The sequence below is a fragment of the Cricetulus griseus genome (genome assembly GCF_003668045.3).
Source record: "Cricetulus griseus strain 17A/GY chromosome 1 unlocalized genomic scaffold, alternate assembly CriGri-PICRH-1.0 chr1_1, whole genome shotgun sequence".
NCBI lineage: Eukaryota > Metazoa > Chordata > Mammalia > Rodentia > Cricetidae > Cricetulus > Cricetulus griseus.
Genome location: NW_023276807.1, coordinates 15,754,770 through 15,826,858, shown reverse-complemented (window position 1 = coordinate 15,826,858; position 72,089 = coordinate 15,754,770).

Genomic DNA, 72,089 nt, shown 5'->3' with positions numbered 1-72,089 from the left:
TGGAGTAGGCACCTCAGATTGGAGTGATTCTGTCTCTGAGGCATCCCAATGATCTTTAAGCCTAGTAATGATATCCTTATGAAAAGTTTAAATCTCCTTAATCATAAAAGATTCCAAGCATGTTAGTGAACCTGTAAATTGCTCTAACTGTTCCTCTACATGTTTTTCTAGGTCTTTAATACGGTCATCCTTAGGCAGCATCTGGATGGTATGGAAACTGCCTTCTAAGTATTGGAGTCTGGATTCAAGGTCATGATTTGCTGATTTTGAGTCCTCAGCAATCAACCATATAGACCTATGTAATCTGTCAGCCCTGTACTCTAAATTATCTTCCAAACATTCGAATCTAGACTCAAATTTGTGATCTGCTACCTTAGATGCTTCAATAATTGATTGGATGGTATTGTACAATTCTTCAACCCTATCCTGGGTATTTTGCACCTTTGCATCTAGTTTCTGGGTAACAGTGCCTATCTGAGTTTCTAGCTGGCTACAGATATTCTTTAGCTGGTCATGGTCTTCTGACAGCCTAGTGTCTAAGGCCTCATACATGGAGGATCTCTCTGTGTTTATCTTACCATAAATACCCTGCATCTCATCTTGGGTAACAGACAGCTCTGTCTTTAGCATATTGGACACAGAGTCAAGCTTATCATCCAATTTCTGTTCCACTTGCTGCATAATTATGGTCTGACCTAATCTATTCTCCAAAACCTCATTTCATAAAGCTGTTATTTCCTGTTCCTGAGGCTTCTGGCTAAGAATGTTATACAGCATATAAGCCAGTAATTGGCAGATTAGCATCCTTCTCAAACATTGAATTCACATAATAAGCAAAAATATTACCAATTTTAGCAAATGATAAATATTCCACCATAATTTTACCTGATTTCTACTCCAGAAGCAGTAACTATCTTTGACCAGCAGGTGGCACAGGCATTCAGCTATTTGGCATGCTGTTTAGCAGCAGTCAGTCAGGCAATATGTGGTAGCAATGGAGAGTGGTCACTAAGCGGCTGAGCTTATTTTAGAGACTACTGAAAGAGATGCAGCTTTACAGCTGCAGTGGCCAGGGGAAGCAGCTGCTAAAAGCTGAGGCCTACTTAGCTCTAGGCAGGAGGCCTCCGGGCATGGGTAGGCCGCAGTCTGAGCTGGTCCCATGAAGGCAGCTAGAAACTGTCTCCCAGCTGGGAAATGGTTGTGAGAGGCTCAGCAGCAGCGGGAATGCGCTTGTGTGGGGCAGTGGGTTGGCTGCGAGTCGGTCGAAGCTGTGGAGAGAGGGTGCTTTCCCAGTCTAGGCCCACAGTCCCAGTGGGACCTTGAGGCTGTCCCAAATGGGGCCAAGATCCTGCTCCTGATACCAGATATGGCGGGAATTTACCAATATGGAGCCAGGTAGAGATAGAAGGGATTTTAATAGGGAAAAAGCCTTACTTACAGAGCAACCTAGACAGCTGGCCAGCAGCAGTCTGTACAGCAAGCCGAAAGTGAAACTGAAACCAAAACCAACCACCTGACTGCCTCTCACTCTACATTACCCTAACCACGCCCTAGCAGGCGTGGTCAGACACACCTTTAGCCAGCCCCTAGGTGGGTGTGACTACAGCTTCCCCTACAGTTATGTTTTCTGTATATTTGAGCTGTATTTCTTCACCTTCTTCCATACCTATTATTGTTAGGTTTGGCCTTTTCATGATGCCCCATATTTCCTGAATATTTTGTGCTAGGGGTTTGTTGGACTTGAGATTTTCATTGGTTGATGACTCTACTTCCTCTAGTGAATCTTCTCAACAACTGAGATTCTCCTTTCCATCTCTTATATTCTATTGGTTATACTGATCATTTTCCCAGTTTTTCTATTTCCAGCATCTCCTCATATTATGTTTTCTTTATTGTTTGTATTTCAGCTTTCAAGCCTTAAATTGCTTGAATTGTTTCTTTCACTTGTTTGGTTGATTTTTATTGGCTTTCTTTAAGGGATTTGTTTATTTCTTGAGTTTTTTGTTTGTCTTTTCCTCCATTTCCTGTATTTTTTGTTTGTTGTTTTCTTCCAATTCCTTAATGGATTTTTTCATTTCCACTTTGAGGGTCTCTAATATCTTCTAATGTTGTTTATAAGGTCCTTCTCTTCTGCTTCATCTGTGTTGTAATGTTCATGTATTGCTGATGTAGAGTCCCTAGATTCTGGTGGTGTCATATTAGTATTTCTGTTGTTGAGTGTGTTCTTATACTGTCATCTTCCCATCCCTTCTTTGAGTGGTTACAAGTGGGGTCTCTCTCTCCTCTTGCCTCCCAGTGGGCATAGGTGTGCCGAAACTTCAGTGTCTGAAAATACGGATTGTCCAGACAATCTCACACTCAAGCAGAGATTGTAGGGCAGCAGGGGGACAAGACTAAGGTGTGGCCAGACTCTGGGTATTCTGTCCTGTAGGGGTGGATCTACAACATGCACAGCAGGCCCAGGAAGCTGCAATGGGGGGAATGGCAGGAGCTGGTCCCTAGCGGAGCCCACACTCACCTCAAGCAGAGGGCAGAGTTTGGCTGGGGCCTTGAATTTTCTTGTATCTATTGAGACTTGCTTCATGTCAAGTAAGTGGTCAGTTTTGGAGAACGTTTCACAGTGTTCTCAGAAAATGGTGTGTTCACTTCAACATTTGAGTAAATGTTCTGAAAATATTTAGGTCCATTTGGGTTAGAATGTCATTTAGCTTCCACATTTATCTGTTTATTTTTTTGTACAAATTACCTGTGTATTTGCCATATTGGAGTATTGAAGTCTCACACTATCAGTATTTGAAGCTCAAAATATGATTTAAGCTGTAGTAGTTTGTTTTGTTTCCCAAAATTGCTTGCCCTTGTGTTTCATGAATAGATATTTAGAATTGCTATAGCTTGAATTTTTTATTTGATGAGTATATAGTGTCCTTCCATATCTCTTCTGACTAGTTTTACTGTGAAGTCTATTTTGTCAGACATTGTAATGGTTACACCAGTTTACTTCTTATGTCCATTTGCTTGCAATATCATTTTGAATCTTTTTACCCTTTGATACTGTCTATCCTTGATGTATAGATAACGTTTCTTGGAAGCAGCAAAAGGCTAGATCCTCTTTTCCCATCCATTTTGTTAGTCTCTTGTTTTTTACTGGGAAAGTGAAAACACTGATACTGAGATATATCAATAAGCAATGATTGTTGTTTTTGTTATTTAGTTATTTTGGTGTTAGGTGTGTGTGTGTGTGTGTGTGTGTGTGTGTGTGTGTGTGTGTGTGTGTGTGTGTCCCCTCTTTCAATTTGCTAGTCTAGGATTATTTCTTTCCTGTGTTTTCTTGGGTGAGTCTAACCTCTTTAGGTTGTTTTCCCTACCTTCTTTAAGGACATATTTGTTGATAGATTTTTTTTCTGTACATTTTGTGTTTTGATTATTATGTCTTGAGAGGTTTATATAATTCTTGTATCTTGGTAGGCATCTCCTCCTTTGGGTTAGGGAAATTTTCATTTTTGATTTTTTGAAAATGTATTTTTTTATCTTTGATGTAGATAACTCCTCTCTCCTCAATTCCTACTATTATTAGATTTGATATGTTCATTGTATCTCAGATTTTCTGATGTTTTAGGACAGGACTTTTATAGCCTTAACATTTTCTTTGACCAATATATCCATTTCTTCTATTGTGTCTTTTATACCTGACATTGTCTCTTCCATTTTTTTTTGTATTCTCTTGTGAGACATGCCTTTGACCTTTGGGTTCAAGTTCCTAAGTTTTTCATTTCCTGTTTTCCCTCAGTTTGGATTTTCTTAACTGATTCTATTTCTACTTTCAGGTCTTGATATTTTTTCATTTCCTCTTATTGTGTTTTCATAGACTTCTTTAAGGGATTTATTCATTTCTTCTTTAAAGACCTCTATCATGTTTCTAAGGCTATTTTAAAATCTTTTTCTTGTGCTTCAGCTATTTTGTAGTTCTCCTGGCCTGCTGTGCCAGAGTTCAGCTCCAGATGAGGGTAGGGTCTGAATATGGGTTGATTTAAGAGCATCTATTGGAGGAATCAGACATGGGATACTTCTTAATTGTTCTGTAAGAAAGATGGGCAGAGAGGAGCATGTCACAGGCAGAGATGTAGGTCCCAGAAGGGGATGTAAGGAGTTGGTGAGGGAAGAAGTAAGCCAGGCCATGATGGTTGGGAGAATATTGTAGCCTGACTGACTACCAGCCAGAGTGCTTCCTTATTTATACACAATTTAGTAAGTAGAGATGCATTCTCTGTTGTTCCAAAACAGTAGATCATACAATTTTTTTGGACATGTGTTTCATTTCCTTTTGCTCATCTTTTAGTCATCATAAATAAGCTATAATAGAACAGAGTTATCATTTCCAATCATTTTCCCTCAAGTTTTGCCATCATTGATAGTTATCTTTTATAAATATTTTTACTCATCAACCCCATTACCCAATTTTTAAGAATCTAGAGGCATGTGGCAGCCTGTTCTCAGGTTGGTAGCTCTTGTGGCTACAAGAACACCAAAACAAAATCTCCAAGCTAGTCTGGGAAGATTGCCATGTCCCGATCTGTGTATTATTAATTCTTAATGGTTAGAGTGCCCAAGAAATACCCTAAGGACAAAGCTGCTGCAGCTATTAATCAATTTCTGGCATAATACAATGTTATACTTTATATCTTTATAGAATTTGTCTGTATGTCTAATCCTGGCATTCTGTTGTTTCTTGGTCATGTGACACCATAGTGGCTCTACATGTGCTAACTTTTCTAAGAAAGGGAGGTCTGATGTCTCATACTTTTATCATTTTCTACATCATTCTTTGCCCATCAATACAAGACTCTGTAGGATGGAAGTAAGTTCAGCTAATATAACTTTGTTGCTGTATATGCCATGCAATTGCCTGAGTATATAGTGTGAAGAGGCTTGCTATCTGGAATATCTAGCCATTTTAAGTTTACTTTGTTTTGATTATCCTGTTCTTGAGTAGGGACAGATGTTTCAAGAATGTCTTATAGCCTCAAAGAGAGACCTCTGGCTTCTTTATGTGTGTCACAACCTCCAAGGCACAAAAAAGACATTCAAGAAACTATGGATATCTCTCTAAGAGCAGGAGGAGTAGTATGTTCAGGACTTCCCTGGGGAAGCTTGGAAGGAGTAGTTCTGGGAGAAGGCATAAATGATTCACAAGAAATTTCCCATCAATCCAATATCCCCAAATTGTACAAAAATTAGAAGTCTCCCAAGTATGCAACAGGTGGAGATGAAAACCAAAGGTGGCATGGTGGCCATCATGTGGCTTACCTTTGCTGGATCTTTGCCAAGTAGCTGTGCTGGCTTTATGACTTTTGCCATTCCCATCAGATGTTGCTGTGCCATCTCCCCACTTTTTGTTTGTGAACTTAAGCTCTGTCCTGAGACAAAAGAACTGAGAGATTGTAAAAATTGTTTTGTAACCTCAGGAGCCAAGAGGGACTCCAATTGAGCTGAACTAATGGCTTTAATTTGTTGATGCAAAGAGTGAATGTTTATAGTTAGTTTAGAATTGTTTCATAGGCCATGGAGCTGGGGAAACAGGCTGTTGATTCATAGTTTTTACCTGGGGTCTATTATCTGTGAGATATGGGATCAAGTCAATTCCCTGAAGCTTACCAGAACCCTTTCCAAGTTGACAAAAAGGAGACAAAAGTTTCACTCATGTTAGCCTTACCATTGTTTGTAATCTGTTTGAAATATACAACATTGAAAAGGCAGTGGGCCAATGCCTTTGGATCACAGTAAAAACTTTAGTACAGTTGCTGGGCTCTAATGGAGCCATATTATTTTAGATGTAATTGATTGTGTTTTTACAATGTTGTGAAGATATCTGGCTTTGGGAAATTTGTAATCTAATATCTGTTCTTGTCTTTGTTGGGTTTGTGTTTTGTTCCTTGGCTTCTGTCTTCATTTCTTGTTCTTAGGAGATTGTGATGAATCTGTGTTATCTGGAAGGAAACTCTTCTGGGATCTTGATGGGGGTGGCTACTTGGGGTTTTGTGTAAAATGTGTTTCTAGGTATTGGGAGCTGACACTCTCTAATGGGGTTGGGATTGAAGGGAGATTCCAAGGCAGTCCACAGAATGAAGGGAAGTAAGGTGTTCTATTGTGATCTGCTTAGTCCCCTGGAGATGAGGTCAGAGTGTGGGGAGAGTCTACAGCAGGTGGTCTGCTACAGAGCTAAGGATGATACTGGGTATTGGATTTGGAGGAGTTGAGGGAGAGTGAAGATTTGCACTTAGCCTACATGCTTCTTTATCTGGAGTGGCCTGCTGGGCTCCCAGGCTGTACCTCCTGGAGTTGGGAGCTGAGATAAAGAAATGAGTATAGGGAGGGAAGTTACATGGAGAAGGTCTGTGTAATTCCCTGGAAATGGGGAGGGGGAAAACAGAGGCCTTATCAAGTATCCTACTGCAGAGTTGGAGGTGAGATTGGGGAATTTGATTTGGAGGAGTAGAAGAGTGAAGATCTGCAGTTATTCTACATGGTTCCCTGTCTAGTGTGCCCTTAACCTGGATGTGACCAGTACACAAGACACCTTCTTGATTGAACTTTTCAGTGCCATTGGAGCTGGCTGACTATCAGTACCTCAGTAGCCCTGCTTAGCTGAATCAGCCAGTGTACCACAAGAGATTTCTGTAAGCTTCCAAAGGCAAATGAAACAGATGTCTTGAGACAATGCTAGGAAGAGAAATTGCAGGAACAAGCAACAGGGGTGACTTCAGGGAGCAGCTATATGCCCCCTTTAATCAGGAAAAAAGAGGTGTTGTGTAGACAGAATGCCAAAGTACAATGAAACATTGGGCAACATTGACTAGGTTGGTGGAGAGGCCTTCAGGGTGCAATTACTTGCTAAAAAGAAACATACCATGAAGCAATAAGACTGTATTAATGCCTCTACTCTCCAGAAATGTTCTGTGAATACTAAATAGATCAGAAGCAATGTAATAGAAGCCTCCTTCTTATATTTCTTCATCAGAGGTTCTCTCACACATTTTCAGGACATCCAACATATCTTTCAGTCTTCAGTTTCAGCTGACACTAACGAAGCCCATGAATAACACCAGAAAGAGCTTTTGAGAAGTCAGATCCTCCTCCAATTTCTCTCCCTCCATATTCTATCTTTCTGTCCCTCCAGCATTAATTTGTAGTTCTTTGTGGGTTCATTTGTTATAGGACACCTATGTGGTCTATAATCCCAATAATTTATGGGCAGCACCAGGAAAGTTTCCAGGATATAGTCAGATGTCTGGTTTCCATGCCTCCATGTGTTCATCCAGCATCCCCTTTTCACTAATGATGATTTTCCTGTCCTGCTCTATTAATGGATGGATTCAAATGGTGCCCTCTCTTTAGATTCTCCCCTTCGGAAGACAATAATAGATACACTAATATGGAAGGGGGAAAGCTTGGGAGGCGTCAAGCCTAGTCAAACATGCAACTAATAGCAAGAAATTAGTCTTCCATAGGAATGAGTGAGTCATGAGGTTTTCTAATATCAAATGGTCAGCCTAAAAACCTGTACGTACAGATAACATGGATTGAGCATGTTATATTAATATACTTAGAAACATAAACACACATACAGTATGAAAAAGGAAAAAGAAGCTATGAATTTGAAAGGCAGCAAGGGAGTACACATGGAAGGTTTTGGGAGGAGAAAAGAAATGGGACTTTATATAATTATATTATAATCTCAAAAATTGTTTTATGTAAAGTGGTGTTTTGCTTGCATGTATGTCTATGCATGGGATACATGTCTGGTGCCCACAGAGGTTAGAAGAGGAAGACATATCCCTTAGTAATAGAGTTGTAGATGCTTGTGTGCCTCCTCTGTGTGCATGGTGAGAATTGAACCAGAGTTTCCTGGAAGATGGTTTTAAAAACAAAACAATATCTTTTTATTAATTATTTGAGAATTTCATATGATGTATCTTGATCATATTCACTCCCTCCCACTCTCCCTATTCCTTTCATATCTACCCCCCCCCCCATTCAACCGCTACTTCCTGGCTTCTTTCCATTTTTAGTTTTGAAGAACTATTTAACAACAGATGTCTTGTTTCTCTGGCTCTTACAATATATCTGATGGGGGACATCCTTCTGTGAATGTTTATCTTATTGGTTGTTGAATAAAGCATTTTTTGGCCAATGAGGCAACAAGTTAGGCAGGACTAGGAGTCAAGGAGGATTCTGAGAAACGTAGCAAAGTTTTGTGATCCAGGCAGGAAGTGACATAGCAGGCAGACTCAGAATATAAGCAGGGACAAACAGGAAGTCATTCTCTTCCTCCCTCTCTCTTCATAGGAGCTGCCATTTGAGCCTGACAAGAGAGGATGCATGCAGCCACTGGCATCCTCGATTATATAAATCTCTCTCTCTCTCTCTCTCTCTATATATATATATATATATATATATATATATATATATATGGTTGATACTTAAGACAGAGATAGCAGATAAGAAATCCTAGTCATTAGCCAGCAGCATTTTACCTAATGTAAGTCTCTGCGTGGTCTTTTGGGCTCAGGTGGCTGGCAGGAATTTTTATCATTACATCTATCTACCCCTATTTCCATAACATTCCATGAACCTGAGATAGAAGGGTAGTATTGTAGATGCATTAGTTAGCATTGGGCATCCTATCTCCATTTTATCTCTGCCTTTTTACTACTGGCAGATTTCTGTAACAATTTCAGCCTGCTGCTCCCAAAGAAGATTCTTAGATGAGGTGTGGGTATTATACTTATCTGTGGGTGTAAGGATGATTATTTGGAATGCAATTAGAAATCACTGGTGTAGGAAAATGGCAGTAGAAGTTCTCCTCACCAACATGAAGAGTTGACTGAGTTTTCAGTGCCAGACACAAATTCCTTCCTATTGGTTCTGCCTTAAATCCCATTAGCTGACTGTTAGTTACTCCCAGGATGTAGGCACCATTATTCTCATGAGTCTTATAAACAATATAGACTATTGATGCTGCTCTTGGTGTCTCCCAGAAAAGGCATGTGAGAGCATAATGCTGTAGGCACCACACACTTAGGGCATAGGACTTGGAGGATTTCATGTGACTTGGAAGGCTCCTCCCTGAGGACACTTACATGGGATCAGAAGTAGCTATGCATACTGCCAAAGGAGCAAGACAAAAAACAGTTCTATCTAGATGTAATGTCTCTGAACCACAACAATGACCATCCTGGCAAGACATTCTGAAAGATCCACAGCCTTTTTTTATTAACTGAATATTTAATCACTGAAAGGTGAGTTTAAAAAGAGCAAGAAATTGTATTCCATGATTATGTTTATTGATATAGTTACACAGCACTTACATTTGAAGGCACACAATTCTCATTCTATACTGCTGACTCTGGCATTTAAAAAAATTTATTAATTGGTTTAAAACTAAATCAATACACATACATTGCAAAGTAGAAATGTATATTAATTTGGATATTTTTCTTCCTACTTATTGAGTTTTCTGGCTGATAGGTAAAGGTAATAAAATGTTCAATGGTGCATTTAAAATTGTTAATGCCTTTTTTAATGGACTGTCTAACTACAGATTTATCTACCACATAGATTCATGCTTTCCATTTAGACTGAACTGTAAGGAAAACATTCATCTGTATTTTCGCTCCAATTATATAACTCAGCAGACAATCTCCTTCCCCAATCACTCTGACCAGTTGGCCTTGCAAACAGTCTCAGTGTCTAAGACTTGTATAGTCCAACATCATCTATGATGAAGAGTTCTGTCAATTTTAAGGGAAATTGAGGAAAAACTAAGTTTGGTGGAAATTGATATTTTCTTTACAGTTCTGCTTTACACTCCCACATATTTCATATATAGGAGGTTACATAAATCATGTTTTCTTTCTACATTTTATTGTTTGTTACAATTATGTGTGTATACACCCATGTGTGCACGCTGAGTTGTGCATCTGGAGGTCAGAGGAACTGTTTGAGGGTAGCTTTTTTATTTTGTTGCCTGTTAAACTTCTTTGTATATTCCAGGCTATCTGGTCTTCAAGAATCCAAGTGATACTGACTACACCTCCTGTTTCAGTGTTGGAACTCTTGGATTACAGGAGTTGGCCACATCATTGAAGTTTTGGTGGGTAATAATGATCACTTAGGTTGTGAGTGAGACTTTCACAGCAAGTGCTTTCCCTGCTGAGATACCTCAGCAGCCCAAATTGGGGCAGTTTCCCAATGTGAACTGTGTTATGATTACTGTTCATTGGGAAACATCTCACAGAGTACCAAGACAACAGTCTTTGTTCAGCTCTCAATACTGTAATTTTTAAAAGCAGCACACAAGAAAAAGACATTTTGCAACAGAGCTTGGGTGAAAGGATTTTTTATTGGGGAAAGTAAATGGGAAAAGAGAGGGGAAGAGGGGAGACTGGCCTCTGGGGACAAGAGTGGCAGGAGAGAGAGAGAGAGAGAGAGAGAGAGAGAGAGAGAGAGAGAGAGAGAGAGAGAGAGAGAGAGAGAAAGAAAGAAAGAAAGAAAGAAAGAAAGAAAGAAAGAAAGAAAGAAAGAAAGAAAGAAAGAAAGAAAGAGAAAGAGAAAAATGGAAGGTGGCCAGGGCCCTTTTAAAGGAGAACATAGTGGCTGTAGCTGATGGTGTATCCTGTGAGAACCCCAAGGACAGGGCAGTACAGATGCCTGATTATTAACACTCAAACCATAGTATACATAGATCTTCATAGTTTAAAGTGGATTTTAGACAGTGGATGGCAATCTAAGATTCTGCTGATCTCTTTATAAAGAATTTTCTTATAATTTTCTCTTAAATTCTCTTATAATCTAATGATTTCAAACCAAATGGTTCGTGTAATCAGTGAAGGGACCATTCATGACCTCATGCTGGGGTAAAGTGAGTACTAGACATTCTTGGGTAAAATAGAGAGATCTACAGGACCTTAAAGAGTAAGTTCTAACCACCCTTAAAGACAGTAAAAACTCCTTGATCATTGACAAATTTCATGTCTCTTGATTTTTGTCTCAAATCACAAGTATCATATGGTAATACCAACCATTTTTTATTAGGCTGAACTATATGAAACTAGTGACTCATGGTCTAAAAATAATAAATTCATAAGATTCAATATAGCAGAGTCCCAGAGGGTGGATTCAACTTGAGTGTGAGTTCCTATTGCTGAAGACACCACACACTTCAGACACAGGATTAGGAGAATTCACTGGAAACTGATCTAGAAGCCTCTTCCCTGAGATTTAGCTCTTATAGTAACGGAAGACGGTATGTCAGCTGCCAAGGGACAAAAGCAATCAAAAGTCAGAAATGGCTATAAAGCATATGAGCCACAACAATAACAAGCATGGCAAAATGTCCCTAAGGATGCAATACTGGACCTAATATCATAGTGTTCAGATTCAAGGCCCATTTAATAGGGAGAATTCGAAGCTAGTATAGTAACCCTAGCTAACCACCAATGACTGAAGAAGACATAGGGCCAAAAGGAGAACCTACTACTGCCACCTTCCTAACCCAGAATGATTTTTAACTGCATCCCAAAACCTTCCACCCATAGATAAGTATAGTTCTCACTCCTCATCAAAGAAGCTCTTTCTTTTTCTTTTTACATCAGATTGAGACCATCACAGACATCCACAACTGTCCAAATTATAAAGCAAAACCAGCTATGTTGTGTCCAACACTGAATGATACATCTACAACATAATCCTTATACTTAGGGAATCAGAGAATCCTGTGAAAATTGTGGCAGAAAGATTGTAAGAGCCAGAGGACCTGGATATCTTCTGTGAGATACTGTCTAATATATATAACAGGGGAGCTCAACTCATGAAATAGCAATAATATTGTTGCCTAAACAAGATATGCATAAGGGCAATGCCAGTTGACATGCAACACAGATGGAGCAAATATCAAAAGATCTTATGCCTAGGAGAAGTACTACAAATAATTAATAGCTACTGAGAGAGGGAGAATTAGTTTTATCCAGTATGAGTACCCTGATTGTATGTATGTATGTATGTATGTATGTATGTATGTATGTAGTGTGTGTATATGTATATTTTAGACATAGATATCTATAATATATATAGTTTGTGTATATATACACTGTAGGTATGTGCATGTAAGTGTGTGTGTGTCAATAATTGCTAAAGAGAGGTGATAAATTTGAGAGAGAGTGAATGAGAGAGAGACAGAGTGACAAAGGCAAGAATTGGAGGGTGAGAATGAGGAGTGGAAATTATATCAATAAACACAGTAGTCATATTTGAAATTCTCAAAAAAGCCATCTGTAGAGCATGGGAAAATTTGTGAAATCAACCAATGTTATTTGTAAAATAAATGCACATCTCAGTTACAAATAGTCTACATCAGTTTACCTGGATTACATTTTCAAAAATGAGTAAAACACAGTTTTTCAGAGCACCAATATTTTATAAGTACTTATCTGGATTTCTTACAAGATATTCAGGTCAAGGAAAATATAAGAATTAGAAACAACAAAATCAAACAAACAGCAAGTAGACCCTGTCACATTGGCAGCACACACACAGAGAAAGCTGACCTGGTTCTGGATATGACCCAAACTATTCTCGACAGACAAATCACCATTACAACTAGTATTTTGTTCATTTGAAAAATAATTTTCAGTTATTTATCTCTTTGAGTCATAGTGTAGTATATGTTTCCATTTTGTAGACGTGGGTTTCCAAGTAAACCACCAGTGATATTTGCACTTGAAGCATTTTTCTGAATGCCATTCTCAATTAGGTCACAATGATGCTTAATTTTTAATTTCCTCTAATATTCGTGAAGACTGTTCATTAGCTTTATGGTGTTGTATCAGTCATACAAACTCTCTTTTGGGATCATTTAAACACAAAATAGGAGAATTGTTTTAAAAAACACTGCAGAGTTGCAAGTTTAAATTCAAGTTGACAGCTCTTTATCCTTTTGTGGCTCTCTGGGGGACATAGTTCCACCTTCATCCTACACAAAAACCATCAATGTGTCCACAATAGTCTCAGTCAGAACTAGAGCCAATGAACACTATACTTCTGCAGTTGCTAGGACTGTTACCACAGTTGCTTGAAACTGACCCAGAAACCAACATTGCACATGACTGCTGCTGCCACAAAAGCACTCCAGAAGCACTAAAGGACATTGTTATTCTCTTCATACCTTTTGTATTCACAGACCTCCCCATTAGCAGAGCCTAGCTAGAAGCCAGTTGCCAAAGCTCTGTTTTCTGGCTTCCAGCCCCTTGATTTTCTTTTTCTGAAGGAAAAATATAGAAGCGTGTGAATAAATTTGAGTGCTGACACCTACTATCAACAATGGTCTCTCACTGTGACTCTTGAGGACCTCATATCCTCATTGTATGTAGGTTAATCTTTATCACATAATGTACAAAAACATTCACACTTCCACCTTAGAAGGCACCTATATTTTATACAAATGAGTTTCCATATTTATTTTAGGATGATTTTACCTCTTCAACTTCACTCGCCATCTACCAAAGTTGTTGATATATTTCATACAACTACCCAATAGTGTGTATTCAAGAAAATAAAGGAATATCATGATGCTCACTGCTAATATCCCTGAAAGAAAAGAATAGGAAACAGGAAAGTATTAAGTAAAAATCAAATGGTTAATGGATACAATAAATACAAGCATATAATGAATGTTAAAATCACTAATATGAAACATGTATGCATGACATTATGCTATTTTCTTGAAATGATTGCATGGTCATCCATGGCATTGATAGCTATATAGATGGATACAGAGGCAAACGTGCATAAATGCTAAGAGACAGTTTTTAATCGAGGGTTTACAAACTTGCACTGAGTCATTTTTCTTTCAGTGGTTGAAAATGCAAACAATATGGGCCAACACTAGAATGGGGCACACAGGCAGAAGACTACTGTGTCTCAGAGTTTTCACAAGCTTCTCAAACACCGGAAGATCATCAGTTCTTTGTATTTTTTATTTTTAAAACAATCTTATTTTACATATTAATCCCCATTTCCTGTCCCCTCCATTCTTCCACTTCCCTCACCACTCTCCCTACCTCTGCACCCACTCCTCAGAGTGAGGCCTCCCATGGGGCATCATCAAAGTCTGTCACATCATTTGGGGCAGGACCTAGGCTGAAAGAGTATCCTTCCACAGGGAATGGGCTACAAAAAGCCAGTTCATGCATTAGGGATAATTACTGGTTCTGCTGCCAGCAGCCCCATAAACTGCTCAAGTCCCCCAACTGTCACCCACATTTGGGGGAACTAGTACGATCTTATGCTGATTCCCCAGCTGTCAGTCTGAAGTCATTGAGGTCTCACTTGCTTAGGTCAGTTTTTCTATCGATTTCCCCTACATAGTCATGACTCCTTTGCTCAGATTCTCTCACTCCCTCTCTGTAGCTGGACTCCAGGAGGTCAGCCTAGTGCTGAGCTATAGATCTCTGCAGCTGTTTCCATCAGCTACTAGATGAAAGCTCTATGATATTTTTATAATGTTTATTTATTAGGTTCCTAACAAGAAAAAGATATGCAATATACTTAAGCATATAAAGAAAATCACTCTTCCCAGTAATAGGAAAAATTTCTATACCTCTAGGAATATGAAATGCAGGAAATTCTATTTTTAAAAGTGATAGTAATTTATGTTAGAAATTTAAGAGAGCATGGGATATTGCTCCTAAATACTACCTAATTCTTTTAACATTGTTTATTTTACTTCTTAGATAACATACAACTGAAGTAACTAAAAATATCTACTCAAAATAGTTCATAATAATTTAAATATTTCTATAGGGGCATTATATTTTATCTAGTTCATTTTAAGCTTGCTCATTAGGGAAATCCTTATGCATTGCAAGTTAGATGACTCATGAAGCCTCCAATACTGAAAGAATAAGAAATTTCTGTGTATATGAATATATTAGTGTCATTAGAATCTCAAAATGGATAAATATAGTTTCAATATTCTTTTAAAATGAAGATACAGCACTTCTCAAGGGACTTTGCTGTCCAATATTTTCACTTTTTCTGCAGACTCCAGAGATTGCCTAAGAGTGAAGTATCTTCTTATTGTTTTTGAAAATAACTCCTGTAATTTTAAATTAGGAAGTGAACTTGTTCAAATTCATAAATATTGCATACAATTCAGTTAATTAGTGCTGATATTGATATTGTGTAAGATTAGTCTTTGAGTACTAGAGAGATATCTCAGTAGATAAAGTGCTTGCTATATAAGCATAAAGACCTGGATTCCAAGCCTCAGCACAAACATGAAAACAATGCGGTATACATCTGTAATCCCAAAAGTGTAGAAGAAGAGGCAGGAGAATACCAAGAGCTGGTTGACCAGATAGACTAAATAAACCGGTGAAATCCAAATTCAGTAGTTGGTGGTATCTCAAAAAAGAAAAAAGAATTTCGGTCATTTATGGAAGTTTACTGGTGGAATTTTGTGTCATCAACAAATAGGAATAGTTTGAATTCATTTTCTATTTGCACTTCTTAGTTTTCCTTTCTTTTTAAAAATTGCTCCAGGTAGAGAACTATACTTAAATTGAGTATGGATGAGGAACATTCCTGCTTCATTCATGATTTTATTGGGATTGCCTCAAATTTTCTCCATTTAGGGTTATGTTGACTGTGTATTTGTCATATATAGCCTTTATTATGTTGAGATATGGTTCTCTATGTCATATTTTTGGTAGGACTTTTGCGTGAAGGCAAGCTGGATTTTTTCAAAGGTCTTTTCTGCATCTATTGAGAAAAGCATGTGATCTTTATGTTTAAGTCCATTTCTATGATTTACATTTGATGTAAGTTGAACCATCCTTGCATCTTCAGGATGAAGCCAATTTGATTATGGTAGATGATCTATTTGATATTTTCCTGAATTTTATTTGTAGGTATTTTATTGAGGATTTTTAAAAAATGTATTTTCACCAGGGATATTGACTTGTAGTTTGGAAATTTTTTTTTAGTTTTGTTTTGCTTTTGGTTATTGTCTTTTATATTTTAATTTTTTTAACTGTATCCCCCAGATCCACTTCTTCTGGGGTTTGGATAGTAGAGTAATATTAGTTTATTGAAAAGAAATTCAACAAACTTATCCAATTGGAAAAATTCATTATCCAATGAGGAACAAATCAACATTATGTATCTGATTTAATATGTAGTTATTGATTGATACTTTCCAATTGTTTCTCAATACTATTTGAAAGTTAAATGATGAGGTGGAAAGATGAAATGACCATCAAATTTATTTTTTATTAGCTTTTACTTTAGTAAAGCATGTAAGCTTCAAATAAGAAAAAAATTCTACTTCATATCATGAAAAGTACTTGTACATCTTAGAGTGAAGTGTGGCAATTACATAGTTATTGCTGCCCAGGCCTTTTCAACCTTGTATCCTACCTTGTGACTTCTATGTTGTTACCTTATTTTCATTCTTTGGCTTTCAGTGAGGGTCTAATATTTCTCAGATACCAGAAAAGGATCTGTTTCTGGTGGAAATAACCTTACGGTCCTCTAAATATTACTGGATACATAATTAAAGAAGCAGAGCTTCCATGAAACACTATAGCGGTATTTAGAGCACACATATTTCTAATTTTATTTCCTATCCTCATCCCTGAGAAGAGCAGAAGATTAGCACTTAGAAGCTGAGAAAAATCATTTCTGTGTTTGAGCATTAATTACAGAATTAAAATTAAAATTACACCAAATGTTAAACTCAAGGCAGTTGGTACCACAATAAAGAAATGCTTAAAATGCAATCAAAGGATGGAGGCATGGCTCCCTGGTTAAACACATGCATGGTACAAACAAGAACACCAAAGTTTGGATTCACGGAACCCACACTGAGTCTGAGTTAGAGTGCTAAACACCTGAAATTCCAGCCTTTGTAGTGGGAGACAGGGCATCCCTGAACAAGCAGAATAGCACAACTAGCCACAATCATCTCTGGAATTGACTGGAATATCTAGTCTCAAAAAGAATGAGATGAATAGTTATAGAGGTTCCAGAGCTAAACACACATGCACATGCACATGCACACACACACAAACACAAACACACACACACAGGTACCTGTCCATGTACTTGTGTATTTATGTCTTTATGCATGCTAATACTGATACATACTTACATACCATCCATAAACACAAAAATTGATAATAAATGTCCAGATTCAGTGGAAAGAGGATCAGAGTGAAAGTGTCAGTAAGAACTTGACAAGCAATGTATAGAGATACTTAAAACTTTAGAGGATTTTTATACAGGTGTTATAGATTTATTTTTACCATTGAAGATAACTCCAATTCACTATTGTATATCAATAGTTCATGCTATGCCATTTTCAAGATTAATTTATTCTTTTTAACACTGTTTCTACTAGATATAACAATGCAATTGAATATAATTGGAGAGTTTTAGTTCTTAGTCTTCCCAACAAGAGTAAAGTAACAATGCAAGTATTGTAAGAGTTATATTCTTATTTAAAGAATACCTTTATTTGTTAACTTATTTTTAATCCTACCAACACAGATACACACCCTGGAAGCACAACTTTTGGCTGTAGTTCTGATGCGTTTAACCAACACAAGGGAGATCAGCCTCACCTAGGCTCAGCTGCCTGTCTAAGAAATGCCAGACTGGCCAGGAATCCAAGCTTTCCTGGTTCATGCCACAGTATCCTAGGTCAGCAAATTGTGCCATTTAGTTTTACTACTGTCTTGCAATTTATAAACTCACCAAAAAAACATATAATTTCATCATTTAGAAAGAAGTTCACTGGCATGTAGACACAAGCTTCCATTTTACAGGGCCCTTTTGGTCAGAAATTGTGATAGATTAGAAGAGATTATACTGAAGTTTTAAATTGGGGGATCTGAAAGTTTGGCTCAAGATTTTCTCTTTGAATATTTTCCATTTTTATTTAAATTAAAAACAATCTTATTTTACATACCAATCTCAGTTCTCTCTCCCTCCTATCCTTCTATGCCTCCCACCAAACCCCCATTCTATTCCCCTTCCACTCCTCAGGGAGTGTGAGGCTTCCCATGGGGTATCATCAAAATCTGTCACATCATTTTGGGCAGGGCCTAGGCCCTCCCCTATGTATCTAGGCTGAGAGAGTATCCCTCCATAGGGAATGCACTAGGGATAAATACTCGTTCCCCTGAATGAATTTTTAAGTTTGAAACTACTATTACATTCATGTTGGTCTTGTATATCAGTTACGTTTCCCTTGTGCAAACAAGTTGTGATGACTACTGATGGTTCCAGTAGTCTTAGGAGAATGGGTGGGGAAATTTAGTCAATAGACTATTACTCTTGGATGCTCCCTGCTTGACAATCATACCCACCTTCAATAGATGAGGTGCAATGGCAACCATCAGCCATTTTAACCTTCTCTAGCTGGCTTTCTAAAATGCAAAAGCTGTAGGAACAAAACCTACTCTTCATACTTCAGGAGAAGCCAGGGTTACAATGCAAATTAGGGTCAGCCAATTCAATGCACTCTAAAGAGACGTGGAGACTGAAGTGAAGCAGCTTCTGCTATTACTGCTGCTAACTTGTCATGAAACATGGAATGTTCCTGGGATGCTCCAGTCACTAGCTTTGGAGATGTGGAGCAGTAGGGACACTTACAGCTGCAGTCTGATCACTGAACCATGGCTACAGTAGTGTCTAGTTGAGCCTGCCTGCATAATAGTAGAACCTACAACCTTTTATACTCATTGTGATACAAGTAAATGCTGTTTTTCTGGGAGGATAAGTAAATAGCATTATTTAGGATTTTTTTCTGAATTTTCATACTACAGTCCTTATAACAGCTTACTGTTTTACTCTTACTAATGGCTGATAACAAGTCTTGCTTGATGCAGACACTTATTTTTCTCACTTATTTCACTGAATTCTCAGTTGCCTCTCTTGTTGATAGATTGTATAGGCATTTTTTGTAGCCTTATTCCAAAACTGCATTCACAAAGTGGGTAATAACTGATTAATATTTCTAAAATATTTTGGGGACACATAATGACTTACAATGAGAGCTCTATTGGCTCCTAATATAAAAAGAGAAAGATGCAATCTTTTTGCTTATCAGGTTGCCACACCCTACTCTATCGATGGCTCCCTACAAGTCCTCCCCTGGGATGGTTGACATCACAACTAAGATGAACTCGTATTAGCTGGGGTTTCTGTTTCTATAAAAAACATCACGGCCTTAAACACTTTTGGGTAGGGAAGGGTTTATTTCTGCTAAGAACTCAGGTCACACTGCATTGCTAGCAGAAGTCAAGGACAGAACTCAAGCAGCACAAGGAACCTGGAGTCAGGAGCTGTTGAAGAGGCCATGGGGCAGGGGCATTATGTGATCATTCTCTCCTGCAGTAGGAAAGTTTGTTCAGCCCATTCAGATACACAATCACTGCTTCATGCAAAAGATTGTTCAAATAATGTATAAAGTTACCATTAAGAAACAAGGAGTGTACACTAGCAACTTGTCATGTTCCTGAGACTAAATATATGATAAAAGTAACTTCATGTAGAGTTCATTTGGGTTCATAGTCTGAAGACACAGTACAGCAGGTTTAAGAAGTCATGGCAGTAGAGACAGAAGACAACTAGTCACATAGTATCCTCTGTCAGGAAGCAGAGAACCAGGAATTCTGGTGCTCAGCTGGCTTGCCTCTTTCTACACAATCCAGGGATGGTGCATTCACTTTTAGGGTGAGTCTTCCTCATCAGTTAACCTAATCTAGAAATTTCTTCACTGAGTTGCCCAGATCTTCATTTCCACAGAGAGTCTAAATCCTGTCAATTGACAGTGAAGATAAACCATCACAGGTTATATAAGACATACATGAATTTCATCTTTAGACTCACATCCCATCCCCAAGATATCCTGTTAAAATCCTAACCCCCAAAATTTACTTCTCTCAAATACAATAAAAGAAGACATTTTATATACACTAGTTATTCCATAGTTTCCTTGTTTAAAAGGCTACCTAATTTTAAAATATCTCTTCTCATAGACTCAGTAGATAATGTCAACATTAATATATTGTAATATAAATGTTAAATTTTAATAAGTGTTTTCATTTTAGTCTTTTATTGACTTATTTATATGCTGAATGTAACGATGACATACTTACATACATAATCATACTACATCACATTTTCAACACCCCACATTACAAATCATTTAGTTTGATTAATGTGCTTACCATATATTCCCTGGTGTTTAATATTTCAACTTTATAAATATTCTAGTTTTCTTCATGCTGTCTATGATATATACCAGGTCCCAAAACAACTAAGAGGATGGGATGTTTATTTAGTTACATGTTCGGGCTACAATCCATCTTTTAAGGCATCAGGGGAGTAACTTAAGTAGGAACTGAAACAAAAGAAACAGAAACCTTGGACAAATGCTGCTTGCTTTCTGACTTATGCTTAGCTAGCCTTCTTAAGTGCCCAGAACAGCCTGCCTAGAGAAGATGTAGTTTGTAATGTGTTGGACTCTCCCTTATCAATCACTGATGTAGAGTGTCTCTCATGGATATATCCACAGAACAATATGCTCTGAACAATCCCTCAGCTGAGAATCTTCTCCAATGACTCCAGGTAGCTCTGCCAAACTGACAAAACTAGCAAGCACAATAAACAAATTGATTTCAAGATTTTTGTTTTGATGATTGATTCATTAACTCCCGAGAGACTATACAAGCTGCTTCAACAAAAATATAAATATAACTAACATAAGCAACAGAAATATCCCATAGTTATAGAGACTGGAGAGTCTAAAATCAAGAAACCATCAGATTCATTGTCTGGTGATAACCTCTATTTTCTGATTCACAGACAGCTATCTTTTCTCTTTGTTACACTGTGAGGAAAGAGTACTAAATCCTAATCATGAGGTCTCTGCCTTTATGCCCCAAATAGTATCACATGCTAATACATACATTCATCTTTTCTATTAAAATTGAAAAATCAAGCTAATACTTACTGTCCTGGAAACTTTATACCTACCTTCTGGATATTGGAAGATGCTATGCATGCTACTAACAGACAAAAGTAATCACCAGTCTTATCTAGCTGTGAACTTGTGAGTTTACAGATGCCTAAAGGAAGCCTGGCTTGTCACATATATTTCCAGAACTTTCTTTGGATTTGCACCCAACTAGAATAGTACCATGCTTTCTTGTATTAGAGCTTCTTAGTGTGTGGAAACACTTTCCTGTGAGCCTGTGTGAGCACTGGGCATTGACATTCTCTTCCCAAACATTTTTAATTTTATAAACTTTAATAAAAATCACACATCAAAATTAACATGACATACTCTTCTGGATTTTGCAGCAAATTCATTCATACATGCACATACCCTGTCACACACACATACATATAATTAAAAATAAAACAAATCTTTTCAAAATAGAAAATAATTTAAGAGCAATGTAGAGAAGCCTATGGAGGTACACAATTGAAGAGATAAAACCATGTAACATATAATTACCCTGTAAGAACCAAACAACGTTTTTTTTTTTTAAAGAAATTTTAACTAGACAAATGACTATAACAATAGTGACTACAATATCGGATGGAGCAAAGAAATATGAATCTACTTATTGCTCAACTAAGTAGTCTAAAATGTCTGGAAACAGGGCTGAAGTTTCTGGTGTTGGACAAAGGGAAGTAGGGCAGTGTGCTGCTCTCCATGGTCGGTCACAGTTCCAGAGTCAGGCAAGCTCTGTGGTCTTGTTACCCTTGATAGTCAAAACCTAAAGGACAGACAGAAAAAAGGAGGTCAAGAAAAACAAATCTCCAACTCTTTATGAGTTAATCATGGGAAAGATATATATATATATATATATATATATATATATATATATATATCCTATCTACATTACCTTTATTAGAGGCTCATTCTCAGGACCTTACTAAATATAAAATCACCCTGGGAATGGAGTCTAGCCAGGTGTTCAGAATGTAGGCTAATCAATTTTCTTCAACAGCCAGCAGTCTCCATCACAAGGGTAAAATTAATAGATCTTGACAACTAATTAGATATGAAGTATGACAAGGAGTTCAGGGTAACAATCAAATCTCACTTGAACAATTTAGTCTATATTCATTCCATTTAATTAGAATAAGAAATACAAAAGAAAATATCATCCACAGGATTTATGATTATCAGATGATCTTAAGAATGATGACAAAACTCCTCAGCATATCTCTATTTTTTATATTTTTAGGACTATCAGAACCCAAGTGGTTATATATGTTCCTCATGGTCATTCAACTAGTAAGTGACAGGTCAGGAATATAAAGTGAGTAATTTCAGAATGTTCATCTTTAACTATAATCACAATATCCAAGATACAACATTCAGAAAATGACTATAAATAGTTGTATGAATCTCAAGTCTGGCTATAGCTTTGTGTCATGAGAGCATAGAACACATCGGGTAAGAAGACAGAAGTTTATCTACTAAGATATATCACTTAGGTTTTGACCTTAGACAACATTTCTACAGTTTCGGCTGAAAAACAAAAGGTGGGACAGGTACAGAAACAATTTACAGTCTCACTTTAATTGGAGAAGACCCCAAAGTTTAATTGTTCCTAAATTTGGGGGGAGGGTCATGCAATATATAAGACTGCCATTCCCCAAGATTATAGCTTGCTATTCTGAAATTTGGAGAATATATTATATGTGCTATTTGAGTACATGGACAATTAAAAGAAAAGCCAAGCATTTCCATCCAGGCCATACCTTCTGATCACAATTTTCATAAGAACTTGCATGTGTTCCTATGGTTTATCTCTTAGCCTTTCCTCTCGTGTCAGTTATACTACCAGCTGGTGACATTTGCCTTGCAGACATCTCCACCTTTCCATATACTTTATATAATAGTGCTTTCTATCTGTGAAGCCCATGTTTACTTTTTCCTGGGTCCCAAATGCGATTGTCTTTCCCATATGCTTAGTTTGACCATGTGAGTGAATACTAACAAATGCCAAGTGAAAAGACATGTGACACAAGCCTGGCATATAAGGTGCCCCTTGAAGGTACTATCTCTGTACCCATCAACTGTGCATAAACACATGCCAAAGTTATAAAGAAGTCAGAACCTTGATGTGAAATGTTGTACATGCATGCAGACAGCTCTTTTGTATTAATATTTAAATTGAAACAATCTTATTTTACATACCAATCCCAGTTCCCTCTCCCTCCCACCCTCCCATTCCTCCCACCATCTCCCCATCCCACCCCCATGCATTTCTCCCATGGGCCATCATCAGATCCTGGCACTTCAGGCAGTGTCAAACATAAACTCCCTCTTGAAATATGGGTTTGAGGCTGTACCAGTTATTAATTGTTCACTCCTACAATCTTTGTGTCTTTAAACCCCACACCACCCCACACATCCCATAGGCAGGACAGACTGTAGGTCAAAGGTTGTGTGGCTGGGTTGTTGTCCCAATCGCTCCACTGGAAATCTTGCTTCGTCACAGGAGATGGCCAGTTTATGCCATATACCCACCATTGCTAGGAGTCTTAGTAGAGACCACAACCAAATTTTGGGCTGAGCTCAGGGAATTCTGATTAAGAGAGGGAGGAGGGATTTGATGAACCAGAAGGAATCAAGGGCATCACAAGAAAACCCACAGAAACAACTAACCTGGATTCATAAGACCTCACAGATTCTGAACCAACAACCAGGAAGTCTGCTTGGGACTAACCTAGGCCCTCTACATATATGTGACAGTTGTGTAGTTTGACTTTCAGGACTTCTAACAGTAGGAGCAGGGAATATGCCTAATGTTTTGACTGGCTTTTTGGAAACTTACTCCTCATACTGTGTTCCTTTGCCCAGTCTTAATACAGGGGAGGTACTTAGTCCTACTGCAACTTGATAGGTCGTGCTTTTATTGATACCCTTGGGAGGTCTTCCCCTTTCTGAACAGAAACAGGGGAGGAATGAATTGGGCAGGGGCCAAGGAGATGTGGAGGGAGGGAATGGAGGAGAGGAGGGATGGAAAACTGTTGTCAGAATATAAAATAATTAAGAATTAATTAATTAATTAGATTTAATAATAAAATTACATAAAAGTAAAATATATAGAAGAACCATGAGAGCTATCATTATCTGGGATTTCAAGTTACATTATAAAACTATACTAATTAAAAGACCATGGTATTGTCATAAAAATAGACAACCAACGTGAAAAACTGGTACTAGTCAAATTGGATGGCTGCAATAGAAGAATGATCATAAATTCATATATGTATAATCCTGTACAAAACTCAACTCCAAAGAAATCAATAACCTTGACAAATGACCAGATACTCTTAATCTGTTAGAAGAGAAAATGGGAAATAAAGTTGTACTCATTGGCACAGGAAAAGGCTCTCTGTACAGGACAATAATAGCACAGGCACTACAACCAACAATTAATAAGTGGAAACTCATGAAGCTGAGAAGCTTCTACACAGTAAAGGATATCATTTGGACAAAGCAGAAGCCTACATAATGGGAAAAGATCTCTACTAATTATACATCTGATAAATGGATAGTTCCTAGAATATATAAAGAACTAAAATAAATTGAACATCAAGAAAACAAATATCCAACTTAAAATTGGGGTACAGAACTAGACAGAGAATTCTCAAATGTTGAAATACAAATGACTAAGGAACACTTAGTGAAATGTGTAATAGCTTAGCCATGACAAAAATATAAATCAAAACTTCCTTGAAATTTCATCTTACCCTGGTCAAGATGGTCAAGGTCAATAAAGCAAACGAGAGTCTGTGCTGGTGAGGATGTTGGGGAAGAAAACCAATTATTCATTGGTGGGAGTGCAAACACTTACAGCCACTATGACAGCTCTTCAGGAATGTGGGAATAGACCAACCTCAAAATCCAGAAATAATACTTACGGTGATTTGAGTGAAAATGGCCCTCATATTCTCATATATTATATTTTAATGCTTGGTTCCTAGTTGGTGGAACTATTTTGGGAAGGATAATGAGCTGTTAGGAGTCACACAAAAACACCAATGTAACAGCCATAACATATATCCAGAGGACTTGGTGCAGACCCATGCAGGCTCCATGTTTACTGTTTCAGTCTCTGTGAGCCTATGTGAGCCCTGCTTAGCTGATTTGGTGGGCCATATTCTCCTAGTGTTTTCCATTCTTGCTAACTCCTACAGTCTCCCCAAACCTCTTCTGCAGGGTTCCCCACTGTCTAAAGGGAGGGACCCAAGGAATAGCTCTGGTTTAGTTTACTTGTCATTGTAATGTCTGGATCTGCTCCCATCTGCTGCTGGACTCTTTATGTTCAATGAGTTGTGTAGAATTTTTCCTCAGCAATGAAGCCCCATTGTCAGTTTCAGAGAGCAACATTTTGTGCCAGCATAAGCAGGTGCGCACATGCACAGGTGCGTGCATGCACACGCATGCACACTCATACACACCTGGCTCAGTCCTAGGGATCAACCAGGGGCCTTTTCTCACATCCTTAATGGAAAAATACGTGTGGTTCTGCTCTTAGAAATGTTACAGGGCATTCAGAAGAGGAAGGAATCTGGAAAAGATCTTCTCCATGGCTGAAACTCAGATTAGGTTCCTCAGGTCATGATTTACTAACATTGCCCTGCAGAATTTTGCTTAGGGCTGCATTGATAGAACACTCTGGGAAACACATTCAGGAATTTCAAGAATGCAGGGAGTTTACATGAGGTGAGTATCTATGCAATGCCACCTCCTAGGGATTTTGGAGCTCTGCCCATGGTAGGACTCCAGAAAGTAGCACATGTAGAGAAATGTCCTGAAAGACAATAAATGCTGCTGACCTTTGCACAGAACAGAAGTGCATCACAGAAACATGCACATCTCAGCAACACAGAGGTCAGAACATCTCACTGCTGGTTATGTTAAATAAGCTTAGGTGTGTGTGTGTGTGTGTGTGTGTGTGTGTGTGTGTGTGTGTGTGTGAAGCATGCCACATTCAAAGGAATATCATCTAAACTTGCTAAACTGGTATTTATAGAATCCTCCAGTGTTCCCATGGCAGGCAATGATGATGATATTTACAATTCAGATCTCATGAAGAAATAACTAGGAAAGAATTTGTCTGCTTCACTGATTAATGTAGCTACTATTTTGTATCAATATATATCTCCTGAAGAAATATATTTTGATTATACAAATATGTGCCTATGAAGCTTTAAGTCTGTTCATTTTTCTTGCCCAAATAATTTATTACTGTGCTATTTCTCAAATGTTAATATAATGCAACCATAATATTATCTTTGTTTATTGATTAGAATTGTCTCATTAGCAAGAGCTTCTACTCTTATCTGTAAGAATATGAATTCAAGAACAATTTCTTGGTTATATGGACTATATTTGTTTTGCTATTTATCTTATTGCCTAAGCTTATCAATGTCTTGCTACTGAAAATATATACAATATATACTTAGTCAATTCTTCTGCAAAGAAGATTGGCTTTCTGTTTATGACAAATCTTATTGAGAATCTAAGATAAGGGTTCTAGGTACATTGCTTCTAGGTACTACTGGAATGACATTGTTCCCTGGGCATTCAAGGTTAGGAAATATTAGGTGTTTGGTGGGAATGTATATAAATATTCCAGTTACTATGTAAATTGACAAACAGGTTATACAAAAATAGTAATTAGTGGCATAAATCAAATGCAATATATTTGCACAATGGAATTTTTATAAGCCACAAAAATTGCATTGTTTTTAGGAAAGTCAATGGATTTGAAGACCACATGTGACTAAAGCCATTTTCACAAATATGTATCATTTCTCTAGTGTGGAATTTAGAAAGAAATGCCATGAAAGCAAAGAGGTAATTGGGGATGTGGACAGGGACAATGAGGAAGAGAATAAGAATGGTGTTGTGGTTAACAGGATGTTAATATGTTGTATGCATGTGTCATGTTGAAACATTACTTTGTATAATTAATACATGCTAACAAAAGGACTGTTTGATGTATGCAGTGCATCCTTATGCATAGACCAATACCTGTTTCTGCTCAATGTTATTTCCTCCTTACTCATTTTATCTGCCTAATTATTCTCACTCCATCACATTTTAATGACTTAGCCTCATTATTTTCTGGATTATATTTTTAACTAGTTTCTTTGTACAGACATGCATACTTTTCTTCTATTTCCTCTTAATATAAAAGACAGTGGAGTGTCAGATCTTTCGTGATCTCTCTTACTCACTTATAGAGACAAATCCCTCTGCTTATTCATTTTCCCTTTTAGAAGTTGAAGGGTTTTCTTCTAAACTTTGTAGTGATTCCCTTTTAATCTCTCTAGTCTAATCCATTTGAGTTTATTCTTTCATGAGTTATGAAGTAAGGACCTATTTTTTGCATATTGCTACTGATTTGTCTCACTATCTTTCATTTTGGTCTTTTGCTCTGCTGATTGCAGGTGTTGCATTTACTGTATATTAATTTCCCATCTGTGTTGGGTTAACTTCTGGGCCTTCTGTTCTATTTCTCTATTTCCATGTGTCAGCACAATATGGTTATAATGAAGAACTTTAAAATAAGCATGGACGTCTGAGAGGATGAGTGCCCTCTGATGTCCTCTTTCTCTGTTGATGTCTTCCTGGCTACACTTGAGGATTTAGCTTTTCTTATGCAGATTCCAGTCTCAGCTTGTGTAACTATATTTGCAAGCTTCCGGGTTCTTTTATTTGGTTTATGTGGTTTTACAGATTGTCCCGGGAGACTTGACAGGTTACAGCTTTGGAGTACACCTTCCACTAGCTGATGACATCTCACTTCAAAAAGTCTTCAGTAACTTTCAGAAATACTTAAGCTTTTACTCATAAAGCTTTTGCTTATTGCTTTAGGGTTTTTTGGTTTTGCTCATGCAAATGAGAATTTCTCTATTTTGTTTTCTAGCTGGTTATTGCCTGTGTAAAAGGAAGTTATTGATTTTTTTCATGGTAGTTTTATAGTTCTTACTGAACAGTTTCACTGTTTTTCATTATTATGTTATTAGCATTTAATTGCTAGTGTAATAGATGATGCTCTTAGAATTTCAAATTTTCCTATCATGACATATGAAAATGGGCATTTTAATTCTTTACTAAGTATTTTTCCTAATTTACCTATTTTAAGTTCCTTACACACACACACACACACACACACACACACACAACACACACACATATATATATATATATATATATATATATATATATATAGAGAGAGAGAGAGAGAGAGAGATTTGAAGATTTGAAGTGTTCTGGATCAAACCTAGAATGTTAAGGTTTATTCTTCATGGGGGTGCTGTATTTCTGAGGTGTTTCCATAGTCCCCACAGACACATATGTATAGTAGAATAGTAAACACAAGGGAAGAGAGATAGTATCTTTTTCTTGTTCCCCATTCATTAAAGTTGCCTTACTATTTTTTGTTCTATATGACATCAATATTAATACTAAAACTACTTCATTTTCTTAAATTTCTTTAACCAAACTTTTTTAATTTCCAAAGACTTATTTTTTTAGCTTCCAAGAAAATATTTCTCTTTTGCTTTGCCTATGTTATATCTGATAATTTGATCATTCTGTCCCCTACCTCATCTAACTCAGGGGCTTGTCATGTTAAGCGAACACTCTGCCAGTAAATTTCACCTGAACCTGTTTGTGATACTTTTGTGATGTGCTGTTGGATGTAGCTTTCTAATAATTTTCTTGCATTTGTGCCTTAATAAAAGAAATGTGTTTCTAATTTTTTTTTAAATTTTGTTCCTGTTCTTATGCTTTCTTGCTAAAATCATTAGAAAGTCTAAAGCACTAATAATTATCAGGAAGAATTTATAAATTTCAGATGTGCTTGAAGGTTTGACAGAATTGTATTACTAAAATAACTGAGCCAACACTGGGGCAGGAAGGAAGAATTGTTCTTTGTTTATCCATTAAGACTTTGGAGTAAGCATTATCTGAAAGTCTGTTGTTTAAAAGTTGTATTTCAATTTCTTTTTTTAAGGCATTGAAACATGGCAAAGGATGGCTTTCTAGGATGAACAACTACATCTGGAATTTTCATACCAATATAGAAAAAGGATCATTTGCTGAGTATTTTATTTCTCCTAAATCCAGCAAATAAACAGTATATCAGATCCACTTACTGAAACTCTCACTAGCTTTGGATACTATTTCTACAGGAAGTCACCTACTTCCAGTATATCTTCAGACACATTCGCACAGAGCTGACCATGGCTATTCCCATAATTTCTTAAATGTGTTCTGGTTTTGTGGTTACATATCTCCTTTGCATGCTTATCTGACGCCTCATGTTGCTCAGTGATTATTTTTATTAGTCATTTGAGTTTAGCATTTCAAGTAAACTTTGTAATTTTATTTTTCTTGCACATTTTCTCATTCCCTTTACTCCTCTCCTGTGACTTTTTTGTTACTTAGTTTGTTTTGTTTGTTTGTTTTTGCCAATGTAGCAAAGTAGATGAGAAGACTAAAGGCCATGAACTGATCCATTGGTTTTAGGACCATTGCAAGACAGAAGGAAAGCTACTCACCCTATGACAGGAATAGGACACACAGGCCAGAGATGAAATCCATTTCTCCTGGTTAGGCTCCTAGGAATAACTTCCTTCTCTTATTCCTTACTATCACATCCCAATGATATCATCATGTTGTGGTGATCCACCGTGAACACTGTTTGCATCAAAGAGGAAATTTTTGATATGTGAACTTTTACAGGAGTACTCCTTTCTAAATCATAATATCCCTGGATTTTATTTTATAAATATAACCATATTTATTGCATCATTATATGCTATAGCTAAGATACAGAACCATGCATGTGAATAAATACAATACAGTATATGTATATAATGGAGGACTATTTAATTGTGAAGAATAAAATTCTGTCATGACCCCAAAACATTGATGGTGCTAGAACACATCATGCCAGGTGAAACAAGCCAGATATAGATACACAGATGTTGAGTGTTTTCTTCCAAATACGGAGTCTTTGATAAAATAATGACAATAAGACAAACATGACCTGGGAGAAGAGGGACCATCAGAGCTAGATAAGAAGCTGGAGAAGAATTGAAGGGACAGAAGCATGAAAAACAGAAGAGAAGGTAGACTTTACTAATACACAATGTATTCCTGTGTGGAAACATCACATTGAACACTACCAATGTAGACAGTGAGCACATTTTATTAGAAAAATGGGTGGGGAATGATGAAAGTTGGCCACTCAGAGCTAGCCATTCTATTCACAATATTGCATATTATTCTCATGTAACTCTTCCTCACAAAGAGCTGGCTAGTTCAAACCTTAAAACAATGTCATGCAGTAAATGTTCTCATGAGCTTACCTTTGCCTGGGCAATCACCCGAGGAAGTCCATGACTTACCAAGTGCTCGTGTGAAGTCTTTGTGTATTAACAACATTCTCCAGCAAACCTCCCCTTCAAATGTGTCAGCTCTGTGATACATTTGGCAATTATCACTGTCTAACACTACATCTCCCCATCATTCTGTCATTCACTGACGCTTATGTTTGTACTAGAAAACTGGTTCTATATGTGTTCTGTGCATCATGATGGAAATGACAGCAATGGGCAGAGAATGCATGTTGGCAGGAGAAAGAAGCAGCTGGTCACACTGCATTCCCACTCCAGCAGAGAGAGAGAGCAGAGAGTACAGTCTGCGAATAATATCTCAAGGCTAGCCTCCAGTGTCTCATGTTCTTCAGCAAAGGGCTAACTCCTAAAGGCTCCACAACATTCCCAAAAGTGTCATCAACCAGAGACCAAGTGTTCCATCACAAGAGCTTATATAGATCATTTCACTGGCAAACCACAGCTATGTGTATATGAGACAGGAGGGGGAAAGAAAGAGAGGGAGAGAGGGATGGAAAGAGGGAGAAAGAGTGTTTGTGTTTGTGTGTGTGTGTGTGTGTGTGTGTGTGTGTGAGAGAGAGAGAGAGAGAGAGAGAGAGAGAGAGAGAGAGAGAGAGAGAGAGAGCGGTGCTGTGGGCAGCACCTGAGGTCTGTGAATGCAAGCATTTTGCACAGAAGTACTTCTGCACTGACTTTTCTTTTCAGATCCCTTTTGGCCAATCATTGTAACACTCATTATTAGCTTTGGTTGTCATTTGTTTTTCTTTACCTCTAGAATTTACCCATGCATTCACCTTTATTAAACTTTTATTGGTAACAACATCTTTGTCTTTAAAAATATGGCTGAAATCAAAAGCAACAATGGCCTCATTAAAATTCCAAATTTCTTAATCTCCCAGCTGCTTTCCTCAGGCTTGTTATTGTAAGTTCAAATTTCCAGACCCTCCTTCTTCTATTGATGCTTCTCTACCTCTCCTGGCATCTCTTTTCTTCTTTGTATTCCTTTTTTATCTCCTTTCTTTAGTTCTTTCTCTACTTTCATGTTTTCCTTTTTTTCTGTTGCTTTTTGGTTTGTTTGGTTTTTCGAGACAGGGTTTCTCTGTGGCTTTGTAGGCTGTCCTGGAACTAGCTCTTGTAGACCAGGCTGGTCTTGAACTAACAGAGATCCACCTGCCTCTGCCTCCCGAGTGCTGGGATTAAAGGCATGAGCCACCACCGCCCATTGAAATAAAAGAATCTTAAGAACAGGTATAACTTAGTATTTATATATCAAAATAGTAAATGAATAACTTATATTAAATAAGTAGCCAGAAGTTTGTTGCAAGAGCCTAAGGAACTCATCACTAATAACATAGAGATAAGAGTGTAGGTAACTTCTTCTAAAAGATAATTATGAAAATACAAAAGAGAAGTAAAAACTGAGTTCATATCCTTTAGGATAAGGTCTAGGCCCTCCCCCATGTGTCTAGGCTGAGGGAATATCCCTCTATGTGGAATGGGCTTCCAAAATCCATTCCTATGCTATATGACAGATTTTGAAGACCCCCCCCCAAGGAAGGCCTCAATCTACCTGGGGAGCAGAAAGGGGATGGGATAGGTAGGGTGTTATGGGGGGGCAGGAGAGGAGGGGAGGGAGAGGGACCTGGGATTGACATGTAGAACAATCTTGTTTCTAATTTAAATGGAAAAAAAAGAATAAAAAAGAGAAAAATCCAATGTCAATTTCCATAGCTTAAGAATGTCTATTCCAATAGAAATTCATGGACATGTACAGACTTCGGGTCTACTTAATTTCACTGCATGACATTTTTGACTTGCAAGTTCTTTATAATAAGGTTTTAATATTTTTAAACCTTAAAAATTGAGGCTAGTGTTTAGTAAATGCTTAATATTATATGCTGTTCAATAAAGAATGATGAGTTGAAGTATCAATCGCTAATTTAAATAGCCATTTATTTGTGACTTCTGTCACTATTTTGTATAGAATAAAGGCAAAGTCTCTAACAAAAAAAAACAAAAACAAAAACAAAAACAAAAACTGAGTTCAATGGCAAATCCAAATCATGTTTTGTTTGTTTTAGCAATGCAAGGATATATACATACTTCAGGCTTCCAGATGAAAGGTGATTTTTTAAACACAGCTGTAAAATTACTTATATTGCACATTGATTTTTCACCTTTCAAAATAAGTGTGACTTATAGTTAAATGCCTCCTAAGACTTGATGCACCACTATCCACAAAGAGATGATACAGCACCGGAGTGTTTTATTGTTACTATGAACCTGTGCTCTTTCCATTGATTTTCAACTACTTGGCTGTTTCGAGGAAGTGTGGAGACATAAAACACATGTAATCTCTACAACACTACTTAGAAACAAAACCCAGTATGTATAATAGATAAAAGCACCTAGATTTCAAAGCACTCATGGAAAGAAAATGAAAAAGAAACCACCTTAGGCAAGTAGAGACCAGTCCCTTGCAGCATAGTAATACAGGAAAAGGCAGTAAAACTAACAAGCAAGCAAACCACTGCAACAAGAAGCCCTTCTATTGCTCTCGTGCTCTACTACTGGCTGCCCTTATGCTGGACCAGCTGCTTGTGCATCTACCACTGGCTGACCACAGGCTCTCCTCTTGCTGAATGCTGCAGTGATCTCAGAAATGTCATTGGATTACAGGTCCCTCTTCTCCTTGTGCATTAACCAATGTATTTGGTAAACAATGAAAATGAAGTCAAATTTCCAACTTCAATCAAGATGAACAGTTTTCAGTCATGTGTCTGCACTGAAACTACCAGCTATCACTGAAAACCCACTTCTGCCTTTGCCCCAACATCAGAGATTCGAGTTCCCTGTTCTGGGGTGTTGTTTGCTCATCAATGTATTTCAGACCTCTTGGGTAATGCTAGCATTCATCCAGAGAGGACCTTTTAGGGGCTTCCTTGGGAAACAGACTGACATTTCTGTCCTTGTCAACATGGTCAAGAGGTGGTTGCTTTTGGGGCATGTGCCAATCTCTTCTTTTTAGTGCAAACACAGTGTTCTATTAAGACATGACCTCTCCCTACAACCTTGGCACTGCAGCTAACTTGAAAGCCACCCAGGTGTGTGGCTTCACTGTGGAAAGGGTGATTCTGAAGAGACCTGTCTTCCTGCCCTGCAGGTGCATGGCTGTTTCTACAGTGAGTTTCCTATTTATTAGTATGCATCAGTGCCTCTTTACATATATTTGATTCAGAGTCTGTATTAAAAAATAAGGTAGGGCTATGTTCTCATCATTTTGCAAGAAAATATGCCAAAGATGAGAGAAACCTGTGATTTCTCACCGAGGACAAGATTTGTACAGGCAAAACTTCCTTGAGAATTCACTTTCCTACTTTGTAACACTCATTGATGGTGGTTTTCTGGGTTAAATGTTTCTTGAAACATTAGTTTTATTGTTTGTCTGTAATGGTCCAATAGAAGCATAGGTCTTAGAAAACAGTAACAGATACTTCTCTCTAATTCAGTATAAAGAGGCGAGGGTGAAAAGTGTTCTAGTGAGCTCTTCTTGTGTTCTTTCAAATTACTTGCTGACCCACAGAGCTAATGAGGACAGCAAAGTTTACCAAACTCATTTTGTTAAGTCTAATGTCAAGTTGAGATGTTTTCTACTCAACATTGACAAATTGCCCTGAACTCTTGAGTTCACCCAGAATCCTTGTTTCTAGAACACATTAAGGTCCCTTGCTTCTAGGCAATTTACCCTAGAACACAATATTGGTTCAGCTAATAATTGGGGATATGAATCTGGCAAAGACTATAGAAGTAATGGATTTAAGAAGAAAAAACAATATATACAAGAAGAATGGGACTGATTTAAAGAACTCTTAAGAATGTTAAAATTCAATTTTGGGATATAGTAATATTCTAATTATGTCTATTTTTATGTGATGACAAAGATTGTTGAAGGTAATATAAAACAACCAATTGATTTTTAGATGTCTACTGCTAAGAAAAATTATTATTATATTTGCACATGACATGACTTATTTGTATGCCAAATAATAGCAAACAGATCAAATTATATTCATAAATCAATATTGACAGACAAAATGAGCTTAAAAATAGTGTGTGAGGAAGTAATGGGTGTTAATCATTTGTGAGACCATGTTGTTGTTATTAGGGCAGATGTAAGGAGTATGCTGTAAATAACTGTGTTCTTGGTATGATTAGAATTCTTGTTTAAAACTATTAATAATTCATAGTGAAAATATTCAGACTTAAATGAAATTCTTTGTTCTCTTTATGTTTTCCACCTAAAATTAGGTCTATTTATCAAGCATTGTTATTAGATGCATAAAAAGGAAAATGCACAGAAAGTGGCTTTTCCCCCACAGATGACAGCATATAAAACTAGCAATAAATCTATGACACCAAAGCATTTACCTTAGATATCTATTATAATAAAAATCTGAGGATAAGCAATGTATTAGTTACATTTCTGATGCTGAGACAAAACGACTTAAGCAGGGAAGAAAGGTTTATTTTGACTTATGATCCCAGACAGAGGCATAGTCCATAATCCTGGGGAAGGCATGGAAACAGGAATATGAAGTCAGCATGGCAGTGAGACAGGTAGATGAAAGAGAAGAGGAATGGAGTAGGTTGTAAACTATCAAAGCCCACCCCTAATGATGTACTTCTTCCAGAAAAGCTCCATCTCCCAAAGGTTTCATAAACTCCCAAAACAGCCACATCAGCTGGGGACCAAGTGTTCAAACACAAGAGTCTATGGGAGAGCTGGAAGAATTATTCTATAAGAAGAAATTAATGAATATTTACAATAGCCTGGACAACTAGAGCTGGCATTATTTAGCCCAGGAGGTCAAGAGCAACACAGTAACCACAGTTCCAAAGAATGCAGATCACATGTTTTAAGCTGGGGTATTTGTAGCTAAGGACAGAAAAATGAGGAGGGATTTCATTAAAGGCAGAATGGAGAAATTTGTCAAAGACCTTCATCAGCTGGTGGGGTGAGGGTGTCCAGGTGGACGTCTCTAACTTTCCTATTCTTGATGTAATTAGGAGGGCACAGTTGAATTCCTTGTCCCGCAGTCTGGGATTTTTTTCCCCAAAGATATTTTGTATTGAGAAACTACCATTGTACACATTTTCACCTGTTACCAAAGCCCACATAAAATTTCCCAAGCAGAAAGGTATTAGTATTAAGAATCATTAAAAATGAAACTAAAAAGGTGCTGGAGAATTGTGGTCTGCAATGTTGAAATACTGGAGCTTTGTCAAACAGCAATGGTGACCATGTAGTCCATGCCAGAAGATAGCTGACTTCACTAAACAAGCTGATTTTGAAACTGCAGACTGTTGTCTCTTTTGCAACTGCCAGGTGTCTGGAGTCGAGTCAAGGCAAACTGCTTTTCTCCTGGAACTCTGAGCTCAGCTGGGAACCCTGGCTCTCTCTCTCTCTCTCTCTCTCTCTCTCTCTCTCTCTCTCTCTCTCTCTCTCTCTCTTTCTCTCTCTCCCTCTCTCTCTCTCTCTCTGTGTGTGTGTGTGTGTGTAGGAGGCTGTCCTTTAAGACCTTTCTCATTCAAACCATCCCAACTGGGTAGAGGGGAAAAATCAAAATTATTAAAATTACATTTAAAAGCAACAACTTCTATATTTTTCTTCACTCTTCATTTGGTTTTGGTATGGTGATTTTTTTTGGTCTTATTAACTATTTTTGTCTTAGTTTGTCTGCTTTGATTTTTGTATTTTATTGCCTTTTTTGTTTTGTTTTGTTTTGTTTTTGGAGACAGAAAGGAAAGAAAGCAAATCTAAACCAAAAATGCTGTAAGTAAAAACTGGGTTTATTTTCCCTATAGAACTGTGGTAAAATAAAAAGCTTGTAACTTAAAATACTATGAGTAGGAGTTCATCTCTACATGTCCTATTTCTTTTTACTTATAATATACATTCAATGAAGTTTTATTTATGTATTAGGGAAAGTAAGAAATTAATCATAATCCCTCATAATAAAAGTCATATTCCCGTAGCCTCTCAAAATATCTTACTGTGTTATACTCCCTCTCCTTTTTAGAACTTGAGATAGCATAGTGGTCACATTAGGAAAGGACAGTGATCAATGTATAAGCCTCATTTTGACAAAAGAGGGATAAAGCACAAAGGTCCATCTGACAACAAAGCAAGGCCTCACAGGATGTTCAGTCGGCAGGTAGTTGGTGCAGTTCAGCATGAGATATATTCCACATTCCTCAAAATGCTCCCAATTTTAAACTGATGTTGAGTTGATATTTCTGGAACCACAAATATACAAAATCATGAGACATGAAACCATTGTTAAGTGAAAGGTCATTGTACTACATGTAAAAGACATATGGTTGCCTCTAAAATAAAGCAGGGATTTGTGTTCGCCAAGTTGGTTTGAGAAGAATCCCAGTGGCAGCAACCTGAGATTTGAAGTAGATATGTGCAGTGATATATTTGTCCTGAAATGCTGATATGAACACAAGTGTGCTGTTTCAGAGTAGGACCTCAGGAATCAGAAAACATAACTTGCATTAAACTTTCAGTGACATAATTAAAAGGTAATAGAAATAGCTCCAGTATGGAACTAGTAGGTAATAACTATATTTGTGTGCCTTTAAAATAATAAACAGTAAGACCTTTTCCCTCAGATATTTTTCACTTGAAGGGAGAATTTGGGAAGATCATATCAAAGCATATGCTATGAATCTTTATTTTTTAATGAACATTGGTAGATTCAACAGAAGAGAAATAATATTTAAAAAATGATTACTTGAGCAAAAATTATGCTCTTCACTTGTAAATACTCTCCCTGTCATCATTCTTGCTGCCCAGCGATAAGTACAGCTGACCATGGGGGACTGTGCTTTACCTACAGCATAAACACTCAAAATAATGTGGCCTCCCTCTGTCTTTCACCCCGAAAACCTGGTCCATGCTATTGAGACCAGTTCAAACATGCCTGAAAGGGAGAGTGAAGATTGAGACAAGAAAAGAAACATAAGAAAGAAGATGGAGTCCAGAGGACTCTCAGTGAAAACTGCAGACACCAGGAGTTTATTACTCAGAGCCCTTATATAACCGAAACAAAGGGAGAGAGCAAAAGACTTCCTTACCAAGATACAAGGAACAAACAAACACAATTACCTCCTTAATGCTCAAAACATCTAGTAACCACACCCTAAGTGAAACAGCCTATTATTTGGTCTTGAGGAGCAAGACATCCAATAGGCACACCTTTGCCCAAACATCCTGTTGTTTAGTCTTGAGGAGCAAGAATAGGTTTGAAATCTCTGACCTTAAGTCAAGATTGAACAAAGACACTAACAAAGGGCCCCGACAAAGTGACAGCTTTTGCTCCATGGCCCTGTAATTAAAAAAATCCTTCTGTATCCCAAGTGTCAGTTCATTGCTCAAAGCATAATGGTAGAATAGTGTGCAAGGGTGTCAATAGTATCAGAGTATTTTTGCCCTACACCAAAACCCTTCTGAATATCAGTTTGACTGGTACAGAGAAATTCCTCTTTTCTCTCTACCTGAAAATTTCAAGGGGCAAGGATCATTGTTCTCTTCCTTTGCTACCTTTTAAATGTGCTCATCACTTCTGATGGTGGACTGCAATATTAATGCACCCTTCTTTTATTTGGTATCAAGGCACTAACATCAATTGCAAATTCCTGCATGAAGAGGTACTCAAGCAGTCATTATTTTTGAATGAAAGCTTAGCATCTGTATAAGTTGGACTTATAAGCAGAAGCCACTTTCAGCTATATTTTAAAATTTACACAATGATATATATACATAGAAGGTTACCTTCCTGCAGCTACCTTAATGGCCAATGGTAAAATAGGATGGGACAACTACATTCAGAAAGACATAAAGTTAACTTCCATTGCTCCTGGTTCCCAGCTATGGACCTTTTCTTGGACTGTCATCCTGGTTGCAGATCTCAGTGGATATGTGGCATTAACACACAGCCAACATACCTGTTGCCTGTTGCATGAAACATCTAGCTCCTGAGGAAGGAAGATGGATGATGTTCTTTCTCTCTCTCTCTCTCTCTCTCTCTCTCTCTCTCTCTCTCTCTCTCTCTCTCTCTCTCTCTCTTTCCCCCTCTGCTTCTTCATGTGGTGTATACCCATGTTTGTGTGTGTGTGTGTGTGTGTGTGTGTGTGTGTGTGTGTGTGTGTGTACAAGTGTATGATAGTATGTGTGCGTTTGAGTTAAGGGTCCAAAAGTTAGTGTATCTTCCTTGTTCTCTATCTTCTATTTTAAGACAAGTTCTCTCATTGATCCTGGAGCTCACTGATTCAACTAGACAGGATGACCAACAGGAACAGCCATCCTTCTGTAGCTGAATTCCCAGTGATGTTATTACAAGTGCATACCTCCAAACTCTGATTTTAATGTGGGTGCTGGGCATCCAAACTCAGACCCTTATCTTGTAAAGCAAGCAATTTACTGGTGAAGCCACCTCCCAAGCCCCTGAAGGTGAATCTTTTTTACTTAAATTGATTTTTATTTAAATTAAAAACAATCCTATTTTACATTCTTATGTGGACAAAAGAGTCCACCATTTTCTTATTAGGGCTCAGGCACATAAAATGCCTCCATTAACCAATTACCTTAAAATATTTTGAATTAGTTCCACACTGCTGTCATTGAAAAAAACTAATTTGCAGATTTTTGCCCCAGAGATTTATTAATCAAGAGTCTGGTGGTTCATTGAAATGGAGCATTATTTGTTATCTCCTGTGCAGGAAAAGCTAAGGACAAGAGATTCCCCCTTTCTAGGATTTCACATTACTATGTGACCACAGTGCAGATAAATCCCAACTGTTTGAATTCTAAAGATACATTGAGTCTTCCGATGCTTGGCAAATGAGTGGAAGTGAAGTGGGTCTCAGCTTCTGCAGAGTAGGTAGCAGCTGCTGATGGCAGCATGGCCAGACAGATCACAAGAATGCAGGGCATGTAACACGCCAAGGGAAGGACAGTCTCAGCTTTCACCATATTCTCTAGACCAGACCAGTCCTTGTACTTTGCTTCAGACATCTTCAGAAGACTGCATTATGAACAGCTTAAATTTTAATGTTAGAACTTTGATTAAAATAACATGATTTCATCTGCCATGAGCTTGCACTGAAGTACCTTTACAGAATAAGACATAATGAAGGAAGCACACTTAGTTCATCTTTTAATTGAAAGATGCTGTTTACTTAAGAATTAGAATGTAAATTTTAAAAGCTATTTTAAAAATTGGTATGGAAATCTTTAAAATATATTTTGTGGGTGGACTGCATATAAATCTATAAAAAGATAGGAATAGTCAGAGGGAAAACTTTCACTGTGGGTTACAGTTATTTTTCTTAGTTTTTTTTTCATTAGATCAAGGAGAATTAGTTTGAAAAATATTTTGACAGTTTGCTTTGACTTTAAGAACTGTGCCATCTTCTTTTCTTTTAGGTACTCGCACTGTTACAAGAAATTTGGGAGCTCTGCATTTGCGGTACTATATTTTACCAAGAAAATTTTACCAAGCTCTCACTCCGGGCTCTTAGTCTCTGAATAAAATAATTTAAGAACTGACTCATAAGAAAATTCACGGACAATTTTATTAGAAATTAAAGGAAAACAAGAGGGCAGGCAAGGTAGACATCTCAGTAGTTGCCAAAATGATGAAGGTGGAGATGAACAGGTAAAGCCACTCCATTTATAAGCAGCCACAAGCCAAGGTCAGAGTGGAGTCTCAGGGAACATTTTAAGAGCTAATAATTTCTCAACAAGAATCGAGGAAATTTTCTTTTTAAAACTTTGAGTGCCTATGGATGTTGTGTATGTGTGAATGTGTATGTAGGTACGTGTATGACAGCATGTGTGAGGCTCCATGGCAAATGTGTGGATGTCAGACGACAACTTCAGATGGCAGTTTTCATTTTCCACCTGTTTGACACAAGGTCTCTTTGTTCTTCTCCATGGCATTCATTAACTGGCCTTCAGGCTTCCAGACATTCCTCTGTCTTCTCCTCCCATCTCTCAATAGCTAGCAGCAATGGGGTTTCAGATGTGTGCTACGAGTCCAGCCGCACATGATTCTGGGGATCTGAACTCATATTGTCTTGAATGCACAAGCACTTTCCTCATTAGACCTTATCTCTAAGCTCAAAAATAGTCTTTAATAATGCCAGTTATCTTCACCTCTTCTTTTTCTAATAGTAGTTTCACACAAATCTGCCATGACACTCCTCTAATTTTCATGCACTCTGTCTCGCTCTTCCAGTTATACTTCAATGCCTCCATCTCCACAATTCACATGGTTTACAGATTGGACAAGTGATGCGCTGACAGGAGGTTTAGGAAGCAGCTTATTTTTATCCCAAATCAAGCCACAGAGGATTTAAGGAGACTGTAAAAACAAAAAGGGGAAAGTTAAATAAATATCAGTACCAAAGAAAGCGTGACTTAGAAAAGAAGGAGCACATATAAGGTGCAAAGTGGCTGCTAAAACTGAGGCATGACTTCATATAGGATGCCTCTAGAATTGAAACAAAGAAGGACACTCTGCTAGGTGTGAAGGTCTCATCATCTGTGAGAAAGTGTGCCAGGGTTTTCAGAGAACCAAACTTCCTTCCAGAACATATTTATTTATGTATAATGGAGACAGAAGTTGTGGCTTAGGACTTTAATTTGTGATAGGAAAGAAAAGTCTTTTTGTGTGTGTACACTAAGTGCCACCATATCAGATCAACAATTTGCCATCCCCTTTAGAGCCAGGGCATAGCTTAGCTTATATTAAACATTTCCAAGGCAGTTTTCATTTTGTATTTTCCTTTAACCCAATAAATTAGTCTTCACCAAATACATGGGTTTAGAAGTTCACAATTTAAATCTAGATAGATGGTTTTGAAAAAGGAAAGGAGCCAAGGTCTGAACTCAGTAGGGGAAGGAAACAGTTTGGTCCCCTGCCAGAAACACCCCACCCTGATGCTATTGAGACTGCCGCTTTCTGTGTCCCCGACAATTTTGAGGAATTAATGCACAATTGCAGGGGCCTATTACCATGCTTATTGAGAACAACCGCCAATCATGTAGAAGAGCTAGTCTGTTAAGTCAGTGTTTGCCAATAGGAAAATAAACCAAAAGCTTTGCATCTATAAGTGAGTTGAAAGTTTCTGAGCCAGTATCAGTCTATGAAGCAAAACACTCCTGACAATTAGAACCATTTAACTATGTTAGGAAGTCACCCATGAAGTCATGACAGGAGTATTCAGAGATGAGACAACTGGCAGGTAGAATGACTTTTATACAGTGTGAAAACTGTGTTTACCTGTTTGGTGTATTCACAGGTGGATAGTGAATGGCTAGAAAAGAAACTCCGTTTCTGTATTGATAGCTAACTGTGGTTTAGAGATCAAAGGGCATGGTTAATACATTGTGAATTAGGGAGTCAGCTAATTTCATTAAAACTCACATTCACTTTGTAACATTGCATTTTCTTCTGCATAACTTACTGTTATGCACAGACAACAAGGGTCTCTATTAAAATTTTTCTCTGCATGAGTTCAGAATTGTAAGTTTAATGATATTTAAGCAAGACTAAATATCTCTTGGTGATCTCCTGTCGAGGTAGGTTTAAAATTTAATCACCTGTGACTCTGTGTAAGAAGGGGAATATCTCCTCTCCATTTTCCTGGTAATTTTCACATGTCTATCAAGCAGACTTTGAAGGCAAGGTCTTTGTTGAATACTCTATGGCTTTTCAGGAGTAAGGAAAGATGAGAGTCCTGGTGGAAGATTGCCATAAGATGGCTGTCATGTTGAGGAAGCTGTCACTGGTGGATTCTGTTCCATTTCCTGACTTTGGAGTTCAACTGTGGGCATAAAGTACTTGGCTGTTCTGCCTGGCAAACTTGTTGTCTACACTGATCTTGCTGTTGCTCTCTGAGAAAGTAATGAACTATCTACATAGCATTTACTTTTTACTGTGAACTATTGGAAGAATGGCAATGTGGCAAGGGCACCCACAGCTTCAATAGTAGTCCTTTCGACTTCGAGCGCAGCAATGTGCCTGCTAACAGCTACTTCATGGCTAGAAGAATGTTCTACAATCTTTTTTCCCCCAAAGTTCAATCTCTAATTTCCTTGTATTAAAGTCCAAGTTATTATTACATTGTTTGATACTCGAAGGAGATTTTGCTCAAATAAAACATTTCCAGGTGACTGTTTCAATCAAGTAGCGATATCAGTGATTCTTTGGGAAACCTGTCGAGGGGAGTTTACATTGTCGATGCCCACTTCCTCTGGAGTGGAGATTCCCAGTTCATTTAAGGTTGATTTAAGTTCCTGGATGGCGAGATCTTTGATCCATTTGCACTTAAGTTTTGTGCATGGTGACAGGTATGGATCTATCTACAACTTTCTGCATGTCCGAATCCAATTGTACCATCACCATTTGTTTTGAAGATGCTATCTTTTTTCCATTGTATAGATTTAGCACCTTTGTCAAAACTAAGGTATTCGTAGGTGTGTGGGTGAATATCAGGGGTTTCAATTCGATTCCATTGGTCTATCTGTCTATTTTTGTGCTAATACCAACCTGTTTTCAGAACTATGGCTCTATAGTAGAGCTTGAAGTTTGGGATGGTGATGCCTCCAGAAGATCCTTTATTGTAAAGAGTTGTTTTGGCTATCCTGGGTTTTTTGTTTTTCCATATAAAGTTGAGTATTGTTCTTTCAATGTCTGTGAAAAACTGTGTTGGGATTTTGACGGGGATTGCGTTGAATCGGTAGATTGCTTTTGGCAGGATTGCCATTTTTACTATGTTAATTCTACCTATCCAAGATCATGGGAGATCTTTCCATTTTCTGGTATCTTCTTTAATTTCTTTCTTTAAAGTCTCAAAGTACTTATTGTACAAGTCTCAAAGATCTCAGCATAAATCCAGCCACATTGAATCTTCTAGAAGAGAAAGTGGGAATTACCCTTGAACAATTGGCACAGGAGACCGCTTCCTGAACATTATGCCAGTAGCACAGACATTGAGGTCTTCAATTAATAAATGGGACCTCCTGAAACTGAGAAGCTTCTGCAAGGCAAAGGAAACAGTCACTAGGACAAAATGACCACCAAATGGGAAAAGATCTTCACTGATCCCACATCTGACAGAGGACTGATTTCCAAAATATATAAGGAGCTCAAGAAGCTAGCCACCAAAACACCAAACAATGAAATTAAAAAGTGGGGTACAGAACTAAATAGAGAATTCTCAACAGAGAAATCTGAAATGGCTGAAAGACACTTAAGAAAGTGCTCAAAATCATTGACCATCAGAGAAATGTAACTCAAAACAACTCTGAGATACCACCTCACACCTGTCAGAATGGCTAAAATCAAGAATACCAATGACAATCTATACTGGAGAGGATGTGGAGAAAAAGGAACACTCCTCCATTGCTGGTGGGAGTGCGAACTTGTAAGACCACTCTGGAAATCAGTATGGTGGTTGCTCAGAAAAATGGGAATCAGTCTACCTCAAGATCCAGCCATTCCTCTCTTGGGTATATACCCAAATAGTGCATGTTCATACAACAAGGACATATGTTCAACCATGTTCATAGCTGCATTGTTTGTAATAGCCAGAACCTGGAAGCAACCTAGATGCCACTCAACTGAAAAATGGATTGAGAAAATATGGTACATTTATACAGTGGAGTACTACTCAGCAGAAAAAAGCAATGGAATCTTGAAATTCGCAGGTAAATGGATGGAACTAGAAGAAACCATCCTGAGTGAGGTAACCCAGTTACAAAAAGACAAACATGGTATGTACTCACTCATATATGAATTTTAGACATAGAGCAAAGGATTACCAGCCTATAATCCTCTTCACCAAAGTAACTAGGAAACATGAAGGACTCTAAGGGATAAATGGTTCCCAGGAATGTAAGTGGCATGAACTCCTGAACTAATTGGGAGCATGAGGGTAGGGGGGAGGGAGCTGCTACAATAAGAGCAAGAGAAGAGGAGTAGAGGAGAGGAAATGGAGAGGCAGAAATATTGAGTTGGGGGAAGAATAGAGGGGAGAGAGCAGGATGAGAGATACCATAACAGAGGGAGCCACTATAGGTCCGAGAAGACATCTAGAACCAGGGAGATCTCCAGAGACCTACAAGGATGATATGATCTGACAATCCAGGCAGTGGTAGAAAGGATAACCTAAAAGCCCTTCCCCTAAAATGGGATTGATGACTTCTCTTTATGCCATCCTAGAGCCCACATCCAGTGGCTGATGGAAGCAGAGACAGACATCCACAGATATACACTGAGCTAAAATCGGGAATTTAGTTGAAGAGAGGGAGGAATGAAGAGCGAAGGGGTCTGTACCACAGGAACAGTTGGATTTTATGGAAACACATTTCTTTTGTTTCTTTTTTTTTTTTTTTGGTTTTTCGAGACAGGGTTTCTCTGTGTAGCTTTGGAGCTTATCCTGGCACTCGCTCTGGAGACCAGGCTGGCCTTGAACTGGAAACACATTTCTATTGGCAATATATTCACTGTACAAAGTATTGGGTTTCTTAAAGAAATCTTCATGGAGATATGTAATGTACTTTGACTGTGCTCCCCAATTATTATATTAAAGGTTTCTTTGTTTCAAATTATGAAAAATGGATGTTTGAAGGATTACTTACCTACAAATTATTTTTTGCTCAGAGGTAATTCCTAGATTCAGAATTATTTATTCAGAGAATATGCTTTTAGTATTTCTAAACATGTTTCTCATTGGCTTGCAAGAATGTGTCTCTACCTTAGCATTCAAGGCTGTCCTTCATACAGATGCTTTGTTATCTTTGGCTGAAAATATGATGGATAAAAATGATGTTACTTGCTCCATACTTTTTATTTTCTGTTTGCTGAACTTCTTTCAACAAACACAGCAGATGTCCTGCCCTTTTTCTTTTTTAGTTATTTTTGTTGTGTGTCTATGTCTGTGTGTGTAGAGCCTATGTGATACATGTGAGGAAAGCACATTGCCACAGTGTGCTGTAGAAGTCAAAGGACAACGTTGTAGAGTTGGCTCTCTCTTTCCACCTTTATGTTGTTTCTGGGGCCAAATTCAGGGTATCAAGCTTGTGCCCTCAGGATTCTTAACATGATGAACCATATCACTTGCTCAATTTTTCTATGAATCTATCCTTCTTGTCTTGTTTTCTGGGATAGTACTATAATTTTGCCTTTTAAATATGATTAAACATGTACCTGCTTTATTGGTTACAGAATAGCTTTCAGATTGTCTTTCTTTGCTGAATTTTTAAAAATAGATTGAATTAAGAAATCAAGAGTTGATTATTAGGTTGGCAGAACCACTCAGCAGGTAAGGGTGCTGGCTCCAAACCCTGACAAGGTGAGTTTGGCCTCTGGGTTCCACAGGATGGAAGCAGAGATCTGACTCTAGAATGTTGTCCTCTGAATTCCACAATGCTCTGTGGTATATACATACACACACACACACACACACACACACACACACACACACACACACAGAAGAGAGAGAGAGAGAGAGAGAGAGAGAGAGAGAGAGAGAGAGAGAGAGAAAGAGAGAGAGAGAAATAGTAAAACTAAAACGTTGATTAGCACATCCCTTTCTTTTAGCCATTGTTCTATTCTGTTTACAGATGTACATTTTTGTTTTATTTTCAGGATAAGGTTTCACACTGCAGCCCAGACTGGTTCAAGTTCAAAACCTTCCTGCTTTAGCGAGTGCTGGGATTGCAGGAGCACTTCACCATGTCTGACTGGGTAGTCGGCCAAAGTACATAGTGCTCAGGCCCCAGGAATTTATTCTCTTTTGCATTTCAATTTCTAGACCCAGTAGGCCCAGACCCACAACTTCTGACAGCTGCTGTTAGTGGCATTCCATTTTTTACCTATTTTTTTTCATGCAAAACCTTCCTTGTTTCCGTTGTCTTTTGTTCTCAGATAGTCAGTGTGTTCAAATCTATATGAGAGATCATGATTGGCTCAATATAGTCATGAATGACATATAAAGGGTAGCTACATAACAAGTTAAGGTTGCCAGGCTTAGTATAGGGCTTGATATATGGATAATTTTCATGTCTAAATATTATAGTAGGTATAATTAAAGGATGATTCATAATTTATCTAAAATTATAATTTATTTGGGTGGCTTTTGTTTTTCAAATTTTGCTACAAGCCTAGACACCATTCATATCAGTGAAGCAGAGGCTTCTTTTGTAATCCAAATGCAATGGTAATAGTTACATTTTTGGTCACAGATTGCTCGTATATCCAAAATAAATAATACTAAGAGATGCATTTACTCAATTTTTCTCTCAACATTTCTTACACTCACTTTCTGCTCAAGAAGTAGTGATTTTATTTATTATACCACTCCCAAGTTTATCTCCCAGTTAAATTACATGACAGAGAAAAATGCAAAATGTTACTAACACACATTTACAATCTTCAAAAAAGAGCATCATGCTAGGGGTGATGATGTAGTACTTCCTGTTGTGGGGTCATGGGTTTGGGTTCACAGAGTTTTATCCCGCATCTTCCTTTCACTCACAGTTAACTTAGCTCTTTGACATAAACTAAAGAGCATGTGGTTGTTGCTAATTTTCCCAGTCTGTTACATTTGGTATTACAGGCAACAAAATCTTTCCTAGACCCTGGTGGGGAAAACAATAACAGTCGTGAATTTTGACATTTCTTCATCACTAATCTCTTCCACTGTCATCCACACTCTTCCTGAAGTTTATGTGAGCTGTGGGAAAATGCTATTTAATATTACAACCATGTCCTAGAAAATATAACACAGCTATTTTCTACTTATCTGTTGTCCAGAAATCAGCATGTTTCTCGATGCTATAGGCTTCATGTCTTACTAAGCAATTGGAAATAATTAACCAAATACTCATATAGAGAAATTCACTTCAGTCTGAAACAGTATATTGCTTAAAATATTTTAAGTACTGTATTTAAAATATACTTCTAATTTATTGAGATCACTACCAGTGGTTTATATTGCTCATGTTGCTATAAAAATATCCTATGGTATGTCTAAAAATATATGAAAATTATACTTGACAAAGACTTAGATCCTGGAAATTCCTAAAATCAAGGCATCAGCTGACTTGATATCAACTGAAGGCCTCTTTTCAGACATGGCTCTTCCTTTTTGTGTCTTGACAGGAGAACAGAGGTAAAAAGTCTCTCGGGCATCTTTTGTAACAACCTTGACCCCATCCACAGGGCCTGTGACCTCCTCAATGCTTCATTCCCGATCACCATCAACTCTGCTTGAGGATGTCACACACTAACATCAGGAGGACACAATAGCTCCGACAATATCAACTACAGTCTCTCTAAAATCAATGAATAAAATATTTCATAATTGAGATATGTCAATGGCAAATCAAATTATTGAAGTTTCACATCAGGTTGTTTTTCTGAATAATTGATTTGTAAGCAAATAAATCCATCATAGATTTGTTGATTTCAAAGTTATATTCATGTTTTTAAGGCCTACTCTATAAAAATAAATTTTCTAAATATTTTATTAGTTTTATCCACAACACAGAAATGCAACCTAGTGTAGTGGACAGCTTCCAAGATGTCCAGGGCCTATGAATGCTACCTTGGTAATAGGGCGAGAATAAGGTACTGATACACAATCCTGTACTTGATAATGTAGAACTATGGGGCCTCCTGTAGTGGATCAGTACTTGGAGTGGATCACTACCATACGAATGGACTTTAGGAGCCCTGATAGGAGGGATTTGATGGAGACATTCTGTTTAGGGCTGAGTGTTCTAAGGTCTCTTACTCTCTGCATATTATCTGGCTGTGGGTCTCTGTATTTGTTTCCATCTGCTGCAGAAGGAAGATTCTCTGATGATGGCTGAACAAGGTCCTGATGTATAATAGAATGTAGCTGGGAGTCATTTCATTACTGTGTCTCTTTAGCAGAACAGTAAAGTTGGTTTACCCCTAGGTCCCTGGGCTATCTATTCTCAGGTTTTTGGTCACTTAAGTGGCAACCTATATAGGTTACATTTCATGGAGCTAGGCTTTAATCATACCAGATGTTGGCTGGTTCTCCTACAAGTTTTGTGCCATTATTACATCAGCATATCTTGCAGGTAGGTCACCATTGTACATCAAAGGTTTGTAGGTGTTGTGAAGAACAACCCTGGGGTTGTTTGTTGGTTACTATGGGAACCTTATGGCCAACAACTCATTCGATGTTACCATTCCCTCCTGATACTGGAAGCTTCATTTGGTGGCAAGAGAAGTCCAACTGGGACTCTTCCTGCCATCATTATTTAGTGATTTCATTTAGATTGCCTTCATATATGCATACATTTTAGGAAATGTCTACTGCAATAGGTTTTCATACCACCCCTCAAATGGTCCTTACATGGCAAAGCTGTCCCTCATCATATTTCACCCCCAACCTCACCTTTTCTCTCCCTCCCAGTTTTATCCCCCATTTCACTCCCTCCACCTCTATATACATCATATTTATTCTATTTCCTCCTCCTAGGGAGATTCTTTCCTTCCCACTAGTCCCTTATTCTCTACCTAAACTCTATGGTTATAGATTATAGTTTGTCTATCAATGACAAAACAACTGACATCTACATATAAGTGAATAGATAAAATATTTGTCTTTCTGTGTCTATGTTACCTTACCCAAGATGATTTCTAACACAATGTATTTACTAGCTAATGTCATTTTAATGGTTGGGTAATATTTTATTGTGTAAATGTACAACATTTTCTTTATTCATTCATCCATTGATGGATATCTAGGCAGTTTTCAATATCTGATTATTATAAATAGGACAGCAATGAATATGGTTGGGCAAATACCGCTGTAGTAGGCTGGAGTCATTTGTGGTTATACTAAAGAGTGGTATAATTAGATCCTGTGGTAAATTGATTCCCATTTTCCTGAGCAATGACCACACTTATTTCCGTAGTGCTGTCCAAATTTGCCTTCCCACCAGCAATGGAGGAGTGTTCCTCTTATTCCACATCCTTCCCAACATGAGCTGTCATTAGTTGTATTGATCTTGGTCATTCTGATTTGTGTTCCCTTTTTCATAGTGCAAGTGCCCTGTATATTAAGAGAGGTATTCAGGAAATATTCATACTTTTCAACCTGGTAAAAGATTCTGAAGAATTATTTCCTATTTTGGATAATACATTCTTGGTCATACAGAATATTTTAGAGAATTGTCTTGCCTAACTTTGGGTATGCTGTCCATAATTCAAGGAATAATGCTTTTCTGAACAGTTTACACTAGCCGTTATTTCAGAGAGAAATGCTTTTGGTGGAAATTAGTGGTGTCCATTTTCTTTGCCAGAATATTTGGAATCCTCTATTATTTTGTTACATTTAAGTCCAATAAAAATGAAGATATATTCTTTAATAAAATCTATAAAACCAAAAAAATTCTCAAAATAGTCTTGGTATTTTTTCCAAAATAGGTTATAAATAATGCTTAAATCATAACATTCTATCATGTAATTCATGACCAATGGGAAACATGAACTTTTAACTGCAAAGTAAAACACACCTGCCTAAAAACTAAGCTAAACTAAAAACAAAACAATAACAGTGAAACTGAGACAAACCTTAAAGCCAAACACAGTTATCACTGATCATCCCATATTTCTGGGTATCATATTTCACAATGGAATTTTACAGTGGTTTTATAACATTAAAATATTTTCCCTAAATGATAATGTAATTGTTTCTTTGTTAATAAACTTACTTCTAATTTTAAAGTACACACAAGAAAAGACAAAATTCTTTAAATTTTTATAACAACTATTTATTATGTGTTGTTGTAAGGGCAGGAGGATTCACACATGCCGCAGCGGTCATGTGGAGGTCAGAGAACAACTTTGTGAAGTAGCTTCTCTTTTCAACCTTGGAAGCTTAGGACAATTGCACTCAGCTTACCCCTGAGCCATCTTGCTAGTCCTAAAATTTGTTATACTACATTTGACTTTTGAAAACTCTAGTAAAACTCTATTACTATTGCCTTAAACTTGTTTTAGATCACAAATAAGATAGAAAAATCCTTGTTCCCCTGAAGTAAATGGGAACATTAGATATATTTCAGTTTTTCTAATTTTATTCTCTTACTAGTTAGAATCTATATCTCTGCAGAATGTTAGAGCATATCTGTTATGATAGCTTTATGAAGCTAATACAAGTGACAGACTGAGAAGCCAAAACAGTACTAAATTGAACAGAAGGATGTTTGAAGTTTTCAGGAATTTTTGTAACAAAATTTGTTGGCCATTGAGTTTATCTTATGAGGTTGTAAACTTTTAAGACAAGCATACTACCTAGCATTCTCACTGCTTCTCTTTAGCTTGTATTTCATGGCTTTAACTTTAAAAAGAAGCCTGACTTTTGAAAGAATATTAAATTCAGACATTGTTCAGCATCATTTAAGACAAAATTAAATAGTCTCAATTATTTTCAGCATCTTGGACCCATAGAAGGATAATATTACCAGAGAATATTGTTTCTCATTTTCTTTTGCAAATATTTCTCAAATATATCACTTTTCTCTAAGTAGCAGCACCTTATTCTGTTATCTAATCAAAAGGAAATTCATGTTAAAATTGTTATGAGTTGCCTCAATTCTGTTGTAATTCATGTTATTATTATTATTGTCTTTTCAATATCTTCTTGGGCCTACTTCCTGATAATAGACTCCTCCCATGCTGAACATGGGTTTAGGTCACATTCTCTGCCTTCCCAGACAGTGTGACCATCTGAGATTGAGGGAATAACCACAAGGTCACTTTACCCTGTGGGATTTCATAGCACATCTTAGAACACAGGTTTCTAAGTTGTTTTTGGTATTGCAGGAATATTAGTTGCAATTTTAATCACCTCTGATCACATTCCCTTCCCATAAAGAAACAAGACCTAAGGAAATGAGTGAAAATGCAGACAGGACCAAAGGAGAGATGAAAGCTCTACTTGCTTGAAGAACTGTAAAGAGCTACACTCAGATCTGCTTAGAGGAAGTGAAATCAGAATTTAAAGGAGGAAGTCATCCTGAATTTAACCCTTCATGGTCTATATTTCAGAAACATTGACCATCTTTGATTTGAAGAATGACAAATACTATCTCAGGACTTATTTGTAATTTCTTTTATGGAAAAGAATTGTATGTATATCTGTATGCAAAAGTGTGTCTCCTAGTTTATCCTAGTCTGAAAAGTAGAACCATCAATTTCAGATCCTCAACATCCCCCAACTTTCATTCCTTGGACATTTACACTTTGAATCTAAGATGAAAGGAAAGTATTTGAAGCAAGATGAGCCAGTCAAACCGTTTCAAATGCTTAGCTGAAATGACTAGCTTAGGGCTGCAATTCCAGCAAAACCAGAATATTTGAAGAAATTTTGAGAACAGGCAGCATTAAAGCCAGTCTTCTGTGAATTATATGACATGAGTACACAGATGTGCATGCAGAGGCCACAGGTAAAATAAGGGAAGTACCCCATCTGTGGACCCAGAAGTCATCACTTGATTCCCTGTGATTTCTATCCAGGAGAAGGTGCATTCCCCTATAGGACTCAACTCATTAGAACTGATTTTTTGTACTGCTCTTCTCAGTCTGACAAACCCACACAGACATGTTTCAGTGGATTCATTTTCATATTCTTAAGCCTACTCATATTAATAATTTCATATTTCTGGTGTTCTTCAGACTCTCAGAATCTCATTCATTTTATCTGAAAGACATTTGATCTTAAAAAATATTTAAAACATCTAAATCTATTTCCTAAGTTTATCTTTGAGTAATATGTGAAGACATAAATTGTACATATGTTGACTTGATACATCAATACATGGCATAATGTCCAGGCAGGGGAAAACATATCACCTCAAATGTCCATAATATTTTCAATATTTTAAACATATATTTTAAAGTTTTACAAATTAGTGATCTAAGTAGCCATCTCAAGAGGTTCTAAAATTTAGAAATTACTCTTCTGAAACAGGTGGAAGTAATAAAGTTAAGAAGAGTAAACAGTGTTAGTAAGTTACTAAGAATCTAGATCTTGAGCATTCTTATAATCTAAAATGATATGCATGTAAAGTGATGAATATGTTGATTATTTTTATTTAGACATTACATAATATATACCTATATACCAAAACCTTACGTTTCACATCAAAATACAAGTTTTTTGTCAATTTTACTTCATTTTTTAATTAAAATCGGAACTACAAATACAAATTACAAAACAAATACACAATGAAAAAATGATCAATAAAACCAAAATCTATTTCTTAGAAAATGTTAATGAAACTAGTAGCACTATGGCAAGATTGAAGAGATGTGTGCTGTTGGCGATCCACTTGGTTCTCTTTAATGGGGACATGACTCCTCATGTGACCTGTGCTACTGTGAACATTTGTCCCTAATGGATCATGTATTTTCTCATAATGGCAAAATTGTCCTTAGGTATACAGGAAGCTTCTTCAGTTGGAAGCTGTTTCCTCATCTGCTAGGACATTCCATGACCAGGCATGTTGTCTCAAGGCAGGACTAACAATGTGAAGCCATATTAATCCAAATCAACACCACAAACAGGAAACTGAAGTTGCTGGCATTTTGAAGTTCTGGGAAAAATATTTATTATAGGATTGAGAACTGGGGTGATTATTGCTAAGAACTGCTAAAGAGTAAAATTATAGACAAAGATATATATTTTTGGTTATAGAAATGGTTTCTTATTGGCTAATTCTGACTTAATTATTAACCAATAACTACTAACCTATGTATTTCCACATGGTCTTTGCTTACCAGACCTGCAACTCCTTTGCCTGCTACAAGATGAAGACTGACTCAGTGTCCCTGCAGAGAAGAGAACAATTTCTTGTTTTTCCCTGCTTAAATACTGATTCTGACCAGCTATATCACTGCCTGCCTGTCTTTACAGACCTCCAGTCCTCTGTGGTTAGCTAGTGGCAGTTTCTGCCCAGCTATGTCACTTCCTGGGATCCCAGGAGGACTCCTCTATGTCTATACTTCCCAGAATCCTCCTTGTCTCCTAGTCCTACCTATCATCCTTCCTGGCCAATCAGTGTTTTATTCATCAACCAATAAGACAAACATATATACACAAGAACATTCCAAATCATCTCCTCTTTTCTGTCTAAATAAAATGAAGGGTTTTAGCTTTAACATAGTAAAATTATATATAAGATAGCAGTTATCAAGTAAGAACTATACTTACAATAGTTAGTCCATTAACATTTCGCAAGATTTAAAGAAAATATTCTATCATATATCCTATCTTTGTTAGTCTAAAGTCTTATTTCTAACTTATCTATTATCATATAACTATCTATCTTCAACTCCATCAAAGACCACAGAAGGTTAATATATAAACTATAGAATTGACAGAGACATCTCACTCCTGGGCAGTCACCCAAAGTTCCTTTGTAACGTTGGAGCATACATCTTCAGCCCATAGGCCACAGTGTGTTTTGCAGACTTCACAGTGAAGCAGGAAATTTTAAACTGTTTGCCTGCATTGGAAGTTTCTGAGTCATTTTTCTCTGTGTCCAGCAGAATTTTCCATGAAGCAGGAACACTTCAGGACTGTCCATCTTGTTTTGCAAATTCAGCAGTCACTTTCCTGTGGGTCCTGCATGCCCAGTCTATCAAACAGTCCAGGCAAAAGTGATTTCTTGCACAAATGTCTAGTCTTGCCATATTGAAGCCAAACTCCATAATAAGTTTCTTCTGTGCCCATATTCCTCTCAGATGTAATTGGTGTTGCCAGGAGCAGTTGGTCTCACTGTCATGAAAAACCCTAAACCATTTTAAATGCCATATTCTGTAGGTCTTTGAAAGGTTTCAAACCTGCTAACAATTGAGTGGTGTGTACCAGCAGCTGGCAGTGTCAGTGACCACATTTCCAAGATGGCAGCATGATGCTTCATGGCAGCATAGACTAATGTAGTGAGCACAGTTCTCAGTGCTGACAGTAAACGTACCCCCGGATCTTGGAAAGACAGCAGCTAAAACAGCCACTGCTTTAATTTTAGCAATATTATTTAACAATATATTTCTGTGGCCAGAAAAAGATAAACATATACAGGAAAGACAAATGAAGAAAAACCTCTAAAGTTTACAGTGTGTTTAAAAATATATGTAGGCTTGGAAGAGAAAAGAAACAGGATAAAGAAAGAGAGAAACAGAGAAAGAAAGAGTAGAGTAGCTGGGTGTGTTGGCACACTCCTTTAATCTCAGCACTTAGGCAGAGGCAAGCAAATCTCTGTGATTTCAAGGTGTACAGTCTGGTGTACAGAGTGAGTTCAGGGGCAGGCAAAAGTACATGGAAAACCTGTCTCAAAAAACCAAAAAAATAAATAAATAGAGTTATAATACATACATAAATAAATAAATAAGCCACATAAAGATGGAAAATACACAGGGAGTCTAGATACTGTATGCTATTGTGTTGTCTTTGAATTGTTTGACTGCAGAGGAAATAGCAACAACTGCTAAAAGAAATGCTGCTGGAAACTTTGGGAGCCCACTCCACATAGAGGGATACTTTCTCAGCCTAGACACACTGGGGAGGGCCTAGGCCCTGACCCAAATGATATGATAGACTTTCAAGATTCCCGGTGGAAGGCCTCACATTCCCTGGGGAGCAAAAAGGGGCAGGGATAGGGAGTTGGTGGGGGGCAGAGGAGAAAGGGAGGGAGAGGGAACTGGGATTGACATGTAGAACAATCTTGTTTCTAATTTAAATTAAAAAGAAAAATTTTTTGATGAAAAGATAAAACAAGAAATGTTGCTGGATTAATTCAATTTATATATTTTAAAAATCCCTTGACTTCAAAATTATAGTATAAGGAATGTTACTTTGGAAAAAGGATTTTTTGTGTGTGTTTCCACAGAAAATGAAAAGCTGTGGATTCCTTCCAGACTAATAGGGTTTGATGAAGTAAGACTCCCTGAAGCAATGGCCAGGTTATCCAACATTGAAAACACCTGGGATGATGCAGCTTCAGAATACTAGAACCAGGATTTGGCCAGGTTACTGTTTTCTCATGATTCACTGCACCCCCAAACAGTGGGAAGCAGTTTGAAGAGAACTAAGCCCACATTTCTAAATATTGTTTATAAATGTTTGTTTTCATTTAAATGGGATTGGTTATAAATGGTTAATGATCACAGTTAATCTTCTTCTAAAGCAAAATGGGGAATATGACATAGAAATGAATATTTTGCATTGTTATGTATTTTCATTTATTGATACAAATTTAAGGTCAATTTTGTGACAAAGATATATTAGTGAGAGAATTTTTAAAAGTTTGAGAAACAAGTGGAATCCTTGAAAGCATTTAAAGTAACGTTAGGCCATTGTAATTATCAGGTAAGCAGGTGAATTTGTAAAATTTATATGCAGTTAAATGTTTATATTTAAAGTGTGCAACTAGAAAATTCAGACATGTGTCTAGATCTGCAAAATTTTCTAATTCAAGGTAATGAGCATATTTATCACATCACCAAAATTTCTATATCTTCCCATTATCTCTCCCCTCCTGTCTCTTCCTTTGATACATTAATCACTGTTTTTACTATAAAATTACTATACTAGCAAGTACTTATCTAGTAATAGGGTAAATTTGTCACTGAGCATTGACCATAAATGTAAGCTTGTTTTCTTTTTCTAATGTTTATAACTGCAAGGAAAAAGAGCAAAGAGAACCAAATAGGATATTTATTAGAACATTTTATGATGGTTTCCTTTTAATTGTCAACTTGTTACAACTTAGAATTTCCTTGGGAAAAAGTCTTAATGATGAATTGTCTGTGTAGGATTGACCTGTGTGCATAGGTGTGGGGTGTTGTCTTAAGTTAATTAATGTGGAAAGACAGTCCACTCTGGGAGGCACCATTCCCTAGACATGGTGCCATTGCAAAGTTTTGGTAGAGGTGGCAGTCTACCATAGCCTGCCAGCTTATCTAAATAGCTCCACAATATTGAAACTCCCTCTCTCCCCAGCAGAACTTCCTGCTTCTTCCTTTGCTTATCTGGAGACTGTCTCTGGGCCTTTAGGACTGGCATTATCTAAAAGCTGTCTCGAAACCAGATTCATCCTTAGCTTGACGCTTGGCACAGATTCCTGATAAGAAGACTTATGCTAGGAGCTCTGCTATAAGAACCAATTACCACATAGTAAGCCTTGTGATAGGAGTGTGCCTCTTAATGCAAATTAGGGTTTATCCTCAAGCTCCCTAATCCTATATACTCCTTATACTCTGGGATAAAGTTGAGATGACTCACCAATGTCTGTTTACCAGAGCGTTGTCTTTTTGTACCCACAGCCATATTGAACCCTGTTCCCTGCTTCTGTTTCCTTCACCCTCATGGACCTATGCAGCAAAAAAACTTGAGGAAGAAGCAGAACCACATAGTGCATTAGAATGAAAAAAATCAAGCTGAGCACACACAAGTAAGCAGGTAGCATGCATGAATTTATTTCTGTTTGCTCCTGACAGTGACTTGAAATGTGAGAAGGCATTTGAAGCTCCTGCTGTTCTGATTTCCTTGTAATAATGGATTCTAAGCTAGAATTGTGATCTAAAATAAACACCTTCTCCTGTAGTTTTCTTTTTGCTAGGATATTTTACCACAGTAACAAAAAGAAAACTAGAGCAAAATGTTATACCAGCAGCCAAGAACAAATTGCTAGACATTAGTATGGGTGAGACAGACAGGTACCGTAAAATATAATTGATATGGGAAAGGAAGACACACCTATTCCTAAGCATCAAAAGTAAGCTCCTTACTTCCTAGGACTGGCTCTGATGATGGGAAACATTCACAGTATGTCTGCATCGTGCTTAACAACAGCCATCCTGTTAGGCAACAGCATACTGGAAAAACTCACTCATAATGAAGTATTAAATAGTTCCTAGTGATAAACCCTCCACAATCCTCACCATACTCTGCAGTCTCTGGTAATCACCATTCTGTTCTCAGCCTTTTACGATGTAAAAGGGCTAGCATGTGTTGTTGCTTTAAGACAAAGTCTGATTTTGTGAAATGTCATGCCATATACACAGTTTATTCCACATTGTTCTGATTCCAAGTTAACTCATCCATATCATAGCTGGCCATTTCTAGTAAGCTGGCCCTTGTATAATGTATGCTTCATTCTAAGAATTAGTGTCTTCTCTAGCTTGACTCAATTCCCTCTCAAAATTACTCCAACATTCTGATAAATCAATAAGACATGAGAGTTTCACTCCTAGTCATACTATTAGTACTAATAAGTGTAAGGAGTAGTTTGTAGGCTAAATGTGACACAAGTTATAACATAGTTTGTGATTATCTCTGAGTCAAAATTCAGATATTAACAAAAGTGCAGGTGATTTTCTGAGCATAAGGACTCTTAGGGCATGATGCCATTTCTTCAGCACAAAGCTGACTAATGAGAGTATGAATCATCAGATGACAGGGAGCAAAATTATTTGGGTCAACAGAATGGTGTCTGTGATATCTGAAATATATAAATAGGACTGGAGTGTGGACTTATTAGTTAGCAACACTGTTGGACCTTCCAGAAGACATGGGTTCAATTCTCAGCACCCACATGGCAGAGGATGACTGTCTATTTCCAGTTCCCAGATACTGACACCCTATTCTTGCTTTTGAGAGCACAGGCACACAAAGGGTGCTCACACATATATGCAGGCAAATCAAAATATGCATAAAATAAAACTAAAATAATTTAATTATATAAATAAGATGTATCATAAACATAAATAACAATAGAATCTGTTGAAATGGCTTTATATCACTGAATTTTTCTCTCTAAAATAAAATCAACATTATGTTCACTTTCAACCTTGAATGGAATTTCCAGCTGAAGCTTGGAACAAGGTCACTTTTTCTTCTTTGTTGTCCAACTTCAGTGGATGACAGGATGCAAATGACACAATAAATGAAAATCTTTCTTGGAAGAAAGAAAGAAAAGGGTATAGACAATTACAGATTCTCTTCTCATTGTAATAAAAGTAAAACCCAGGTGAGAATTAACTCTTAAAGTGCATGCCTATTGGAATGACTTTCAGCAGAGACACTAAGGCACTGCTTCTTAAAATTAGAGTACTACATTGAGGGGCAAAGTCAGTCATCTCTTACTTAGAGAAGTACATTGGTTTAGATGATAAGAGTTGCCACCAAAACATTTTTTCAAGATCATTTAATCTTGAACATTGAAAAGGAAGCAGAAGCTTGCCATCACTCCAATTGCATTCCAGAATGAAGTAAAGCTTTGGTGATAAGCATGTCTCACACAAGAAAAAAACATGTATCTAGGGTAAAGATTTACTGTTTACATCTTGAAGCAGAAGTAAAGGTTATGTGCATGATTAAATGTCAAAAGGAGAAGCTGAAGAAGAAACAGGAATTATGCAATCAGCAACATAGTGTGCATAATGGGGATTACAGTGGAGGGGAAAATTCATGATGATTTTACACCTCATGCAGAAGAAAATCAATGGGCAATGGTAGAGAAATAAGCTTATTCCACTGAATAAATTACAGTTATAAAAATCCACAAAACTTCAAAAGAGTATGCACTTTTAAGTTATCAAAACTAAGCATACACAATAAGGGGAACACAGATCTTACCAAGAAAGAAAATAGTAAAAGATGAGTGCTCTAAAAACATTAAGATGGAAATATTAAAAGCAAGCATTACTTTAATCCCAAAATATATATTATATTAATTTATATATTAAAGTAAAAAGAAAGATTCCTTTGTTGAAATTCAGTGAAATAAAATTGTATATTATGTTGAGGAAACTGGAATTTTAAATGACTTAGAAAATTTGAAAGTAAACAGGTAGACAAAAGTAGAAGAAAACTGAATTAAAATTCTGAGGCTAGTGATTATTATAATATAATATAAATATTCATATTAATGTCTTAGAGTTTCTATTTCTGTGAAGAGACACCATGACCATGGCAACTCATATACAGGAAATAAATTTAAGTGGAGTTGGTTTAAAGTTTCAGAGGTTTAGTCCTAGTCCATTATCATATGGTACATAATGGCATGCAAGCAGACATGGTGTTGGAGAAGGAGTTCTATATATTGATCTGAAAGAAACAGGAATGAACTGTGTCACACAAGGGCTTGAGCATACAAGACACCAAAGCCTGCCTCCACAATGACACACTTCCTCCAACAAGGCCAAACCTCTTAATAGCGTGACACTCTATGAGCCAAGCATTCAAACACATGAGTCTGTGTGGGCTATGCCTATTAGAACTACCACAGTTGGCTTACAAAATAGAACCAAAAATACAGACTGTGTTGCAAAAGTGTCGCTTGAAAATTTTATAGTCAGGTTCTTTATATAATGACCTAAAAATAAAATAAAAATGCATTACTAGGTGATGCTTTACTCAAAATAAGAAAGAAATATATCAAAAACTTTATTGCCTGCAATAATCTAATTTAAAAACTTAATTGAGCACACAGATTGCAGTTTGCAAATGTCCACAAAATAGTCAATATTTGTTGAACTGTTAAGAAAATTAAAACTGGAAAATTAGAAACAGAATGCTTTGTTTATATTTTAACACAACAAATAAGTTGTAAGGCAAACAGAAATGCATGATCCATGTATTTATCTGATCATTGTTCCCTTTACTTAGGGACATGTTTTACTTAGGAACTGCATAATATCTTGGTTATTATTTGAATAACATAGTACAATGTAGTGAATATTCACATTTCAATTTATGTAATATGCAACAAAATTTGTTCAAAAGGAAGTATACTCATCTGTGTCCCTTTATCGGCATAACTATTTTCAAAATTATATACCACATGATTTATGAGTTATGAACTAGCACATGGAAACAGTAAACAGATTTGTTTCCTATGACTCTTTTACCAAATGCCTGTGACATAGTTAATTAGTTCTGAAAGGGGCTGTGAAATCATATTGTGTTCTATAAAATAAGCCCAAACCTGAATAGAAGGTGTATACACCAAAGGGGTGGCTATGCTTCTAGTAAGAGTACAAAAAACATTGATTGGGTGCAGTTTATGGTAAATATTTTGTTTATTAATTCAAAATATATCAATCAAAAACAGCTGTAAAAGTTCTTTTCATCTGTCTCCTCTCAAAAAACAAAACAAACAAGTATCACCATACTAATATGTTCTGAATTGTTTTTGAACTTTTCATAGTATTTTCAGGTAGTCTCCAAGGCCTGCTTGAGGACCATGATACTCTGTGTTTAATGAGAATTCACAGCTCTCAATTCTCACAGAGCATTGATAATTCCCTGCCTTTCTTTTTCACATTGCTCCTTCCACATACAATACATGACCTTTCCTTTACAAACTAATAAACTCTTTCATTCTAAAACTTCATATACATCTTAGGATGAAATATATCATATGTGATATGTCTATAATATGTCTGCATTGTGCATTAGAGAAAACACAAGACTGATAGGGGGTAAAACAAATGATCACTCTACTGAGTCTCTGTCTCTAACGTATCATAATAATATGCTCCGAGACTGGACTAACTCATTTTTCAACTGTTCCTACTGATAAACAATTTTGACTGCTAAGATAGTTTAAGATAGGTAGTAATTTGACTTTCTTATAGTGTATCAGTGAGTTCTGTCTGTCCTTGTCTGTACTGGACATTTTCCTATAAATAAAATTATGGAAATATGCTGATTTTTGCATGTAGTGTGTGTGCATGTGTGTGTACAAGTTTTCATGTATGGAGATGGATATAAGAATAGAGGCCCGAGATTAACACTGGTTCTGTGATTGTATGAATAACTGTGTAGGTATGATGCTTTGAATGAATGAAGTCCTGAGTGAGTATGTGTTATTTACATGAGTGTCCATGTGAAGGATCATGGGAAAATGGCAAAGATTTACCCCTTAATTGAGGGTCTGAAGTATGGCAGAGCCTTTTTTTCCAATACAGATTATGGTAGCCTCAACCAATAGTGTCCAACTGTATTGAAAAACTGGGACCTGAATGTTACTAGGCTAAGCAAAATGTCAAGATGGTGCTGGGTATACTGGAGTGAAGACATAGTTCCAGCATTTATGCATAAACTTTGTTTATATTCTTCATTCTTCCACTGGGACATTCTGATACTGCAATTAAAATAACAAAGGATGGAAGTGTAGCGGCATCTTGCCTTGCCAGTGAACTTGTAGTGGTGGCCACACTCTTTGGGCATGGTTTCAGGTACAGACCTCACCCATTATAAGGTAAAAGAGGGGCTGGCTCATGATCTTTTGGGTATTGGAGACTGTTGGAAGGGTAGATGTAGCCAGCCCCTAAGAAGGCGTGGCTACAGCTTTCTTACTATAGGTAGAGACTATATCTTCTGGAGCAGGAAGACCTCAGTGGTTATTTACTCTTATCTATGTAAGCCCTTCCCTAATAAGTACCTATTTATTATTTATCTTGGGTCTGGTGGTCTCATTTAAACTCTGCCTTCATGGAAGTCTAAAGAGTTGAGCAGAGATTTGAACTCATTCTTCATTAAAGAGGAAACAGACTTTAGAGGTTAAGTCCAGACAAATGAGAAGCTTCAGAGAATAAATCCAATATTTCCCAGAAGAATAAACAGAACCAAGAGTCTCTACAGCATAGTATTCACATTGTCTAGGAGACCTGACCTTACACTGAACAAAATAGCATGCTGAATGTGTGACTAGCAAGGACAATGAACTTGGATTTAAGAAAGAGTTGTTAACAACATTCAAACCTGAAACTGAGGACAGAGAGACTGGAAGAATGAAAAAAATGAAATAAAATGTAAACAATTGAACAAACTGTCTTAGGGTAACTTAGTATTTTCTCATTCTATGCAAAAATCTTTACGTAAATTTGAAGTTATGTAAAATGTACACGAACCAAAAAGGTTTTTAAGTGAATTTCTGTGCTATTTTTCTTCTTTGAAACCAAAGGATCTTTTAAACATTTGATTCACCTATATAAATGCTAACACTCTGGGGCTATTTTTAATAAGACACATTTATAAGAAGAGCATTTATGTAGATAGTTAAAATTCTAATTAAGGAAAATTGTAATATGCATATAATGAATGATAGCAGAGCTAGCTAGTCACATTCATGATAATACTTGAGACCAATCTTTCCATAACTTTATTTCCAAAGGCACAGTGCTATCAAAAACAAAGGCAAAGACTTAATTAAGTCTTAAAATAGATTCTGAAAAATTAATTGCATTTGCTAATTAATTTGTAATTCAAAATGCTGTATGATTATATATTAAGTAAATACTGTTTCAGTATGTCAATGGCCTGAAGCCCTTCTTTGTCCAAATTTAATGCAGACTGTTCCTGAGAGTTCTGTTAATTTCAAAGTAGGCTAATGGTCTGAATTTGGGTCATGATGCTTAAGGATATTACTAAGCAGAGTCCTTTGCTCCTCTTGAATTTTGTGGCTTATGCAGAGTCATGCCCTCTTAGTCATTTACACAAAGGAAACTGAAGAGCAGCTGAACAGAAAGCTTATGTTGTTCTGACATAGAAAAATGATTTTCTCCAGAGGACTAATTTTCTGAGACTATATTAAGAAAATTTAAACCTTTCAAGTGATAATAACTTCCTCTAATTTAGGCAGATATCAAGGAGATATCACCATGCCAGTATATGAAGTATTTATATAAATGATACATCATTTATGAATGTAAGATAGTAGTATGAAAACAGAATAGTAAAATTATGCAGCGATAATGCTGATACATGCGTTACCTTTGATTGATGCGTGTGTATGACATATATCTTAATTATTCACCTGCATCTTCTAGTTTCTAATTCCTGTGGGATAGTCCATTGTCTATGTGCTTTGCTTCAAAACTATTTTTCTTGTGAAATAAGTGATCACTTCTTAAAGTGATATAGAAAATTGATAAAGCTTTCAGTAAGCTAAAGAAAGAAAGAATGCCGGTGAGTGGCACAGTGGGTAAGGGAACTTGCTAGAAAACCTGATGGCCTGAGTGCCATTCCTGGGACCCACACTGTAGAACATATAATATATAAATAAATAAATAAATAAATAAATAAATAAATAAATAAATAAATAAGCAAGGATATAATAAAACAAAAGGTTTTATTTTACATCTTAAGACAATAGAGAAGACTCAAATAATTAAAACTGGAGATAAAAAGGAGACATTACAACAAAAACAACGGAAATACAAAAGATTGCTCCAGACTAAAATATTTATAAGACAGTGAATTGCAAAACCTATGAGAAATGACTAGCCTCGGCAACTTTCTTTAGTTGAGGAGGAAGATTCCCTAACCCTTTTCTTCTATCAGCCAAATTCTTGACCAAAATATCACAAGAATGATCTCCAAGCAGCACACTAAAATTCTTCTCTGAAATCTTTTGAGCCAAGCCCCCACAGTTCAAATGTCCCATGATCTTACTAGCACAGCACAGTAAGCAGTGCTTAAAGCATTCTACTGCTTTGCTAACCCAAAGTACCAATGTCCAAATTCCTCCAAACCAAAACATGGTAAGTGCTATCACAGCAATACCCCAGGCCCTGGTGGCAACTTCTGTCTTAGTTAGGGTTTCTATTGCTGTGAAGAGGCACTATGACAATGGCAACTCTAATAAAGGAAAACATTTAATTGGGATAACTTTCAGTTTCAGAGGTTTAGTCCATTATCATCCTGGCAGGAAAAAAACAGATTAAAGGCAAAAATGGTGACGGGGAAGGAACTGAGAGATCTACATCTTGATCTTCAGGAAGCAAACTGCATCATTGGGTGTAGCTTGAGCATAGGAGACCTCAAAGCCCACCCACAGAAAGACACACTTCTTCCAACAAGGCCATATCTACTCCTACAAAACCGTAACTCCGAATAGTGCTACTGCCTATGGGGGCCATTTTCTTTCAAACCACCACACCATGGCTCTTTGTTTCCTCCCCGGGTCATTGATGGTAGTGTTGACAATAGTCACAGGAAATCTGTCTTATACAAATCCCTACCAGTTCAGCTTCTATAGATTTCCTGTAGGAATCTTTTGGTTCATCTTACCAGAGTTTCCTGAAATTGGCAGTTATGGTAGTGGCTGCCTTGGTTTCAGTGGCAATAGGGAGGCTAATCTGATGGCAGAAAAAATTCATTTGTCTAATGTCAGTATAGGGTTTTTTTCTCAAATGTTGATAAAGTCAACTGAAGATTTAAAAATTAGTTGATGATGTGATAAACACATAGTTGTTCCTTTTGTTTTCCTAACTAAAATCTGATGCATCGTGTATTCCTCCTCATTGTCTAAAAATCTAAAATACCTCCTAGGAGATATAACCCAATTAATAATTTGTCAGTGTGTAATGGAGTTTTAATATTAAACAAAAGCCATTATTTTAACTTTCAGTTAAAAATTGTAGTCTAGGTGTCCATTTACAATAGTGAACTGGATTCAATATTGGAAAATGACATTTTACTCAGGGGGATTATCTAGATGGAGGCTTTTATAAAGTTCAATAAAAGTAATGTGAGATACAGTATCCTTTCTCAAGGTAGAACCTTATCTACTACACACTTTTCAATCTCCACTAGGCACTTACCTCCTTGGACACAGTCTGACTGGAACAGAACATTGTGATGAATCCTATACCCTGTAGTCAAGACATTAAAGTAATAATTGCTTCTGTTTTATCAACAGGATTCTCCAAAAAGATATGCCTTCTATAGTCATGCAGAATTTGTCCTTTCTAAATTTGTCCAAAGTTCAGTTAGTTCTCCTCTAAGTCCTTGAAATATTCAGAATGTTTAGTAAAACATTTTCAGTATGTTTCTCTCGGTTGCATCAGAAGTGACTGGATCAATTAAGATGCTCCTAATATTATGACTGGAAAACAAATATAGGAACACATTTAAGTACATTTTAATCCTGGTTCTTTTCTGTTTTAATACTGGAACTGTGGGGAATGTTCTTGAAGGAGATAGGTATAGGCCTTGAGCTACGACAACAGCAAAGTTGAAAACAGCAGAGAAATAGTCTAAAGAAAACAAAATACTCCTATCATCTTTTCAATGTCAATTGATTTCAGCGAGCCTATTTAACATAGTTTAATATTAAAGAGTGTGTTTTATAAAAAAAAATATTAGCACCCAAAGCAGAAATCTTGAGTGATCATATTTAAATGTTCAGCCTACTGTAAAGTGAGTTTAACGAACTAGTTGTTGCCCTCTCTTGGAAATAAGAGTCAATTCTAGATTGCTTTAGGAAGAACTATAAAAATGCAAATTACTGAGACCTGATTTAGTCTTATTGCCTTAGCTAAGTTCTAACAATTAAACTTAAAATATATGGCTACTGGAGCTAATTAATACTTGTTAATTTGCATATACAAGAGTCTTTACATAGTACCCTTTATATCTCTAAACTAATATGAAATGACTCTTACAAAGCTCATGAGACAATTTACAAAGTAAATTGGATTGAATTTTTTGCCTTCATTAAAGCATGTATCAGAAAGTTTAAGTATGACATCTTAGTTGGTATTCTGTTCTATATCCCTTCCTGGTCCCCTCTCTGGCAAATAGAAAACAGGACAGTTTAGAAACAGATTACATAATTTAAATAGAGATTAGTTTCATAATTTCACACAATAAAAACTTTTGAAATGATTATGTACACACAGCATGATTCAATTATACATTTAAATGCAGAATAAACTAAGATTTAGAGTATATATTTGCTAGTAATCCATAAGAAAATATGTACCCAAACCAATTAATAACACTATAGAAATAAAATGAAGATAGTAATATTACAGCAATAAAAGAAAGAAAAAAGTAACTCTATATGGTATCAGGATGAGTGATTTTAGCTTTAAAGCGTTTTTAGGTTCTCAGTTTTGCATATAATTGAGGCATATAAGTAGTGATGATCAAATACTTTATTAAAATTATGAAATGATATTAATTAGGAATACAATTGAGTATTACTCACAAAAGCACATATATATATATATATATATATATATATATATATATATATATATGTATATGTACATATATTTGTATATGTGTGTGTATGAAAAAGATAAAGAACAAGCATGTGGGTAACATATCCATGCAAGATGTGGTGACTTCAATCTTATCTCCTGCAGTATCTAATTTTTATTAATAAAAATTCTTCAATATAAAGTCTCACTTTTTTCATTTAAAAAGTTGGAAAACTACTCTAGAATTTATTTAACAAAGTTAATAGTAGCTATGGAACTTTTCTAAAATATACTAAGCCCTTGGTTCAGTCATTAGAACCACAAACAAACAAATCACCTTTTATCTTGTGACAATGACACTCGACCCCACCATCACCAAAGTTTATGGAAAGAATTGAGTATAGCATCATTACTGAATTAACTATGTATATGTGCACATCTACTGAATACTTTATGAGAATAATAGAAAACTGAAGTGTTTATATTCATACATGTCCTATGAATGGCCACATTAGAGATATTTAAGTGAATCTACTTGGACATAGTGTATTCATCAAGACCAATTTAGAGTTCTTATGATTTTTCAATCTTGAAATTACCACACCAATTTTAGAGCTAAAGAGGAAGGAGAAAATCGAGATACTTAGTCCTCATTTGGAGGCTATAACACTGTTGTATGCTACAGTTTTAGAAGTACCTGGAATCCAAAGTTTGATTATTTTTTATGTCTTCCTTCCTCAGAAAGAACGAAGCATTTCTTTGCACAATGTCAGTCAACAGGCATCTTTCCTCTTTCTTTGACATTCTGCCTACATTATATCTTGTCCAAATCAAAAACAATTGACCTTTTATAATTTCAAGTTCAAAAAAATTGAAATGTACAATTTTCAAGTTAAAAATGATCCTATGGGAAGACAGGAATTTATTTAAAATTTATCATTATAATATACTAGTGTCAAAGAAAAATGCCCATAAATGTTTGTATATGATGTTATGCACAAGTGTACATGTGCTGTGGCAAATCTCTGGTGGTCAGAGAACCAACTTTGGCATTAGTGCTAACCTTCCATCTTGTTTGTGTATGGGTCTATGGATATCTGTGGTTGTGCTTGCACACCAGCTTATGTGCTCTGGAAGCTTCTATCTTTACTTCCATTCTTACCATAAGATCACTGGGACTGCAGGGACTCCTATTCCCAGCTTTTATGTCGGTTCTGCAAATTTGAAAGGCTCTTGCTTTTTGACAATGAACACTTTACTCCTGAGTCATCTATTCTGTGTGTAAATGAGTTTTTAATGTGATCATGTTAAATAATACCCTAGCCATGCTGTCTGCCTCACAAAAGGGGCACCATGCTCATTTCTAACCACATCAAGCATTTACTCACAACTTCTTTTCCTAATGCCTGGAGGAAAGTGCAAAGAAAGTGGAGTTTTCAAAGTTTTTGGGCTGTGTCATCAGTTTATATTTCTATAATCTTCTGTGTGCCAATCAGGGTGGAAGAGAGGCAAAAGGTGAGCATAATTACAGGGACCAGATTCACATTTGTAATAGTGGAAATGTTCCCTGGAGGAGGTAATAAAAGCTTACAACAACAATAATATGTTCATAAGCTCAAATAATTATACGTGGATTTTGCTTTGAAAACACACCACAATCTCTAATTAATTGAATTTCCCATCCGTGTCTTTGAATTATGAATGTGCAGTTCTGGCAGGAGACAATGGATGCTGATTTACTTTCCAGTAGTATTAAATGTATCTCAATCTTAAATTATTTCTCAGACACTGTATGTCTATTCTACAACAGATGTGAAATCTGCTAAGATGGCCCTTTTAAAAGGAATATTGTGGACCTGGTGAAATGACTCCAACATTTATGAATATTTGCTACTCTTTCAAAGAACCTGAATCAGTTACCAGCATCCACACTGGGTGGCAAACAAACTCCTGAAACTCTAGTTCCAAATGATCTGAAGCCCTCTTCTGGCCTCTCTCACACACATAGATGGATAAATAGAAATAACCATTCAAAATTGGGTATTTGGTACAGGCCATACTTTGTTGATACTCATATGAGGTATACCTTTCCTAAACGGACAGAAGGAGAGTGGATTGGTTTGGGGAGTAGGAATAGAGGTAGGAGGAGATAAAAGGAAGGGAGGCTGCATCCAGGATATAGAATCAATCAATCAATCAATTGATCTATAGCAGTTTTATTTACAAATATTGGTATTTGGAGGACCTTGTGCATGCTACACAAGTGGTGTGTAACTGAGGCAAATTCCCAGCTATTGGCTTTTTGAGATATTCATAGGAAGCAACTCAGTGTAGCATCAAATTCACATTTGTGGTTCTCTTGCTTCTGAGTGCTTGAACATTTCTTAGGGTTGAAATTTTATTCTGTTGAAAAGCAAAACACCTTGTTGCTAGAAATCCTAATTATTTGAAAATCTCTTCACTTGGGGGTAGAAATATCTAAAGGAATGGTTCTTTCATTATTCAAATCTAAAGAACACAAATTAGAACCTGAATTTAATAATTTCCTTTTCTAGTGTGATATGTAATAGTGTGATATTTATGATGTTTTCTCTAAGAGCCTAAAATCAGTTCAATGAAATAAATACCAATCATGTATATGGAAAAATATCCTGGGCATCTTGAATGAACAATTGATCTTGGAGTGAAGAAGACTACACTGACACAAAACAAAGTTTGCCCTGAAACAGTAGTTTAAAAGCTGAGAAGGGATTTAGCATGACAGAAACAAAATGTGATTGAAAGTTTACCAAATGCCCACGGGTACAATTGATTACTTGTAGATATCTAATATAGATGCCAAATATTACAATCTTGTCAAACAATTAGAAAACCTTCCTTACTACTAAAGAGAAAACCAGTTCACTTCAGTCTCATGCAGTATGGAAGATTACATACCTATTCTTCTCAACTCAAAGCAAAGAAAAAAATACAGTGAGAATGTTAGGCAAGTGTGGTGTACTTTACTGGATATCATTTCATCAAAGGAGACTAGAAGGCAGGTTTTTTTTTTTTTCACTCAACATAGATTACAAGAGTCCCATAAGCAATCATTGTAGGGAGGGGTGATTGAGCAGCTGCATTTACTAATTGGCCTTCAAAACAGGAATAAACTTTCTTCAGATTACAAAACAGAAGACAGATTAAAAACTGAGACAAAAGGCCAACACTCTGGTCCTTATATCCCAGAGATGTGAGGGATAGAGACTGTCTTCCCTGGGGATGACCTGTCTAATAGTTCCCACTCCCTTGAGAAACACAGTCAGAAGTCAGAACACTAGCAAGACCTTTTATAAAGAATCTACTTCTCAGAGTCTCAGAGAAATCATCTAGAATTACATTTTTAAATTTCCTTAAATTATCTTAACTTTTTGACAATTAACTTGAGTTTCTGTATCAATTTATTAGTTAATACCATATATAGTTTAATAACATAACAAGTAGACAATGTTCATTTAAATACATGTAAGCATTTATGTACAACCAATATTATTTAATTATTTTATGTTTTAGAAAAACATGCATATCGATATGAAATGTTTATTTCCTCATTTACTTTATTCATTGAGAATTTTGTTACATTTAAACAGCATTATGTGTTCATATCCATCCCACATTTTACACCTACAACTGTCCCCCAGGTCCCTTCTACAACATATCTCCCTTCCAATTTCATGTTCTCTTTTTATTTTTCACTAATGCTTTTTTATTTAGTATATCTTATATGCTCCAGTCATCCACTGGAGCAAGGGTACCTACCTGTGGCTACAACAAAGAATGTTTTTTCTCTCCTCCATCAGTATCAACTGCCAACATCCCCTGGATTAGGAGTATGCCTTACTGAGTTCCTTCTCCATCCATGCTGGAATTGTGGCTGGTGTTATGTCGCCAAGCACAGGTGCTGTGAGTTCATGAAGACAATAACATGTCATGCTTGGAAGACAGCATTCCAGATCACCCCTTCACATCCTCTGCCATTTACTTTATTTCTCCTCCTCTTCCATGATGTTCCCTCAGCCTTGGAAATGTAAGCTGGCTTAATAACTCCCATTGAGTCTTTTCCTTTAAGAATCATGTTTATAAAAGTAGGTTTTACTCCAGGTTCTATAAACACTCTTGCCTTGGGATTTTGACCAGATCTACATTAGTAAGCAAGAAATCTCTCTTGTGGAAAGGCCCTAAATCCAATCAGAAAATTGGTTATTCCATAACAGCTATGCTACTATTGAACCAATGAGCTTATCTTGCCTGGCAAGTTTGTAGGCTAAATATTTTTAAACTACTTAAGACCACTGATGTCTTTTCCCCCCCTATTAATCTGTATAGTATCTTTTGGCAATATGTAGTTACTGAGCAGAGAGAGTTCTGTCTAATCAGTTCAAGACAGATTTCTATGTCTCCTGCAACCAAATTTTGTGGTATTTTTCGAAAGGTAACCAAGAGAGGTAGAAATATCATGTGTTATTTTGGAACCTTTCAGGGCCTCACTGACCAATACATCATATGGCAGTACAAATGGCTGGAACTGTGATTTTCTCTTAATAACCATGGTATCTTGGAACAGAAATGTCCATCCATTCAGAGTACCTATATTAAAATTTCTTTCTTTTAAACAAATTATATTTTAAAATTATCTAACTAGTAGGACTCCATTATTAGTTTTAGTTAATCCACTCCCTACTCACACCTCTCTCCTATCCATTCTTAAAATATTAACCCCCAGTTTTTCCAATAGTTTTCATTTCATAATGTATTATCTTAATAATTCTCCATGAAAATAGTGGGGACCCACCTCTGGAGCCATGGTATCTAGATCTCTGGGTGTAGGTGAAAAGGAGCGTCAGGGTCAATAGCAAAATATTTAAGAAGTGTTAAATCTGGCCAATAAAATAGTTACACAGTATTGATCATATCAATTCTATAAATACCTCCTTCTTACAACCAAAAATAAAGCACTCATAAATCCTTTTTGGAGGCTTTGTCATTCATCTCCTACTCCCAGGAGTTGGAAGGAAGTAGTCAAAACTCACTCTCACATGAGTGTTTTAGAATTTAATGGTCATGCATGATACTGAAAAGAGGTAAACCAGACAATTGTACCATTGTTTGACATTTTTACTTTTATTTTTGAGGTTATAATATCATTACAAAGTTCCTCTCTTCTATTTCTTCATTCCAAACGCACTCATATACCTCTGTTTGCTCTCTTTCATTTGTGTAACATCGGTGAGTGAAAGGGGGGCAATGAATTTGGAAGAGATCACTGAATTTCCCCAGGAGTGGGAGAGTCTCAAAATAATTTAGATTTGTAATTTTGGGTGGGGGAGGAGTAAGGATATACAGCTATTTTCTTCTTCTTTTTTTAGTGTCTGTTCATTGAATTTGCCAATTTGTTCATTGGAATATATATATATATAT